This window comes from Trichosurus vulpecula, chromosome 8 (assembly GCF_011100635.1).
Source record: "Trichosurus vulpecula isolate mTriVul1 chromosome 8, mTriVul1.pri, whole genome shotgun sequence".
NCBI classification, from domain to species: Eukaryota; Metazoa; Chordata; class Mammalia; order Diprotodontia; family Phalangeridae; genus Trichosurus; species Trichosurus vulpecula.
In genome coordinates, this window is record NC_050580.1 from 5136729 (window position 1) to 5208524 (window position 71796).

At 46.5% G+C, this 71796-nt stretch overlaps 1 protein-coding gene across 1 annotated transcript; it reads right to left on the reverse strand.

Moving 5' to 3' along the window:
- Window positions 1-21359: 21359 nt before the first annotated feature.
- Window positions 21360-57042, reverse strand: GLRX3 (glutaredoxin 3). Its single transcript, XM_036735955.1, has 11 exons — window positions 56827-57042; window positions 53419-53527; window positions 38922-38996; window positions 37933-38134; window positions 32316-32488; window positions 31763-31824; window positions 29633-29690; window positions 28298-28350; window positions 25006-25045; window positions 24812-24904; window positions 21360-21653 (listed from the first exon to the last, which is right to left on the reverse strand). The coding sequence occupies exons 1-11, from the start codon at window positions 56949-56951 to the stop codon at window positions 21603-21605; spliced, it is 1041 nt and encodes a 346-aa protein (XP_036591850.1). The 5' UTR covers window positions 56952-57042; the 3' UTR covers window positions 21360-21602.
- Window positions 57043-71796: the final 14754 nt, after the last annotated feature.

Below are 71796 nucleotides of genomic sequence, written 5' to 3' on the forward strand. Positions count from 1 at the left end.
ATGAGCACGGCCTCAGTGAGTGAGGAGAAGAGAATGGAAGGGAGAAACCCTATGGAGATAGAAGAGACAGCATCAGACAGGAGGAGAAAGAGTCAAGGGGCACTCCTGGGCTAAAACCCTGGAAAGCCAAAAGGTGGAGGGGCCTTTGACAGATACATGGAGGTTATGAAGGAGAGATACTTTTAGAAGGAAAGAGAATGAGTTCAAAGGGGCAAAGTGGATAGAAAGCAGGATTTGGAATCAGGGAGGCTTGAGTTCAAATCCTATTTTGGACACTAGCTGTGTGATCCTGGGCAAGTCACTTAACCACTCTTTGCCTCAGTTTCCTCATCTGTAAAATGGGATATTAACAGAACCTACCTCACAAAGTTGTTGTGAGACTCAGAAGAGATAATAATTGTAGCACCTAGCACCTAACAAAACTTAAAGTGTTACGTAAATGCTAATTTGGGACATATTGAGACCCTTTTCTCCTCCTTCATTCCTCCTCTTCCCTCTCTTCTTCACCTTCCCCTCTCTCCTCCACTTCCCTCTCCTCCTCCTCTCCCCTAATGTACCCCAGGCTTGAGATCTCTGCTTATCCAAGGATCCCAGCAGGTACATTGGAGTGGCAGGGTGCCTGTATTCAGATAGCATTACTGTTTTGCTGCATAGGGTGGGTTGGGGAATACTAATGCGAGAGAAGGTTTTGGACCTCCCTTCTAGCTTCAGTCAGTGGTTCCGTGATTCCTGACACCTGGACAGAACCCTCAAAGACTCAGAGGGTTTGCCGATGATCTCCCTCCCTCTCCCAAAACAAAGTCGAGCCATTCACAGCTATTCGCTGGGGAAGCAAAGAAAGCAGAGAGAAAAGTGAATCATAGATCTGGAGCCTGGAGATCTGACACCAGCTGGGTAACCATGGGTGAATGGCTTCCCATCTCTGAGCCTCACCTGAAATATGGGTGGGTGAGTGTCAGGAGAGCTGTGTCATTCATGGCTTCTCTGTGCAAAGGGAGCACCCGAGAAGTGGCCAGGGTGCTGGACGTGCGATGAACGGCGGCTCAGAACAAGCCACAATTGGATCCCACTTCGGACATCTACTAGCTGTGTGAGCAGGGCAAGGCACTTGACGTGAGTCTCGGTCTCTTCTGATAAAATGTCAATAGCACTGCATTGCCCAGATCACAGGTTGTAAAGCTCAGATGAGCGTATCAACGAATCAACAATCATTCCTTAGGCACCTACTATGGACCAGGCATCGAGGGCATGAAAAAAAAAAAAGCCAACTATCCCTTCATTAGGCACCTGCTATGGACCAGGCATTGAGGGCATGAAAAAAGCAAACTATCCCTTCTGTCAAAGTGCCCACACTTGGCATGTGTGATGGCTGTGAAGTGCTTTGTAAAACTGCGAATTTTAGTATTTTGCTCCTTTCCTCTCAGGGCTGCTGAAGGAAAAGCATTTTTGCAAACCTTGAAGCCAATAGAAATCCGAGCTCACTTATTGCCAAGACGTCTCTCCCCAACTTATCCTATGGGGGAAGAGAAGATGTCACCAGGACTTGGGACCAAAGATAAGGCAGGTCAACTCAGACTCGCCACTTCCTTCCACTTTGTCCATCTGCACACAGGTACCTACCCCCTTTCTGTTACGGAAAAAGGGTGGATCCACTAATTCATTGTCAGAAAGCAAGAGAATGAAGCATTGTGTATCATCATGGGCATGCACTGTTTCAAGAAGCCGCTTGGTAGAGTAGTGGCTAGATGGGCTGGGTGACCATGGGGGCATCACTCAACTACTCGGTTAAGTGTTTCAGTTTCTTCATCTGTAACATGGGGATAACACCCATACTCACCACCCCCACAGGGTTATTTTGAGTGTCAAAGGAGCTAAATAGGTTAAAAAAAAAAGTAAACTTGAATGTCAGCTGTTATCAACTCTATTTGAGCTTACTCTCAAAATACGTGGTTTTACACATTATAAATATCCATCAAGGTAAGTCCTCCTTAATACTGTCCCAAATGAGATGATTTTGCAATGATACTGTTAACACGAGAGCCAAACTCCACCATAACATTCCAAAATTCCACTGTAATTTCAGGTATTTGAGGCCCAGATGAGCTGGCCAGCAATGTTCCAATGGTTAGAGCCTAGCAGCGTGCCATTGACTCCCTTAATTATCTGTCTGCTTACCATGGCCACGTTACTGACGATGCACACGTGAACTTACCAAGGCAGTATTTAGATGGACTGACAGTTCCCTGCCATGTTGCTTCACCGAGCATCATATTGTCATGTAATCTGTTTATGTTGTTGGGTGGGTGGCCCTGGACAGTGGCTGTCAGCCACACATCTCAAGTGACCAACACATCCTTCCCTTAAATGCTTCAAAGACTTCAGAACTAGCACTTCACCCTTCGCCAATACAGACCACGGTCACTCTCCCACTTAGCCATGGTGTGTCTAAGCCATGGCCTTTGTGGGCTGCCTGGGGGCAAACTTTGGCTGAGACCCTGGGCTTTACTGGAAACCTTCCCAACTTGGTAGAATATGCCAAAGCTTGTGCACCACTGCCCTGGTTGAAGAAAATGCAACGTCCTCTGTTTCATGATGTCACATTGAGGGAAAATGAAACAAGTGCCTAGAATAGATTGACTCCAACTAAGGGCATCTCTCTGAGGCCAAAGGTCTGACCAAGTTGACTTACATAAAAACAATGAGCTTTCTGTGGGTTGGGAAGCTCTGGTACTCTGAATCTCAGTGTGAGGGCAAAGAAAAAAGGAGCTGTCCTGGGAACTGTCTCTGCCACAGAAGGATCCTGCAGGATGTGGGATTCGAGCACTGGGTGGGGCCTAATGCTCACCCTCAGCCCACACTGAAGTGTGAGGGCCTCCTAGGAGATACTGTTCTTGGCCAATGAAGGATTCTCACATTCTCAGTCCTTACCTGGATGGACAGGTCAGATCCTCCAGGCACACAACTAACATTTATTGTGTATTATGTGCCAAGCACTGTGCTGAGCACACAAGATAAAAAGAAAGGCACAAGACAGTCCCTGCCTTCAAGGAGGTAACAAAAAACACACAAGGAAGTTAAGGGCTGGAGGAGGCACTAAGGAATACCTGGTGATCAGAGGGAGGATGCTCCATAGAGTCAAAACCAAGCAGAGCCATTGAGGTAAAGTGGAAGGTTAGCTGGAAAGTCCAGACGCTGCCCTCTCCAAAGGGAGGTTTGAGAGGAGTCTATGCTCCACCCTCCAGCCCTCCCCTCAGAGGGGAGAGAAGATAGAGTTGAGAAGCTGGTGAGTATCAAAAACTGTGACAATCAGCCTGACAGGTGAGATTTCAGGAGACCAGAACATCCTGGGTGGGGCACGATGCAGTTGACCGAGCAGATCTACGTAACAGGAGAAATTGGAGAGAACCAACAGAGAGAAGGCACTGGAATTAAGCGGGCTTGGTAAAGGCTTCCTATAGGAGGAGGTACTTTAGCTTGTACTTGGGGGAAACCAAGGAAGAGGGGAGGTGCAGATGAAGAGGTAGAGAGCATCCCATGCCAAGGGACAATGAAAACGTCCTGAATAGAAACTAGACTATGGAGTGTGTGGGGGTGAATGAGGTATCAAAAGAAATTGGAAAGGTAGGAAGGGACCAGGCTCTGAAGGGCTTTCAAAGCCAGAGGATTTTCTATTTGATGCTGTAGGCAACAGGGTTAGGGTTCCACCAACAAGAAAGGGGACCTGTTTGAGCTTTCTCACCCAGTATAATTCTTATCCCAGGATTTCCATAAATCCCATAATCCAGAATTAGAAAAAAACCTGTTCTTCCTCTGGTCACTGGGTTCTCCTGTCCTGCTCTACAGGGAACTCCTTGGTATGTGGGCACCATGGACCACGCCCAAGCCAAATTCTGCAAAGCCCCTTTGGTAGCAGCCACATGGACGTGTAATCTATAGGGAAAAGCTTAGACTGGGAGTCAGGAGATCTGGCTTCAGACCTCAGACTGGCTCCTTTAGCACTTGAGTGACATTTCAGTAAATTCCCAACAGTAAAATGAGATGGTTGGCCTAGCTGATGTCCAAGGTCTTTCCCATGCCTATATCCTGTGACCTCTCTATAACAGAACTGGGGGAGAAGGGAGAAAGGATAAGAGAGGGGAGAAGGGAGAAGAGAAAAGGAAAATGGAGAGGGGAGAGGAGAGAAGGGAGAGGGGAGAGGAAAGAGGGGAAGGGGAGAACGGAGAGGGAAAGAAGAGAAGGGAAAGAGGAGAAGAAAGAAGGGAGAGGGGAGAGGAGAGAAGGGAGAGGGGAGAAGAGAGAGGGGAGAGGGGAAAAGGGACAGGGGAGAGAGGAAACAGAAGAAGGGAGAAGAGAGAGGGGAGAGAGGATAAGGGAGAAGGGAGAGGGGAGAAGGGAGAAGGGAGAGGGGAGAAGAGAGAAGGGAGAGGGGAGAGGGGAGAAGGTAGGAGAGAGAGGGGAGAAGAGAAAAGGGAGAAGAGAGAAGGGAGAGGGGAGAAGGGAGAGGAGAACAGGAAAAAGGGAGAGCGGAGAAGGGAGAGGGGAGAAGGGAGAAGGGAGAGAGAAGGGGGAGGGGAGAGGAAAGAGGGGAGAAGGGAGAAGAGAGAAGGGAGAGAAGAGAGAGAATGGAGAGAGAAGACAGGAGAAGGGAGATGGGAGAAGAGAGAGGGGAGAGGGGAGAGGGGAGAAGGGACAGGGGAGAGAGGAAACAGAAGAAGGGAGAGGGGAGACAGGAGACAGGAGAAGGGAGGAGAGAGAGGGGAGAAAGGAAAAGGGAGAAGAGAGAAGGGAGAGGGGAGAAGGGAGAGGGGAGAAGGGAGAAGGGAGAGGGGAGAAGAGAGAAGGGAGAGGGAGAGGGGAGATGGGCACCCTGAGTCATCAGTGCAGTACTCCACCACACAGAGGCAGCCTCCACCAAAAGATGAATGACAGAATTGTCAGCAGGTAGCTGCTGGTCCTACCTTGGTGCTGCCCCATGAGGTGCCACCTCTCTTCTAAAGCCCTAATGCTCTGACACAGAGTTGAGCAAAGTGGTACCTCCTGAATGAATTGCCCCAGTAACAAACTGAGTAGCATCTTATGCCTCCAGGCCAAAAGTCAAAATGTCCCCATGAGGAGAAAGGAAAATACCCAGCTCAAGTGGTACACTGCACAGCCCAGGCTGCCCAGGGCTAGTGCATTTGAACCATGTCTCCCCAAGTACCAAGGACCGTTGTTAATCCATCCACCCTCCATGGGTCATTTCCGTGACAGCCAGCCAGAGTCAAGAGGACCCAGTCTGTGGCAAGAGGGTGGCAAAGCTGAAGCTGGGGGTGATGACCTGGTACCACGTCCTACCCAACCAACCGACCACCCAGTCCATAATCAGTGTGAATGTGCCACAAAATACTCTTCGTGTATTTCTCCACCTTGAGTGTTGAGGGTAGAGACTCTCTTTTGTCATTCTTTGGATCCCCAGCACTTAGCACAGTGCCTGGCACATTGTAGGAGCTTAATAAATACTTGTTAATTGATTGATGTGATTGCAAGTGATATGAACAACCACAGAAGGTGAGAAGAGGTAGGAACCAAAGGCGTCATTAAGCCCAATCCCCCTGGTTTTCCAAAAACTAAACAGGCTCAGGAAGGCCGGAGAAAGGAAAGCTTTTCCCAATGGGCCACAGGCTGGCAGGAGGAGTTGGGAAAAGCCTACTGATAGGCACAGAACCAGGTCAAGTCCTGGCACTGGTTTTTCCTACCTTTGGGTCTCCTTTCTCAAAGGATGGAGTTGGCATGAGTCAAAGATGAAACCCTCCACACCCCTGACAGAAAGATGATGAGCTAGGGGCAGCTAGGTGGCGCAGTGAGTAAAGCACCAGCCCTGGAGTCAGGGGGACCTGAGTTCAAGTCAGACTTCAGACACTTGACACATTTTTAGCTGTGTGACCTTGGGCAAGTCACTTAACCCCAATTGCCCTGCCAAAAAAAAAGCAAAAAATAAAAAAAGAAGAAGAAAGAAAGAAAGATGATGAGCTTAGAATGCAGGAGAACATGGCTTAGGTGGGTTTGTTTTGGCCAATGGTATAATGATGTGTTGAGGGCTTGGGGGGTTTGGGTGGGAAGGTTATTTGCTTAGTTGGCATGAGGTAGTGAGTGGAAACAAAAAAAAAATTGAAGGGTATTTCTGCTGTGCTATGCATTTAAAAAAATAAAATGATGGATTGGAATAAGTGATTTCTAGGTCCCTTCTGCCTCTTCATGCCACACTCATAGGAGAGGTGAAATGACTCATTCAAAGTCACCCAGTGAATGGCAAAGCTGGGGCCCAAGTCTCTAGGGAAGAGAGGCCTTTCCCCTCTCCTCCCCCTCCCCCACTCACCACTACATACTAATGGGAAAGGGGGGATTTCACTTCTTATTTCAAAGAAAGCACGGTCTGACCAGAAGCCTCCTGTTAGGCCTAGTTCAGGGGTGTGGAACCTGTGGCCTCAAGGTCACACATGGCCTTCTAGGTCCTTGAGTGTGGCCCTTCAACTAAATCCAAGCTTCACAGAACAAAGGGCTGCACTTGAGGACCTAGCAGGTTACATGTGGCCTCAAGACTGCAGGTTCCCCATGTCTATCCTTGGTAATATCGCCTCTCCCTGGACTCTTGAGCCAGTCTTGCCCTTCTATGCTTGGGCTCCCTGTGGATTAATTCCTTAATATTCCTAATAAATGTCCAGAATTCTAGTGTTATAAATATGGGAGAGGTGGTGGCAATCCCCTAAGCATTCTAAAATCTATTGAAACACAGATTTTCAAAGTTGAACAATCACTCTCAATACATGGCACTTATCTATGAAATGACAGGTTCTGTTGAATTGAATAATTCCTTCAATTTACTAGATGCATCAAAAAGCTATTTCAACCCACATACGTTTCCAGAAATAAATATTGGAAATTTGTGCTGAGAAAACCAATTTATCTGCATAGCAGAATCAAGTCATTTCTATTTGGAAATCAAATAGTTTGTGCTGCATGTTGATAACAAGAACCAGTTATCAAATCTAAGGAAACTGATTTTAATTAAAAAATTAAAACAGGAATTAGATTTCATATTTAAATTGTGGCTTAATTAAGCTTTTAAAGTCTAATTTGACCATAGGGATAGTACTTTTTGGATAATCTTCTCTAATGAGGTAGGTAACGATTAACAGAGATAAGTGCTTGGAATAGATTGTAATTCACTTTTAGAGATTAATTAAAACTTGTTTTCATGGTGAAGACGTGGTTTTCTTTAACAAGGAGTCTCATTAAAACTAGATTTTCTAATTACAAAAATACACCTAATACTTTAGAAATTTATGTCAATTTCAATGCTATGTCACTTTGAGGGAACAAACGGCCATTTGGGGGGAATGGCTGGTGTACAAGAATCCTGTTTGTTCTTCCCTCTTTGGCAAACCCATTTTGGTTGTGGATGTGCCCCCAAACTGCTTATTTGGTCTGGGAGTAGTGAAGGAGGCCAGGAGGTCTGCCAAGGTTTGAGACCTGAATGTCGTCAGGGCCCCAAGAGACCAACGAGTCACAAGTTGGGGTGGAAGCCTGATTAAATTCCTGAAGTCCTATCTGAAGCTTTGTAATCTGTGCTTACACACTGTATCCTCTAAACTGGGGAGCTACCATCTGACTGAAGTGGAGGCAGGGCCGGAACATGGGGTCCAAGTACAGGGCCCTGCCTCCTGCCAACCCACATGGGGGCTTAATGTGCTAACTTCTAGAAATGGATAGTCAGGACCCTGCCTCCGACTCAGACAACGCACAGGTATCATGACTGTGTATTTTCTGTCCCAGGACTCTGGGGAGAAGAAAAGCTTTTGAACTGGCTACCAAGCCAGAACTAAGCATCCAGACAAAAGGTTCCAACAGAGAAACTCATTCTCTTTCCTACACGTTGATCATGAAACCTGTGACGGCCTGGTCTCCCAGGAATGGCTGTCTGGGACTGGGCCTGCCTCCTTCTGTTAGTCTTTCTTCCTTTGGTGAAGGGGACTAGTAAAACCTCAAAAGTTTGGAAGAGACACTGGAGTGCAAGCAGCCAAGATGCTGCATCCTACAAAGAAGGGGTCAACTCATGCACCCATCACCCCCTCACCGCCACTCGAAGGCGAGCAGCCAGCCCAGTTTGGGCCCATTCTCATTAGGGGCTGAGAGTGTAACCCAGTTCAGGGACAGGTTTTTATACTTTGCTTCTGGTCATATTTTTTTTAGTATGTATGTCTTTCTAAAAGTTAACTGAGGCTAACTGCTTATGGACGATACTGAGGAAATATCCACCGGTTAAATGTTACTGAGGAATGACCAAGGACATCGGGGCACTAGGCACTAGTGACTGGCATTGAGAAAATGCACCACAACAGGAAGCTGGCCCCTCAGCAGTCAGCCTCCTAGGGCCCACATGGCTCCTGGGCATGCTCTCAGGACTAGCCCTCCAATGGCCAAGTGCCGCTGTTACATTTAAAATGTCAGTCAGTTAGCAGAGGGTCACCGACCTAGGTGGGGAACGTGTATAAGGATTATAAGATGGAGCCAGAGCAGGAGTGATCATGGACTCGGGATCAGAGTGGGAAGAGACCTCCGAGGCATCTCGTATAACCCCCCAACAACTGCTCACCAGCCTCAGCTCAAAGCCCTCCAACAAAAGGGAGCCACCCTCATCTTCCGAAGCACCCCACCCTAGTTATAAAGACCATCTATTTTACATTAGACCAGTCTGGACAAAACATAAACCACATAGAAAAGTTAACTTGAGAAAAGACCCTTAGTGAGTGTTTGAGGCGGGCCTAATACCAGCACAGTCTTCATTCCGGTTCAATGTTGAGGGACACGAGTATCTGAACAGTTAAGCACAAGAGGTTCCCTTAGCCCTATCATGGCACAGACACATGATAAAACTATGGTAGCACTTAGCTTATCTAGACCCAGCCTCCTCATCTGCTGATGGGAAAGATGACTTAGGTGGTCTTCAGAAATCCATCAAGTCAAAGGAGCCCTGACCCCACATGGTCAGGCTGTTTCACAATTCCCTTGGATGACTGTGTCAGGAAAGCACAGCTCTGTCAGGTCCCATCAGCTGCTTTGTCTCCTTTGGAGGAAAACTAATCCCCCTAAAAGAAGGAAAGGAGGGGTAGGCCCAACACACACTGTAGGGAAACACTGGTAAATATTAGTCCTAACCCAGCACCTGCCCTAGAAATAACTAGTGGATAGCTTTGTAGCCCTTATTCAAGGGGGCGGAGCCAAGATGGCAGCTGGAAAGCAGGGACTTGCATAAGCTCCCCCCCAAGTCCCTCCAAAAACCTATTAAAAATGGCTCTGAACAAATTCTAGAACTGCAGAACCCACGAAATAACAGAGGGAAGCAGGGCTCCAGCCCAGGACAGCCTGGATGGTCGCTGGTTAAGTTCTATCGCGCACAGAGCTGGAAGCGGAGGGAGCAGAGCCCAGCGTGAGCCGCACCAGGACCAACCAGACCGGAAGCCAGGCAGAACAGGCCCTAGGCCCTGGATCAGTGAGCTGTGGCAGTTACCAAACTTCTCAACCCACAAACACCAAAGACAACAGAGAAGGTTAGTGGGAAAAGCTGGGGGGGAAAGAGTGAAGGAGTTCCCCCTTCTGCCACTGCCCCAGGGGCAGCGGGGGAAGTGCAGCTACAGAACTACAGCTGCAGTTGCTTCAGGCCCCAGGCCCACCTGGTGGAAGGAATTAAGTGGAGGATCCCAGCAGGAGTGAAGAGCCTGCTTAAGATTTGAGTTGCAGTCCAGGATGGCTGTTCTTGGGGGAAGAGGAGTGCTGGTGTGGCAGAGCTGGCTGTACAAAAATAGCTCTGAAAACAACAGCGCAGCCCCTCAAGCTTGGAACAAAGTACACTCTACTCTACAAGCATTTATAGCCCGCTGAAAAACGCAAGGATCAAGCAGTTGCCTGGGAACATAGCCAGGCAGCAAAAACAGACTCAGATTCAGACACAGACTTTGGAATCTTTCTTTGGTGACAAAGAAGACCAAAACACACAGCCAGAAGTCAACAAAGTCAAAGTGCCTACATCAAAAGCCTCCAAGAAAAACATGAACTGGTCTCAGGCAATGGAAGAGCTCAAAAAGGATTTAGAAAAGCAAGTTAGAGAAGTAAAGGAAAAATTGGGAAGAGAAATGAGAGTGACAAGAAAACCACGAAAAACAAGTCAAGGACTTGCTAAAGGAGACCAAAAAAAAAAATGCTGAGGAAAATAACACCTTAAAAATAGACTAACTCAAATGGCAAAAGAGCTCCAATAAGCCAATGAGGAGAAGAATGCCTTGAAAGGCAGAATCAGTCAAATGGAAAAGGAGGTCCAAAAGACCCCTCAAGAAAATACTACCTTAAAAATTAGATTGGAGCAAGTGGAAGCTAGTGACTTGATGAGAAATCAAGATATTATAAAACAGAACCAAAGGAATGAAAAAAATGGAAGACAATGTGAAATATCTCATTGGAAAAACCACTGACCTGGAAAATAGATCCAGGAGGGAAAATTTAAAAATTATTGGACTACCTGAAAGCCTTGATCAAAAAAAGAGCCTAGATATCATCTTTCAAGAAATTATCAAGGAGAACTGCCCTGATATTCTAGAGCCAGAGGGTAAAATAGAAATTGAAAGAATCCACCAATCGCCTCCTCAAATAGATCCCAAAAAGAAAACTGCTAGGAATATTGTTGCCAAATTCCAGAGGTCCCAGATCAAGGAGAAAATACTACAAGCAGCCAGAAAGAAACAATTTGAGTACTGTGGAAACACAATCAAAATAACACAAGATCTAGCAGCTTCTACATTAAGGGATCGAAGGGCTTGGAATACAATATTCTGGAGGTCACTGGAGCTAGGATTAAAACCAAGAATCATCTACCCAGCAAAACTGAGTATCATGCTCCAAGGCAAAATATGGATTTTCAATAAAACAGAGGACTTTCAAGCTTTCTCATGAAAAGACCAGAGCTGAATAGAAAATTTGACTTTCAAACACAAGAATCAAAAGAAGCATGAAAAGGTAATCAAGAAAAAGAACAAGAAAAAGAAATTGCAAGGGACTTACTAAAGTTTTGTTTACATTCCTACATGGAAAGATGATGTGTATGATTCATGAGACCTCGTTATTAGGGTAGCTGAAGGGAATATGCATATAGATAGATAGATAGATAGATAGATAGATGTAGATATAGATATATATATGTGTGTGTATGTATATATGTATGTATGCGTATATATTTATAGACAGAGGGCACAGGTTGAGTTGAATATGAAGGGATGGTATCTAAAAAAATAAAATCAAATTAAGGGATGAGAGAGGAATATATTGAAGAGAGAAAGAAAGGGAGAGACAGAATGGGGTAAATTATGTCCCATAAAAGTGGCAAGGAAAAGCAGTTCTGTTGGGAAGGAAAAGGGGGCAGGTGAGGGGGAATGAGTGAATCTTGCTCTCATCAGATTTGAACTGAGGAGGGAATAACATACACATTCAATTGGGTTTCTTACCCCACAGGAAAGAAGGAAGAAGATAAAAAAGGGGGGATGATAGAAGGGAGGGCAGATAGGGGGAGGAGGTAATCAAAAACAAACACTTTCAAAAAGGGACAGGGTTAAGGGGGAAAATTCAATAAAGGGGGATAGGTTAGGAAGGAGCAAATATATATTTAGTCTTTCACAACATGACTACTGTGTAAGGGTTTTACATAATGATACGCATGTGGCCTATGTTGAATTGCTTGCCTTCTTAGGGAGGGTGGATGGGGAGGGAAGAGGGGAGAGAATTTGGAACTCAAAGTTTTAAAAACAGATGCTCAAAATAAAAAAGATTTTGCATGCAACTAGGAAATAAGATGCACAGGCAATATTATCTTGCCCTACAAGAAAGGAAGGGAAAAGGGGATGGGAGGGGAGTGGGGTGACAGAAGAGAGGGCTGACTGGGGAATGGGGCAACTAGTATATGCCATCTTGGAGTGGGTGGGAGGGTAGAAAAGGGGAGAAAATTTGTAATTCAAACTCTTGTGAAAATCAATGCTGAAAACTTAATATATTAAATAAATTTTTAAAAAATATGCTTTAAAAATATGCTTAGAAAAATAAAAAAACATACCTCTTAATGAGAATAAAAAAAAAAAGCTTTGTAGTAGCAAATGGAAAATGAAGAGGTTTTAACATCCTGGAAAAGGTGATTCTCAATGGCGGGGCAGCTCTAATTGTTAAGTTTTTCCTGACTTCAAACCTGAATTTTCCTCTTTGTAATTCCAAGCCCTGATGTTAATTCTACCCTATGGAGTTAAGCCAAGGATGGCTAGCTCCCCTCCCTCATGACAGCATTTCAGATATCTGGACAGTTATCCCCTCCACACCTGCCCAGGCTTCTCTTCTCCAAGCTAAACAATCCCCAGCTCCTCCAACTGATTCTCATATGGCAGAGGCCCAGCACCATTCTGCTTTGCCTTCCTATGGTTGGACTTGCTAAAATGTGTCCACAAATACAAGACGGGGACAGTAATCTGAGAGACGGTGACCTTCTCATTCCTGGATGCCAGGCTTGTCTCTTAGAAAGGCAGGGCTGCGCAGTGGATGGAGGACCAGCCTCAGAGTGAGGAAGCCCTGGCTTCAAGGCCATGCTCTGAGGGTCACTCAGGATGGTCATTCAGGTGACCATGAAAGTGTTTAACCTCTCAGTGCCTCAGGCAGCTGTCCATTGTTAAGCCACAGCTCAGAGGGGCTGCTGAGCTCCATCAGGATAGAGAGCTCTCTTCCTTACTGATTAAAGCCCAGGACCAGATTCTTCCTGATGACTAGCATTTATCCTGCCCTTCAGAACCGGCAAAGTACTTTGCACACGGTGTAATTTGACCCTCCCCACAACCCTGGGAAGGAGGATGAGGAATCAAGATGAAGAAACAGAGGCAAACAGAAGGTAAGTGACTTGCCCAAGGTCACTCAGTAAGTATCTGAGGATTTGGCCTCAGGGCTTCCTGACTCCAAGTCCAGGACTCCACGCACTGCACCACCTCTCCACCAGCCAAAAAGAAAAAAAAGCAAAATCAATACAACCCATGAACATTGGCTTTTTTCACTGCCGCCACGGAGTTGACTCCCACTGAACTAAGTCGTTCAAATCCCCAAATCTCTTTCGAACAAATTGCTGCTTCTCTTATCTTACAATGAAGAAGTCTTCCCTGAATTCAGTTCCAGCCCATCAAAGTCTTTCTGGATCGTATCTGTCATATATTACTTCAACCTTCTCTCCCAGCTTTGCAAATTTGTAAAGACATCCCTTCTGCCTTTCCCCAAGTCACTGCTAAAAAATGTCGAGAGCACAGATCCCTGAGGCACATCGCTGGAGACCTCCTCCCAAACCAACGAGGCTGGACCAATCACTGAGTCAGGACATCCAACAGGCACCAGATCTATCTAATTTCACCATTACTGGGTCCAACTTGCTTCATTTTCCCCATAAGAATAGTTGTTTTTGTTGTTCTGCAGGGCTTTCAGTCACGTCCAACTCTCCATGGCCCCATTCTGGGGTTTTCTTGGCATAGACACTGGAGTGATTTGCCATTTCCTTCTCCAGCTCATTTTACAGATGTGGAAACCGAGGCAGAGGTAAGTGACTTGCTCAAGGTCACATGGCTAGTAAGAGTCTGAGGCTGTATTTGAACTCATAAAGATGAGTGTTTCTGGTTCCATGCCCACAAGAATAGGAAGAAGAACTTTATCAGATGCTTTGCTAAAATCCAAGTAAATGATCTCCATCAGAGAATGCTATCTTCATTCAGAGAAAGAACTGCGAAGTTTGAATACAGACTGAGGCACACTACATGCTCGCCTTTTCTGCTTCTCTTTTTTTTTTGGTTTTGGGTTTTTTTTTTTTGTTGTGTTTTTTTTTTTTTTTTGGTTCTGTTTCTTCTTTCTTATGATTCATTCCATTGGTCAAAATTCTTCTCCACGACTTGAATAGAGCATAAATTAATTCAATGCGAAGTTATACATGACAGTTATATGAGACTTCATGCCGTCTTGGGGAGGGAGGGGGGAGGGAGGGGAGAAAAACTGGAACTCAAAACTATGTAGAACCGTGTTTGGTAAACTAAAAATAAATAAAGGAAAAAAAAAATAAAAAAAAAAAAAAAATGATCTCCATCATTGTCCGGATCCCCCAGTCCAATAAGCCCCCTAGGTAACACTCCCACTGGCTTTCTTCTCTCCAAGCAGACTCCACCCAAAGTGGCCACTGCACGCAAACCGAGAACAATCAGGATTCCAAGGGCAAAGGGCAAGGCCTATTCTGGGATTCATGGCTATGTTTCCTCATCAAGTACCAGAAACTTAAACGTCATTAGGCCAAAAGTGAGTTACTTTTGAAAAGAAAAAGGCTGCTGAACATACTAACAAGTTCGTGAAGCTATAAATTACCATTATGGTGAATACTACAGAGGCCTTCTTTATTTTATTTTACTTTGGTGATGCAATCAGGGTTAAATGACTTTCCCAGGGCCACACAGCTAAGTGTCTGAGGTCACATTTGAACTCAGGTCCTCCTGGGCCAGAGCTCTATCCATCGTGTCACCTAGCTACCCCAAGGCCTTCTTCAGAATGAAGTTATTTTAGGCAATTAATATGGTCAGGAATATGGAAGTAGGGAGGGGGTCATTTCTCTGGCCCCTATATTATGGCTGAGCATGAGCTCCTGACCCCTTCACACTTCAGATGCCCCCAAATACCTAAGCAAAACACAGCTAAAATCCCAAACCACAAAGCAGAAGTGGCCAGACAAAAGCCTGTTTGGAGCTAGAAGCTGGAAGGATTGGAGGCTTGTGGGCATGACTGTCCCTACGAGGCGTCTCTGGAGGAGAGCTGGGATTTCTCCCACAAAGACTGGGTGAACTATATCTCTTTTCCAATTCTGAGATTGTATCACTTTTCTGTTTCATCTCTCTGTGATGAGAATGTGGTTTCACCTTTAATAAAATTCCATTACCACCAATCTGGGATGAGTTTGTTATCAGCATTTTGTCAAGGCTGGCTGCCATGTCTTCAAATAAATACCCTCTAATCGTATTAAGTCTCATTTTCATCCACAGTTCAGTCCATTTCTTATCTGCTGTTCTTCCATCATAAGAAGAGCACTGACCATGTATAAAGTCAGGATTAGAACCAGGAATAAAAACAATTTTCTTTCAAGTTTAAAAACATGTATGTCCTTGATGTATATTCACTGGAACCATGTCCCAGCCCCAGCATTGTGTGAGCAGACTGGAGGTAAGGGACAGACCCCTGGTGGCAGGACGGTCTGCTGCCAATGATGCAATCACCCACAAGGGGGACAATGGCCCTAAGGGCAGCTGATGGATCTGAAGGTATCACCACTTCTGCAGAGACCACACTGACAGCATCATAGGAAGGTCTGGGAGCCATATTTTAGGAGAACTGAAAAGCTGGAGGGCATCCAAGAGATAGCCATGATGGGGAAAGGCCTCACGAGCACACACTAGGAGCTGAAGAGACACAGACTATCCAGGAATCAGGGGATGAAACCCACTCTGGATGTCTCCTGCTTGGTTCCACCTGGAGAGAACAGTTCTGGTTTATACATTTTGGGAAATGTCTGGAGGAGAGATGCCAGGATGTTGAAAGGCAAGTCTGTGCCCTATGAGGAGCAGATGGAGGGCCTAGGAATGTGGCAGAGGGACTGGATCTGTCCTGGCTGGGCAGAAGTAGGGGCAGGGAGTGGGAGCGCCAAAGAGCAAATGTAGGCTTGATGTAAGAAGCAGCTTACAAATGGTTATAGCCATCCAGGAGGGGCAGTAATCACCCCAACCATCCTGTCATGGCTACAAAGCAAAAAAGTCAATCACTGAAAGAGACGAGATGCTCAAAAAAAATAGAAGAAAAACAGCAGCAGACTCCAACTACAGGAGTAAGGACTCATTAGTCATTAAAAATTACTGAGGAACCTGGAAAGTAGTCAGGTAGAAATTAGGTTTAGACCAGAATCCCACGCCACATCTCACAAGAAGTTTCAAATGGATATAGGACCTGGATAGAAAAGGTCACATCATAAACAGATTAGAAGTGATACCTTTCTCAACTACAGAGAAAGGAAGAGTTTGTGACCAAACAAGAAACAGAGAGGATCACAGGAGATAAAATGTACAATTTTAATTAGATAAAATTGAAAAGCTTGTAAACAAACAAAAAAAAATTCACTATGGTTAAAATTAGAAGGAAAAGTTAACTGGGGAAAAGTCTTTGCATCTAGTTTCTCTAACAAAGTTCTGATGGTCAAAATCTATAGGGAACGGATTCAAATCTATAACAAGAGTTATTCTCCAAAAAACAGTCCAAGACCATACATAGGTAATTCTCAAAAGAAATATAAGGGATCAACAATCATGTGAAAAAAATGCTCCGAATCACTAAAAGAAATGCAGATTAAAACAACTCTATGGTTCCACTTCACACCAATCACGTTGGCAAAGATGACAAAAATGGAAAACAGCAATGGCTGGAAGGTCTCTGAGAAAGACAAAGACATTAATGCACTGCTGGTGGAATCATGAACTGGTCCAGCCATTCTGGAGAGCAACATAGAATTATACCCCCAAACTGCATATCACCTTGGAGCCAGCAATGCCCCCCAAAGACACCAAAACGGCAAAGGCATCTCCAGTGCACTGGAGAATTCTGGGCCTCTGTTCCCACATTTATAAAATGAAGGGGCTGGATTTGATAGCTTCTATTATCTTTCCCAGCCCTAAATCCAGGATCCTATTACCCATAGGTACCAAAATCACAGTGGTACTTCCTGGTTCTCCAAAGAACAGAAAATTAAAGGGGTACCAACCTACTGGGGGATGGCTGAATAATGGTACAGAATATTCCCCCATCCTACCTTCCCTTTTACTACAGAGGGTACCATCATCCTCTCAGTTCTTCAGGTTTACACCCTAGGTGTCATCCTGGAACTCCTTACTATGTCTCCTCCCCTGCCCCATCCAATATGGCACCAACAATCTGCCAATTTCACCTCTGCAACATCTCCCAAGTACATGCCCTTCTCTCCTCTGACCCTGCCCTCACCCTCATGCAGGCCCTCATCACTTCATGCCTGGACTACTGCAGTAACTGCAGATGGGTCTCTCCCCACCCCTCCATTCCACCACCAGTGATTCGCCTAAAGCACAGGTCTGACCAGGTCACTCTTGTACTCAATAAACTCCAGTGGCTCCCTATCACCTCCAGGATCAAATACACAATGCTGCTTGGCACTGAAAGCCTTTTATTGCCTGGCCCTCTCCTTTCCAGTTCTCTTGTATCTTACTCACCAAAGCATACTCTTCAGTGCATCCATCTCTCAGCTCTAGGTATTTTCTCTAGCTGTCCTCCATGCCTGGAATGCTCTCTACTTACCTATTTTTTTTTCTCCTTCAGATTATGGGCAGAGACTCTTTTATCTCTTCTAGTATCCCTAGCACTTAATAAATGTTTACTAAGAGTTCTATATTACTGCACCCTAAGGGATAATGAAAAGGATGGATTTAGAGAACCTTGAGAAGGCTTCTACGATTGAAAGCAGAGTAAAGCAAGTAGGACCAAGAGAACAATTTAATCAATGACGCCGTAAAGAGAAACAACTTTGAGAAGCAGAAGAATTATCATCGGTGTAATGACTAGCCACAACTCCAGAGACCCGGTGCACACATCTCTCGACAGAGAAGAAATGGACTAGAGGGAGGTCTGACATGGTCAATGTATGAATTTGCTTTGCTTGATTACACTTATGAAAAGGGGGATATTTTCTTTTCTTCAACAGGGATTGGCGGGGTGGGGAAAGGAAGGACCAAGAGAGTTGACGACAGTAATGCCAAAAAGGTTGTTTGTTTTTAAAGTTAAGAAAAGAAGTAGAATGACTTAGAAATTAAGCATTTGTGCACATCTATCTCCACATATAGATTACATGCACACACACACACATACACATATAATAATAGCTGGCACTAATATAGCACTTAACTGTATGCTATACATGGGGGATAAATGAGACAAAAAGCCCCTCCCCTCTATGAGCTCAATTCTAATGGGAGAGGCGGACAAGGTATCTAGGGAGTGGATGGCATGTGGTAATGGGAGGGGAAGGCACTGGGGGGGGGGGGGCGCGCACCTGGAAAGACCTACTAAAGATGGTAGATTTGAGCTAAGGCTTACAGGAGGCCAGAGAAACAAATGGGCTGAGGGAGTTCTCACTCTAGGCCTCAGGAACGGCCAGTGCAAATACAGTTTGAGGTCACTGGACCACGCGTCGGGGGAGAAAGGGTAAAAAGGCTGGATGTGCAGGAGGGGGCCAGGTCATGAAAAGCTTGAAATGCCAGCTACCATACTTGACCCAGGAGGTAACACAGTGAGATGGCAGAGGAGAGACAGGTTACTAAAGTGAAAGCCTGAATTAGTGCAGGCTCTGTGAGGGGAGAAGTGGAGTGTGCGCTGAGTGCAAGTGGGCAATCAAGGCTGACCCTTACACACTGAGAGCCCAGATGACTGGAGGGGGTCCCCTTAACGGTCCTGAGGACAGGAAGAAAAGAAAGGCCGGGAAAATAACCAATTGTTTTGGATATCTTAGTGTGAGATGCCTATGAGGCTAGAGATCAGAGGGGACCACTGCTCAATAGAGACCTCCAAAACAGCAGCACGGTAGTGCCACTGAGCTCACCGAGTGAGACAGAATCAGACACAAAGAGGGCCCAAGACAGAGCCTTGGGGGACACTAAGAGCTAGTGGGTGTGACCTGGAAAAAGGATACGGGGAAATATGTACGGCAGGAGAAGTGGAAGAGTCACAAAAACCCAGAGAGGAAAAGGAATCCAAGGGAAGAAACAGTAGCAAAAGCTACAAATCGGTCAAAAAGATCAAGACTGAGAAGGGACCGTTAGGTCTGGAAATTAAGAGATCACTACTTGCCCAGCGGATAAGGATTCAAAGGAAAGGAACAAACAATTCTCAACAGAATGGCAAACTATTAATAAAAGTAGGAAATAATGCTCCAGAGGGCAGCTAGGCGACGCAGTGAGTAGAGTACCGGCCCTGGAGTCAGGAGGACCTGAGTTCAAATCTGGCCTCAGACACTTGACACACTAGCTGTGTGACCTTGGGCAAGTCACTTAACCCCAATTGCCCTGCCTTCCCCCCCCCCCCCGCAAAAAAATAAAAAAATAAATAAATGAAATGATGCTCCAAAATACTAATGACAAATGGAAGAGGTTTCAACTCACACCCTCCATAAAGATGGCCAGAAATGGGAACAGTCAACGTTGAAGGGAATGTGGGGAGAGACACACTGGTGCATTACTGGTGGAGCTATGAATCAGTGAAGCAGTCTGGAATTATGCAAATAAAGTGACTCCAATGAGTCACTGTGACCCAGAGATTCCACTACTAGGCTTCTACCCCAAGAAGACCATTGATAAGAAAGTCTCCATCAGAGCCGCTAGGTGGCGCAGTGAGTAGAGCACCGGCCCTGGGGTCAGGAGGACCTGAGTTCAAATCCGAACTCAGACACTTGACGCATTTACTAGCTGTGTGATCTTAACCCTAAATGCCCTGCCCTCCCCCCTCCAAAAGAACAAACAAAAAAATAAAGTCTCCATCTACACCAGAATCTTTACAGCAGCACTTTTTGTGATAGCAACTAATTTGAAACAAAGCAGATGCCCATCTATTGGGAAATGGCTAAACAAACTGGTACATGTATAAAATGGAACATTACTGCAGTGGAAGAAATGGCTAATGTGACAAACAGGGAGAACAGTGGCAACTTCTCCATGAACTGATGCAGAGTGAAGCAGAACCAAGAGAAGAGTCACCATGACAACACAAGCAGAAGAAACAAGAAAACCCCAAGTCAATGTGCCAAGACCACAACCAACCAGTGTGGCTCCAGAGGTCTCCAGGAACACACCCTGGCCCTGGGGAATGGGGCAGTTTCAGACTTTTCTGATGGATGGACCAGTTACACTGATTTTCTTCTCTTTCTTTAAAAAAATATTGTGTATTATATGGGATGGCTCTCAGAGAGAACACTAGAAGAAAATGTGGTGGTTTCACAAGACAATGAAAACTTATTTTTAAAAGAGCAGTGACTGGTAACTTTGGGAAGTCATTTTAGTTCAAAGACTGAAAGGCAGATTACAGAAAGCTGAGGAACAGGAGAGGTGTCAAGTGCACACCACTTTCTCAGGGATGGATGCACGGAGAAGCAACAAGGCAACGGTGAGCAGGGACACTCTGAGCCAGTGATGGGTTTAAGGATGAAGAGATTCGAGAATGTAGCAGACTTCAGGGGAGGAGCCAGAGGATAGGGAGAGACTGGAGGTCATCTACTACAGATGACAGTGCGGACAATTTGCTGGAGATGTCATGAGAAAGAGGATCAAAGGTGTCCATAGAAGGGATGGCTTTGGCACAGAGACCAGAGGGAGGGAGCAGTCAAGGACAGCAGACAAGGGAGAGCTCTCATTGAATGGGTTCCACTCCTCAGGGAGGTAGGAGGCAGACCTTCACCTGGGCCGGGGGGAGGCATCCTCAGGCTACGGGGACTTGAAGATGGAGAAGCTTGGGAACAGTCACTGTGGAGAATGGAACGGAGAATCAGAGGGAGAAAATGTTTGCCTTTCAGCAATGAGGGTCCAGCTGGCATCATACAGATGTGTCCAGACCCTCTCCTCATGGGCTCCCAACTTCTTCCAGCTTGGTGCAGTGGCACATGATTAGGGCTGAAGGAGGCAGAGGGTGGGAGTGATGCAGAGCTGAAGCACCCAATGCTTCTCTAAAGCTCAGAAGTTCCTGAAGAGCCAGGCCTGAGTCACTTAGCACAGCTCTGATCTAGGATCAAAAGAAAGCTGGGGAAGTTCTCACGACTCAGAAGGTTTTAACACCCATAAAACACAAAGTGGCCAAATACCATAACACATTTTGATGCTTGGTATTTTTTCAGAATCCATTCCCTAAGATTTTTCCTGGTATCTAAAATCTGGGGAGTGCTTCTGCCACTGCTGGAAAGAGTTGTCTCTGCAATCTCTGCAACCTGTACCAAGTGCACAAATCCGGACAGCTTTGGCAGTGCTGTGAGATCTACCAGCCAGTGAGGGGAGCTATAGGCTTGGAGTATGAAGACTCATGTAAAATGAATAGCATTGCCTACCTACGAATGATCATATGCTACACTTTCTAACTGGTATGAGCTATCCACGTAGGACGACAAGAGGGCCTTACTTCACTTAACTACAGTGAGCTATGCACACAGCATTAGCTTAAAGGAAAAAAAGAGAAAATTTTTTTTAATGCATTATTTTTTAATTGAATTTTGAGATGTTGAGAGTATCCCATTGTGGGGGGAAGGGTGGGGGGAGCAAATGTGACCGTGTACATTGAGCATGACCTTGGGCAGGAAAGCCAGACACAGGTGACAGAAAGTGGAGAAGCCCCGGGCTCCTCCCTCACTCCACAGAACTGCCTCATGAATTGTTCTGCGCTCAGGAAATGCTTTGGGCAGCACTCTGCAGCCTCCTGGCTCCTTAAGTTTCTCCTCTCAGGATAGGCAACAATTCGCCATTTTCCTTCAGTTCCTGCAAAGATAGAAATTTGAGGAAAACCTCTAAGTCAGGAATTCCATTTCCATGTACATACCAAAGACCTGTAAGAAACAGCCAAAGGACTAGAAGGTGAATTTTAGCAGTATCTGTAACTTAAACACACGAGCACCTGCATTGAGGACGATCCAAAAGGAGGAATGATTCCACAGCAACTTACCAGATTACTTAGAATTAACCAACAGAGCATTCTATCAAAACCATGAGTCTGTGACTACGCACAACATCCCCTGTAAGCAGGAATGACTGGGGAGGGGGAGACAATGGGCATTGGCTGTGATCATGAGCGGCTCAGCCTCCCTGGAGGGCTGGAAACCACACTCCGGTCCCCTGGGGCCAACTCCACCAGCAGAATGACCTGAGCCACAGTGTGGACTCATCAATGGGATCCCCTTGCTAAGTCCTGTGACTCAACTACAAATCAAGGTCTAGACAAACATTCAGCCCTGCCCCAAGTGGGCAGAGCCTTTTCTTCCTACGTCATCTCGTCTGACTGTCCCAATGAGCCAGGGACAGTAAGGACTGTCTGTAGAACAGGAGTGTCTATAGATGCTCACCTCAGGGAGGTTTCATGACATGTCCAGGCCACAAAGCTGGGGAGGGTCTGAGGCAGAACCTTGAGCTCCAGCTATCCAGCAGTCTAATGCCATGCTTCTGTACCCAGAGGGCAGCTGGGGCACCACAGAGCACAGAACGCAGGGCCAGGAGTCAGAAGACCTGAGTTCAAATCCAACCTCAGACACCTACTAGCTGTGTGACCCTGGACAAGTCACTTCACCCAGTCTGCCTCAGTTTCCTCCTCTGTAAATTGAGCTGGAGAAGGAAATGGCAAACTGCTCCAGGATCTCTGCCAAGAAAACCCCAGATGAAGTCATGAAGAGTTAGACACCACTAAAAACAACTGAATGACACTGCAGAGAAAAGCAGATGTGTTTGGGGGGACCATTTACTTCTCACCAAGACCTTGAAGTAGGAGACAAGTGGACTCTAAGAACTGTCCCTTTAAAACCCCTCTAGGGCAGCCTCCTGCTCACTCACCCTTCCTGGCTCTGGGACGGGACTCTGCAGGCCAGTTTCCCTCCTGCCTGACCCTTGGACCTGTCCATACCGCTGGGCTGCCCTGCCTGTCCCCAGGGGGCTGCTGGGCCTCGAGAGCAGCTGGCAAACAAACACTAAAGGGAGACAAGCCAGGAGCCCCGGGAGGTGCCCGGAGCAGCAAGAACAGACAGAGGACACTCTTGCAGAGAGGCTGTAGTTTGCAGGGTGGCTACAGGATGAATTGGGAGGACACCTCTCATTTGCACAGCAGGACTGGGCTGACAAAGGAATATGCTTGAGGCCCTGTGGGGCAGGGCTGCTGCTTGGTTCGGCAGAATCTTCTTTTGTTTTAACCTTGGATATCTAGATAGGAAGAGCGAAGGGAGGAAGAATCTGGAAATGAGGGTGACAGAAAGAAAGTGAGAAGGATAGACAGAGAGACAGATGAGCAGAAAATCAACATGTGGGGAGAAGCATCAAAATGTAGCCTGACTTCATATCAGGATGAATCAAGTGGCCTTGACCTACAAGACCAAAAGCCCTGTGTCTTGGGGCATCCCTTTGGCCAAAATGGAAGCCTCCAATGGAGCAACACCTTTCCATGCAAGTGAGTGCCATGGGGACCTTGGGCCTCACGTACGGAGCCCCAAAGGTAGAAAGATGTACCTGCTCATCTTAGAGAGGTAACAGAAGGGTCTGCTTCTATGGTCCACAGCTAGCCAAGGATCCCAGGGATCACACCAGGCAACAGACCCCAGTACCTCTCTCAACACACTAAGCAAGCTATTCTTCTCATGGCCTGAGAATGCACACACCCATTCCTTTTCTTAAAATGGACAACTGGTTCCCTTTTGATGAATTAAAATACAAGCCCCTTAATTTAAAAAAAAAAAATCAATCACTCCAGGCCTACTAAAAATAGGAAAATGCATTCATTGCCAGAAATGAACCCAAATGTCAGGATATGAATTATTGCAGCCCCCACCAAACCAAGTGAAAATGTTAACAGAAAATCCTGCAAATCTTTTCAAATCACATCTAGATAATAGCATGTGACCAGGAAAAATGGCTAATCCCTGTGAAGTGACAGAAAAGAAGTTACTGTATGTACAACTTATTTTTAGAATTAAATGAGCTATATTGATTGGATCTTCCCAGGAGTTCCCCTGGCTGAGGCACAGGCCATCAAACATTCTGACAAGACCAGGCTCCAGAGGATTTGGGGTGGAGGAGACTGGGCTTCTCTGTGACAAAAATCAAAAACCACGGTAACAAATGCAGATCTATTTCTGTTGCTTCAGGGCTTGCTCAAAATACTACTACATTAAACCTTCCACTTTTCAAGAATGAGACTGTTTGCAAGGAAAAAAAACGTCTCCCTGCCTTCTTTGAAAAGAACAATGTCAACTCTCACACTGAGCAGCAAAGAAGCCTATAAAAACGTACCTACGGGGGAAAGCGGCCTGTGTCGTCAAAGGAACTAACTCTGGGTTTAAAAAAAGACACACAGAGCTCGTGATGACCTCCAAAAGTGCTTATGCTGAGAATAAGTAATATACTATCAATTACTGAAATACAGGCGTGCATCGGGAATGGAGACATCCAGCAAAGTCACACGATAAATTTCTACACAATGAATATTACTTTCCATCGACTGACGTGTTAAAATGTGCTGCATACCCAGAGGAAAAAATCCCTGGAGAGGCAGAATGGCAGAGAGGATTGGGGGCCTGCCCTGGGGTTGGAGAGCCCAGGGTTCAAGTAGCTCATCTAATACATATCAGCCATATGACCATAGACAATCACTCTGTGCTCCCCCAAACCAATGCTCCAATTGGTTTTGCTTCTTTGTTACAAAGGAGATTGCACTAGAGGAGGAACACGGGGATGCAAATTTTGGAAAGTATTTTTAATAAAGCAATGAATTTTTTAACGAGGAGGGACCCACTGATCCTCAGTTTAAAATTATAAAAGGAGCTTTAATAAGACAATGTTCATCCCTTAAGTGCTCATTCAAAGTCAAGAATCATGACTATAAACACAACAAATCAAGGAGCATTTCTCCCTTGGGGGTCCATAATGAACAGCTCCCTTACCTTCACTATATCCAATCCTCCAACAAGCTCACCTTTCACATACAATTGGGGGTACGTTGGCCAGTTGGAGTAAGCTTTTAGTCCTTGCCGCACCTACAGAAACACAGAGAAAATGGTTTCCAAACCGGACTCTTGGATGAGGAAGACTAAAATGAAGAACAGATGAGATGAGATAAGCAAGAGGCAGGACTTACTTCTTCGTCTTCCAAGATATCAAACGTCTCAAAATCAATACTACGAGAAACGAGAAAGTTTTCCAGAATTACACAACTGGTTTACATACACGGAAATCCTCCCGCTAAAAAACCAAACCCAACAATTGCCTTTGCGTGGCACCGATCCTTCTCTGGTGGCCATGGAAATGGAGGAACGCCGCCCACACTCCGCCAGCCCAGCCCTCCTGCGGACCTGCTGCGTCTGCTAGCCATGGACATGAGCAGGGAAAAGCTGGGATGGGGAAGACTCCCTGCCCCGTTCAGTCAGCTCTGATGCCATCAAGCCCAGCATTTCATCAGAGCCACAACAGCCTCAAAAAGCAGGTCCCAACCCTGCCACACCTTGCTAGACAGTTCACTGGTGACTACTGAGATCAAAATCACCCATTCCCTGGAGCCCAGCCTCCTTGAGCTGAGCAAGGATGGCCATCAAGCTGCCAGAAGAAGGGCATCCTGAGAGCTTGTGCTCCACAGAAAGCTTTGGAGAGCCCCTCCAAACTACACTGGAAACCCAGGTCAGCTCCAGGGTTGGAGCCACCATTCACCCTCTGTGATACCCAAAGGGGTTGGAAGAGCCAGTGAGTCCCATGGAGTCAGGAGATGTGGACTTCAAGCTTGGACACAACAGCTGTGTTGCACTGGGTGAGTCACTTAACCTGGGGGAGGGGGGGGGGCCCCTTCCACTGCATCCCCTACAAAATGAGACAAATCACATGACTCAAGCCACCTGACTGGGGCATTGGGAGGAAAGCTCTTTCCAAGCCTCCCAGAGCCACTTTAATGTGGGTCATCATGATAACTGTGGCAGGGTCAGAACGAAGCAGTCCAACTCTCCCGTCACCATTGGGACCAAAGGAGACAGGTCAGAGAGAAGGGCAGCCACGCAGTTAAGCAGAGTTCTCATTCAACACTGGATCAATTCCAACAGGGACCATGCTTTCCCCTCAGACCTGGTTTATATAAACCCCCAGTGACAGTGTGTGTACATATGGACATAGAGAGCCACATACACACACACTGTATGGACCTCTTCTCTTACTTTGGAAGGACAGACTGGATTCCAGTCCATACTGTATAAGCTATCAAATAACCATGACTCATGTCAGTCAGCTGTACGACTCAGAATTAGTTCCAAGTCAGTATCAGAGCCTTAGCCTCAGGTCCAGAGCTATGCCCAGAGATCAGCCAGTTTTCTCTCTTCCTCAGGGAGGATGCCCCCAGCATGATTCCCCAGCCTTGGTTAGTAACCTTAGTTACCAAACTAGTACATTATCATTTCCACCCAGGGGTATCTCAAGGTAAAACTGGCTTGACTCCAAAGTCTGTGGCTGCTACAGTAAAGCAGCCCTTTTGGAAAGGAAGGTGCTTCCTGCCTCAACAGGCCACCATTACCCCATATAACCACCTCTCAGAGTGACAGAGACATGAGGCACGAGCGCTCACGCAGGGAGGCATGACCAAAAAGGACAGGAGTTTGCTTTGTCCAACTCATTTTGGGCTAGTAGTCAAGTGGCCTCCAAAGCGCCTCTAACCCTAACCCTAACCCTTTGCCTCCAACTTTCACAAGGCTAGTAGAGGGGGTAGCAGCGGCAGTCAAAACACGGAGGCAGCAACATCAGAAAGTGGCCAGAAAGACTGTCAGGAATGGCACCAAAGGACATAGTGCTGAGCTTCCATGTTTCAGATTCCCTAGAGGAAGGCAGGCTGGCTGGCAGGTTTTACCTGCAGGAAGACCAAGAGACAACTTGGGGACAAAGTGGCCGGTGCGTATGTCTGGAAAGACAAACAACCCTTTGCCAAGATGTTTGTCAATATTCTCACAAGGAAAATCTGCTTGTTGCACCTAGTGGAAAACAGTGCCCAAGCTGTGCACCACAGGACCCTGCTATCCTTCTCCCTGATGTGTTCAGGATTCCCAGAAGCATCAATGCACAGGTTACTACTCACTCCTCCATCAGAGAAGGAAAAAAACAGCAGCAGCACGTATTTCAGAGAACATCTTTTCCACCTGGCTGAAACTGCATCCTCATTCACCCCAACTGGCTGGCAAGGGACCGTGCATGGCCACGGCTGCCCAAAGGCTACCGTCACGTATGACAATCGAGGGAGAGATTTCCTTTAAAAGGCTACGCCAGAGGAAGAGAAATGCTCGCCCAGTCTGGGAATGAAACGGTGTAACTTGAAGATGGGCATCTGTTTTACTGTAATTCTTTTTTTTTAATCATTAATCAATTTTTATTTTTAGTTTACAACATTCAGTTCCTCAAGTTTCTGAGCTTCAAATTTTTCCCCCTCCCTCTCCTCCCCCCTCCCCCCCAGGATGGCATGCAATCCGATATAGGCTCTACATATGCCTTCACACTAAAGATTCTCACAATAGTCAAGTTGTAAAGAACTATTACCAACAGAATGAACCGCGAGAAAAAAAGAAACAAAAACAGAAACAAACAAAAGAAAGAGAACAAAGAGTGTGTTTCCATCTGCATTCAGACTGTAACTCTTTCTCTGGATGTGAATGGCTCTTTTCATCTTGAGTCTTCCAGAACTGTCTTAGAACCTTGCATTGCTGAGAGGAGTCAAATCTATCAGAGTTAGTCATCAGAGATACTGTGTGCCTGTAATGGTGTATAATGTTCTGGTTCTGCTCCCCTCACTCAGCATCAGATCATACAAGTCCTTCCAAGTTATTATGAAGTCCCCATCTTCCCCACTTCTTACAGCACAATAGTATTCCATTACCTTCCTATAACACAACTTGTTCAGCCATTCCCCAATTGATGGGCATCCCCTTGATTTCAATTCTTGGCCACCACAAAAAGATCTACTATAAATATTTTTGAAAATATGGGTCCTTTTTCCCCTTGTATGAATTCTTCAGGATAAAGCCCTAGTAGTGGTATTGCTGGGTCAAAGGGTATGCACATGTTTATAACCCTTTGGGCAAAGTTCCAAATTGCTCTCCAGAATGGCTGGATCAGTTCACAACTCCACCAACAACGTAACAGTGTTCCAATTTTCCCACATCCTCTCCAGCATTTATCATTTTCCTGTTTTGTTATTTTAGCCAATCTGACAGGTGAGATGTGGTACCTAAGAGTTATTTTGATTTGCATTTCTCTAATCAATGGTGACTTAGAGCATTTTCTCATATGACTATAGATAGCCTATAGATATCTTTAATTTCTTCCTCTGAAAACTGCCTGTCCATATCCTTTGACCATTTCTCATTGGGGAATAGCTTTTACTGTAATTCTGTAGGCTATTTACTTACCCAGTCTCATTAAGAATTTCTAGAATTTGTCTGCTGAATCCACATTTTGCCATCTAAATAAAACACAATTTCAGTCAGCCTCTGAAAGTGAGCATGGTCATGATCCTCACCACAAGTCCCAAGCCTTTCTATTCACACCACACTTCCTCCCTCCACCCAGTTCCTCTCCCTGGGGCAGAGTTCCAGGGTTAAGGGGGATCTCAGACCTTTATCCCTCCACCCCAGTAGCACATGCTCCAGTGGTTTATAAGCTCTGTCTTCAAATAGTAACTATCTAAAAATCTTTCTTGCCGATATTCAAACCAATTTTCAGTAAAAACGTGAAGTTGGGCAAGCTTGCTACTCTCCTAGAGTTCAAGATAAAAAAAAAAAAACCTAATTTACTTAAATCAATGCTGAAAGATGGAGGACTTTTTGGATCCCCAGCTGGACTTGTTCCATTTTTCTTCTGCTCTCAATGGTGCAGGAGGCCTCAAACTCTGCAACAAGGAAGGCCATCCAGGGAGGACCCCGACTCCCCGCCTTCCTCAGAGGTCAGCCTTGGATGCCCTGCAGGCCAGGACAGAACAAAGGCACTCCAACCCCAACTCTGGGTTTCCTCATTTGTACCACAGAGATGCCGTTACATGCCCTGCCTACTTCAGGAGGTTCATCTGAAGACTAAACTCGGCCCAGAGAAAGGACTCTAGAGTTAGCACTCTGCCTAGTTTCTGGACCTCCCTCTAATTCTAACTTAAAGGATAACGCACATTCCTCCAACCAGCAGGCCACAGGCTCCCTCCTACTCAGTCATTGGACGCATGCTTCCAAATCCAGATTTTTTTTAAAAGGCTGTGTCGGGCACACAGTGGGCTCTGAATTCCCAAAGCCATCTCCTGTGGCCTGAGCTAAGCACCACGGTGTCCTAGCAGTAGACCACCAGGACTAGCAGCCCAGAGATTACAGCCAGGGACAAACTTGGGAAATGGCGGGTTCATCGCTTTGGGCTGTCTACTAAAACCAAAGAGTCTACTCTAAAAGCCATGAGCAGCAAGAGCCATCTTAAAACATAAGGATGTGGCGACTGGAGGGCCCGCACGGTGTTCAGTGCTCTGACCGACTTGACAGATAAAAGTCTGGCATCGAGCAGAAGGGCCCCCGCGGAGCTGGTGATGATCCAGAGGAGCATGACACAGAGGACTCGGTTTGATCGACAGAAGCACCAATTAAGGCAGGGAGAGCTTCCTGACACCCCCCAGCTTCATTAGCTAAAGCGAGGAAAGATGCTAACTGTCCCTTTGCTGCAGATGGTAACATGCAAAGAAATTACCCACAAAACCATTTCTGAGTGCTTACCTGTTTGCTTCCTTTCATAAACAGCATCACAGAAGCTTTATTTGTCAGTACTTTGAGCCTACGGAGAGGAGGACATAAAGGCTCAGCTCACTCATGAAATGCGGCTCAGGCTCCCCTTCATCAGGAGCATGTGCGTTGGCGGAGCAGCGAGATGAGAGCTCACATTAAACAAGTAAATGCATTTCTATTTGCTTTTATTTCGTTCCTTCCCTAAGCCACTATAAAGCACAAGATTGCTTATAAAGCCACGAATGTGCCTTAAAGTGGCAATTTAAGCCCTCAGGCTCCTCATGCTAAAAAGCAGCAGTCAATTCTGCACGGGACCCAGAGCCTGAATGAACACTGTCTGTCCAGAAGGGCTCAGGGGCAGAGAAGCCAGGCCAGGCCACTGCAATTGTACACAACCATGCAGCTGCCCTGCTCCACCTGGGAGACATCCAGAGGGAAACTGGAAGCTACTGCCACTGGCTGACACCAGGGACACCAAGAAACATCCCAGTGCTCTGGTCCGCCAGGTGTCAGGCTGCCTAGAGCCTGTCAGAGCCATGAAAAGGAGCATCCATCACGAGTTCCCAGAGATGCGCTCGGTATTCAGCAAACCGACCTTTATAAATCGCAAAAGGAAAAGCTAGTATCACGTGCCCATTTAGTTCTAACAGTGGTGTTAAGAGGATCAACCACATGATGTCTGAAGGAAAGTTTAAATTCTTTGAATAAATGCTAGCGGGAAAAAACTACCTCACTCATACCAAGGACCCTTAGCAAGAATATAGCAAAAAACCCAGAAGGAAAAAGGGCCCTGAGCCTGGAAAGAGGGATCACCAGATGAGTGCATGTAGGAAAGCCCCCTTCAGGACACAGAGCCAGAGCTCACCTCTCCTACTTAATATACTACTCTAACAAACTTGATCAGCCAGTTCCCACAGTCTGCATTTGATTAGAAACAGCAAATTACAAAAAGGAGAGACGAGCCCAGTGTGTGCTGACAAAAAGAACTGGCACCAGACAACAGGACGTACAACCCAACAACCACTTTAAGGCCCAAACAAGCACTGGCTGAGTCAGGGCCAGCTCCTTCATTGGGGTGGCCTCAATGAGCCCAGAGGACACCTCTGGAGTCCTGGTAGGCTTCCATCCTAACTCCGTTCCTCACTCACTGAATGATGTGCTTGGTAACCACCTGGATCATCACTTAGATCACGCTCTATATCCTCTTGGTAAAGAGGCAGTAAGCGTGCAACTGGTGGCTGAAAGTAGAAGAGGTGAGCGTGGGCCTAATTTACTGAGAATTCAGTTGGAGGAACTTGCCTTCTTTGATGGTGTCCAGTAACTGAAGGGTATGTGGACAGATCTGTAATTTTTAAAATTCACTTCAGGAAATAAATAGAACATGCTTTGCTGGCCCAAATGCTGACCTTAGTCATAAAGGATGTGGCACCTGACATATTGAAGCATTTTAAATTAAATTTTGTTTCTAAATTAAATTATATTAAAGTAGGGGAAAGGGGAGGGGAAGGGTGACGATCTCCAATCCCCTCCCTACTGTGTTCTTAAGCCTCAGAACATCAGATTCAAGGCAGAGGAAAAACTGTCTGCCACAAAGCAAACGCCATATTCCTTTATGAACTTTAAATGATCGTGGTTTTTGAAGGAACTGGAAATAAGAGTCAAAATTAGAGATACAATGTTTCCTCTTGACCATGTCCTAGGCTCCTGGCAGCCCTAATGAAGACCAAGAGGGCCCTAGATACATATTGATACAATATGAGCTAGGAAAAATTGTGACCACAACAGGCTGAACACCAAGACAAATGGATCCTGCTCATCATGTGCAAACGAATGGAGAAGATTCAACGTTTGCTTCCAAGAAGAGAACTGCTATGAATTGAAAGGGAAATCCTGCAGCCTGTCTCTAAAATGAATCCGAAATCATGCCTGCCTTGGTTCATGAGTTTATCATTTTTCATAACTAGTTCAAAGGCAAATAACGTGAGTGCTGACACGCCACAGACCTCATGAAGCGAGTTCTCTTGTAAAAAGTAAGCACAATGAACACATGATCCTCATACAGAGAACATGAGACTTAACTGAAAACTTAAACAAATCTCTACAACAAAGCACCTTTCTTACCTTTCTTCTAGTTTGGGGGCTTTGGGGCAAATTGTCTCAAGCTCGTTAGATGCTTCCAGTTCCTACAAGAGACAGGACAATGGTTAAAACAAACACACCAGCAGGAAGATGGGCCTGTCAATCACTCCCCCAGACAACCTGGCTAGCCACTCCAGGCCCAAGTACTGCCCACAAGTCACCCTTCATACCACTTTTTTCCTTGGAATCTCATCCTAGCCATGGAAATGCTGATAAAAATGATGTCACTGACAAGATTAAGAAGCTACAATAAAAGAGACCAACCTCCCTTGCAGCAGAGAGGACAGACGAGAGGCACCATCACCATTGTCATCAGTGGCTTTTGCTTAACTGCTTTTCTTTGTCAAACACGACTAATCAATTCCAGAGTGCCAAGGCCATACCTATGTCTAGGAGCATCTCTATGTCTATGGGACAGTCTATGTCTAGGGGTGCCTCTATGTCTAAGGAAGTTTCATTTAAAAAGGAGTCAACAAAACATTTTTAAATGTCTACCAAGCACTAAGAGCAAGTAGCAGATTCCTCAGGTTCCCACCTTAACAATATCGAGACCTCCTATCAGCTCTCCAGACACGTATAACTGAGGATAAGTGGGCCAATTGGAGTATGTTTTGAGTCCTTGGCGCACATCTTCATCCGAAAAGATGTCAAAACTGCTAAACTGAATGTTATGCTTGTTAAGAATTTCCACCATTTTCTTGCTGAAGCCTGTATATAGAAAAAAAAATTAGTTTCCCTGAGATAAATTATAAATGTCTTAATCATTTCATTTCATCTGTCTGACACTTTTTAAGAGTAAGAGAATTAGCCTGCCAAATGCACTGCAAAGAGGCCCAATAACGGTCCATCTCCCTAACCTGAACACCAACTACACTGAATCCTCTAGAGACGCCAAAGGAGACTCTCAGGGAGAGAAAGGCATCTTCACTCCAATGGGAAGGTGACTGGCCCTGTGCAGCTTGGCCTCCTTGGCTTGGAAGTGAGGGGTCAGACTAGATCTCTCTAAGAGATTAAAGTGGTCATGGACCTTCTTTCCAGTAACCCCAGACAATGCACTCCTAGGACCGACCCGGAAGCATACTACCCAGTCCTCTCGCCTGCCCTATGATGTCAATCCCCACCCCAACTCTTCACCTGGCAGGGAGAAGGAGAAGGGGACAATTCTTTTAACCCAGAACACCTCCAGAAACTTCCATCTTTAAGCTCCATCCTCAGTGGTTCACTGCAAGTTGTCGCTGGTTGTCGACGGTGCTTTCTCCCTTTCCACGTCATAACAACCTGATGGGTTCATTTTTAAAACAACTTACATTCCCCAAAGTTCACCATGTGATTTTTACTGCACTTTGGTGACAATTTTTTATTATGTACTAGGATTTTATTATACTTTTGTGACACATTTTGTTGTATACTTTTCTGACATTACTTCCTTCTTATAACATTAGTAGTAAACAATAATAAGTAGTGTGAAAACTCGTCTTTTATAAGCCTATTAGTCTAGTCTAAAAAAAGTCTATTCGTCTCTCCATGAGAATTCTAGGATGATTTCCCCCAACAGCGTGTCTCTCTGGCTTGAAGAACAAGATTTGAACATAAAACAGTAATAGTGGCACCTTCTCATTTTCACTTTGAAATCTGTCACTGACTCACTAGAAAGGAGGTACCTCTTTCGATCCAAAGTGTCTCTAGACCTGGCGAGAGCCAGCACTCCTCAAGTCGAAACTGAAACCATCACAAGAACGGCCTTTGCTTGATGTCAGGCAAGACCACACTCATTTTTTGAAATAGCGCTCTCTGGCAGAGCCTGCTACAGTTTCCCTGATCTGCAGTTTACTGAGAGGCAAAGCCCCAATATTTATTTGTACAGCACTGAAGTCGCTTTTCCTACAACCGCAGCATGAAGTTCATGTACAGCCTGGAGTAAAGCGCCGCTTCTGAAATTCCTCATTCATCGGGGAATTCATTAGTAAACAGCTAACGGCTGATTGCTGATGGTTATTCTGGTGCCAATACAGTAACTCATTTCTACTGTAACAGGCTGAGAAAAAGCTCCCTTTTTGCTGTAGGCAATTACATGTAGCCTAGAAGATTGATTGGGAGGCTTTCGTTTTTAAGGGTTAAAGTAGCAGACTGGAAACGTTATGCTTAGGGATAAAACAGAAGGCAGCTTTATTCCTAGACCAAAAGACTTAGGCAGACTCCAGAAGGAAGGCCCTCACCCACAATCAGAGTAATTACGGCTGGAAGACACGTTTTAACTGTGCATCCACAGACTCACTATATTCAATTTCACTCATGACAGATGACCTAAATAAAACCAAAGCAAACCCAAGTTTAATCCTTAACAAAGACCCAAAACAGCACAGCTCAGAAGGTGGCTGCCCAAAGGAAGGAAGACAGCTCGACCCTGGAGCAGGCCCTTTGAGAGAGAGTCTCAGCGCAGGTGTAAGCAGACCTCAGCCCGAATCCGGCCAACAGCTAGCTCTCTGTGGTATCACGTCCGGGGACCTGCCATAAGGTCATCTCAAGCACTTCAACAACGAAATGCTCTGGGGAAGAGGCGGTAACTAAAGGACTCCTTCTTCCTACACTCTATCTGTTCTCAGACATATAAGCCCATGTCCCTCCCTGCCTTCAGGAGGCCAAGCTGTGAGCATCATTCTGAACCTCTTCCTAGGCATCGCTTCCACATCTCCCCCATCTACCCCTTTCCTCTCCAGTCCCATCACAAAGCCCTCCTCTCCCCTGGACTACTGCCCCTCCAGGGATCTCCTCTCTTCCATCTCTCTGCTAGAGCTTCCAAAGTGCTCTCCCTAAAGCACAGGTCTGATCAAGTTCCTCTCCCTCCTCAAGACCCAGGGGCTCCCTAGTGCTCCACAATCTGGTCCTGGCTCATTTCCCATTACTTCTCATTCCCACATCCACTTCCGTGTCTTCACATGGGCTGTAGCTCCTCTTGAGGATCGGCCTCCTAACTCTGCTAATACCCCCAGCTATTTGTGGTCCTCCACCACCTCCCTGAAACTTTATTTATCTGGTTTTCACTTATTTGTGTCCACGGTTGTTGCCTCAAGGGCACAGGATGTCATCTCCTTTTCACCTCTGTGTGCCCTGCTCATGGGACATACTTGTTACAGAAATCTCTGACTGTGTGCCGGGAATCCAAACAGAACCACAGCCAGCCCTCCTACTGGGGGAGATGACACCTATGAGAGGTTTCAGCTGCAGGTCAAAGGGAAGAGTCCCAGGCTCCGTGGGGGTGCTGTGGCAAAGCAAGGCAAAGCAGATGCTGAGAGCTCATCTTTAAGAAAAGCAGAGATGGCCTACGGAGCTCAGGCTGACCCTAAACCGACCCCAGGGCAGACCCTCAAAACGACTTCTCTGATGTTTATCAGTGTCTTCACTTGCTTTTCCCTGGTCAGCAAAATGCAAAGGGAGAGGAATCACCCACACTGAATCATTAACACCACAGTCAGGTTGCAGCACTAAGTCAGCCAGAAGACATTTAATAACGTCAATTACGGGAGTCCTGCAATGAAATGACGGTCCGATAAAGCACGCCGTTCACTTCCTCAATCGTTCACTTCCTCAAGACACTGGAGCAGCAAGAGCGTCCCCAAAAGGCGGCACCCGTGTATGTGGCTGGCATTAGCAGCACGGATGGAAAAGGAGCCCGGGAATCCTCTGTGAGGGACCAGTCTGTAGCGGATCCCTATGGAAAGTTGACCCCACTCACCCCGGGAGCCCTCAGAGGCCATCAAGGCCCAGCCCACCATTCCAGAGAGAAGGAAACTGAGGCCCACACCTGGCAAAGATCTGCAAGATGCCAAGCTGGGATCTGAATTGGGGGTCTTCCAGTATGCCACGCTGTTTGTGTGACAATGCCATAAAAATGGGAGCAAATAATTTGAAGAAAAATGGGTACAAATAAACAGCCCTGTTTTCTATTGAAATGTGAAAAGCTCCAAAAAGGAAATAAAGTCTAGAAGAAATTGAATTATTAAAGGCAATGGTTTATCAGTATGCCACCATCTGCTATGAGGCCCACTGCTCCAAATGAAGACGCTTAAACAAGCCAAGGCCGACACAGAACAGAGTCTGACCTGAAGCAGCAGCGCAGAAAATCCACCTTCTCTTTGCCTTGTGGAAGGTTCAAGTCATCCCAGGAAGGAAGGAATGGCAGTAATGGGGGTTTCCTTTTGGAGACCCGGAGGGTTTTTTGACTTGGTTTCACCTGTCTTAAGTTCCTCTTAAACCTGCCCAGATTCCAGGGACTGAGGCCCAGCCACTGACCTACAATGTAAGCAACGTGCTCCATCCTCCCTTCTATAAGGACAGGGCTGGCTGAGAGGCCTTCTGAGCTCCCTGAGTACTGCACAGCCTGAGTCTGTGATTCCTCTCCTTTATCAGCAACATGTTCCATTTGTCTAATTTGACCAGACAGGGTTTGAAGGCTGCAAGAACCTTGTGAATAGCAGATTCTCTACTACCCTAAATGCATGCACACGTATGCATGTGTACACAGAAACAACTCTTATTTGTTCAAATCCTTTGAAAGGCTGCCTGGGGCTCGATGAAATCAGACTGAGGTATACAAGTATGTTACAAATGCTGAACAGAGAGACTTGATTTCAAGTGGAGAGAGCTCAAAAAAAAGCTACTTTTCCAGCTTGGTTTCCAAGCTGAAAAGGACCAAGTCGAACCTCCTTACTTTCATAAAAAGGAAACTGAGGCAGAAGTTAAATGATTTGCCCAAATTTCCATAACTAGTTAATGGGAAGTCAGGCTCGAACCCAAGTCTAGTAAAGTCTTTGGAATGTTCACTCTCCCCCCATCTCCTCCCACAGAACTTAGGAAAATGACATCTCCCCTGTGCCTCTGGTCGCTATCTGCCTAGGGTTTGCTTCCACATGCAATATAAAACCAATTGTACTGACCGGCCCTGAGAAGGACTGCGCCCACTACAGTAGTGAAGAACCAAGCAGTGTCATTCACAGTCTTTCCCGTACTCTGTAGGGGGAGGACACACTAACACAGGCACACGTAGACACTTCTTAGATGAAGGGAACTGAACGCAACCCCAAAGACTCATCTGCTTTTTGCTATAAACCCTTGCTGCTGCAACCAGAATGCAGTGATGGTCCTGAGGCCATCACCTCTCACCTACCTGGGCGGGCCATTTTTGGCCATCACCAGCCAGCAAACTATAAACCTGAAAGCTGATGACCAACAGCAAGGCACACTTTAGGAAGACTGAACAAAACAAACATTACCATCTATTACAGCCAAGCTCCCCTGGAACACTCACTTTAAGCCAAAGGCTTTCCAAACTTGAGCTATGATTTCTGACAGCCCTGCAGAAATCAGAGCCAAATGTAGGTTTGGTCATCCTGATGAAGTCCCAGTGAACAGACACTCCAAGCCCAGCACACCTCACGGGACTGGCACCTACTTTCACAGATCCCATCTGGTACAGATGAAAACAAATATAGCTGGAGTCTCAAACACATCCTCCAGGGCAGGGAGGGCAGGCCACCATGGGGCACGAGCTGGGGGGCCACCAGCCCAAAGGAATTTCTCAAACCAAGCCCAATCCTTGAAGAATCAGAAAGGTCTGAAGCCTAATGAATTGAAAGCAAACCAATAAATTCAAAAAACAAGATGGAGACTGCGCAAAGCATCAGACTTCCGTGTCTCCTGCCACCAATGCGTCTCACAGAATCATGGCACTGGGATGCTAGGAGCAGGGTCCAAGGTCCCACCAGAGTTACTGGCAGCCAGGCAAAGACAAGCTATGTGAGCTCTGTAACTTAAGACGGTCAAGAAGGAAGACGAGAAGGGGCCAGAAGGGAGAGAGCCTGCCAAGAACCACCACTAAGCCCTAGGGAGGAGCTCCATCAGTGGAAGCAGCAGGAGACAACACAGACTGCCATCAATCAATCATGCATGTGTCACCTACTGGGGAGACAAAAGCAAACACAGGCAGCTCTGCCCTCAAGGGGTTTATGTCCTGTCTAGGCTCCCAGTTCAGTCCCTGGGAGCTCTCATGGCCCTGGCTGCTCTAACAGCCTGTGGTTCTAGGAGAGAGGCCCCTCTTCTTAGCCATAGGAATAAGTTCTTCCATTCTGGCCCTAGCCCCATGAGAAGATGCTCACCACAGCGGGGCTCTTGTGGAGACCCTTTCATGAAAAGCATGCACGGAGCAGCATTCGTCAGCTTCTTCAACCGAAGGTTAAGGTCTTCCTTCGTGCATCCTGTAGCAGCCCGGGGAGGAACGTGGCTGGAGACATGGCACTCCACCTTCCTGGTCAGCTGAGGGGCATGGGCGCCATCTAACCGATCCACTTTCTGCGCATTCTAAAACCAAGGAAGAAGCATTGGCAAAGGTTTACTGTTCAATTTACTCAGGGCCTCCATGAACTGAAGTACCAAAGAAAAATATCCCACCGAGAACAAAAAAGGGGCCAAGGGCTCAGTGGAAAGGAAGAGGATCTCTTCATCAAAAGGGACAGTGCCAAATCCCACACGAGGGACACGGAGGTGGTTCTCCTATGGATCAAAGCCACCAGAAGGAAGGCTGACTCCAAACAGAGAGGCCACAAAAATCTCACTCAGCTACTGCAGACTGAATCCACAGTGGCCAGGCTAACCCAGCATGGACACAAATCAAGCATTCCACGAGTCCCAGCCCCCGGGGATTTCTGGACCTATGGCAGCCACAGCCACGAGAGTCCTAACAGAACAGGGACGAGCCCTGGCTCCAAACCAAGCCGCCCAGCTCCCAAGCTCAGATCCAAAAGTACAGGAGGACTTTGCTCAGGAAGCAGCGCCAGTCAACTCAGCTGGCTGACTCCAACACCAAAGAAGAAGCATCACCGCTCCCAAAGAGCACAAAGACAAGTGGGCAGAGGGTGTCAGGCTCTTGTCCCATGGGCCGCTTCCTCTTCATCAGGGAGGAGCAACAGAAGCCCAGGGACTGGGGAGCCAGATGCTCGGTGGTATCCTAAGCCTCAGCGCCCCATACCCAAGGCAAGGAAGACAGAAGTTAGGCCTCCAACTCAGGGCCTGAGGTCAGGAGAAGGGGGAATGGAAAAGCTCCCCTACTGACCAGACAGCAAGATCTCCTGGCTAGCTTTAAGCTTACCTTAAAAAACAGAAAGGTCGGGACAGAACTAATTTCATATTTCTCTGACACTTCAGGAACAGCTTCCGCTTCCAACTTGAAAAGGAGAAAAAACAGACTTGATCATCAGAGGGTTTTGTATCTCAATAACAGGAATCAATCTCTCACGTTATGTCCTTTGAAGAATTTTATGTTTTAAAAGAGTTTGATGCAAAAGTTTACGACACATTTACATTTAAATGAGACTCACTCGCAGGCGCGTGCACAGTGTCAAAACAGGTTCAGAGGGTTTTATTTTGTTGCACATTTCAGAAGATGCCTGGAGGCTTTTGGTGCACTAGTGACCTAGTAAATTTTCAATCATATGCAGCTCCTACTATATTGAAATCCATAAATCACTGACCCCAGTTATGTCATGATTACAGTGCTTATTTTCTGCCCACAGCAATTCTTCCTGTTTGCTCTATTGACTAATTCCGAGAGGCAGTACATCATGACTGACAGCTGCGGCCTTCTGCAAATTATGAAGCAAAAGGAGTATTTCTCCAATAAACTATTGATGTCTGATACATTTTACTTTTAACTCCTGCAAGGCTGCTGGCCAGCGAGCAGGAAACTTGTGAGGCACCCTGTCTGGGAGTCTGTACATACATTCAAATGTGCACTCAAAGAAAGAACAAGATGGCAGCATTATGTTGGATAATTTCATTGAGGCCTCTGAACTACGAGACAACACAGTGTCTGAAACCTGGCTGTGAAAACCTATTTAGTACTAGAATTTCTAAATCAGACATTAGAATTCAACTACAGTAAACTACTTTACATTGAGGTTTGTCAATGGGAGGCTTTGAGAAAAACTCAACTACATTATATTATTCCCTCAAAGGACTGTCAATTTAATATAAACTTTTGGAAACCAATAAGAGCCTGCATTAACATTATACCTGTAGGAAATAAAATTTATTGATAAATTATATTGTTAAAAGTTTTTTTTTTAAATATACACTCATTTTTTTCAAGAATCTGACAGATTTTCAGTGGACTGAAAATACTAGTTTTCTCTAAAGCTTTACTCAGTCAGATTATATTTCTTTTAACGAACCCTGAGTATATAATAGAGAACGAAGAGTAATTTATCTTTTGTTTGTCTCTTTCACCTGGCACACTCCTGGGTTTTCTGACTCTTCTCTAAGTATTTTATTGTCTGTTGGTGAGGTACCTTCGAATCAACATTTGCAAACCCTTTCTCAGTGCAACTTTGCACTTCCAATATTCAAAATCCTAATGTGAAAAGTCTATGAATTTGAGGCCACCAATTCAAGCTGACTAATTACTGAGCTCTCAACGGAGATGCAAGACAGCAGCAGCACTAAGATTGGTAAAGATGGCTGTTGTGACATTTCGACACCCCTCAGCTTCCTCATTTCACACCACTGCATCCCAGACATGCTCTTGCCCATTTCATGAGAACAATGAGGGGCTTCTACAGCATGAGCTCTACTGCTACCCCACCACTTCCCCTCCATCCTTTTCATGGGAATTGAACAGAATGCCAAGATACTACCCAAACTGTGTCCTCCAGCAAAGGCAACCCCAGGTCCATGATGAACACCCACATCACTCGGTTGTAAGTTATAAGTGATTTACAATGAATGTCCCTTCTTCCTCTGAAAAAGGCAGTCTCTGATCCAATCCAAAATCACATTCAGCACAACTGTTGGAAAGACTGCAGGAAAACAGGCACACTGCTTCACTGTTGGTGGAGAGGTGAACTGGTACAGTTAGTTCTGCTGAGAAGACTGGAACTCTGCCCCAAAAATCTGCTAAAATGTATATGCCCCCTTGACCTAAGTATTACCACTATTAGCCTACACACCAAAGAACAAACAAAGAGGAAAAGGACCCATATTTGCCCCACCCAGAAAATTATAGCAGCTCGTTTTTTTCATAATAAAGAACTGGAAATGAAGGAGGTGCTCAAGCAAACGGTGAATAAGAGAACTCAACTTAGGAAACATCCATGCAATGGAATAGGATTAAGCTGCCAGAAAAGATAAAATGGGGACAATTTAAGAGAAATGTGGACTTGTATAAACTGATGCAGAGTGAAGCAAGCAAAGCCAGGAGGAGCAAGGACACAGTACCTATCACATTGTTAAGACCCTACCACACCGTTAAGACAATCAACTCTGAAAGACACATAGGCCTGACCAGCCACATTCAGGGGCCTGATGGTGAAGCACATGACCTCCCACCTGAGCTCTGAGACAGACATTTTGGGACACGGCAAAGGCATCAATCTGTTTGGCTACAAGGACTATGGTTTTCTCCTTTTATTGAGAAGTCCTTGGGGGGAAGGGAGCCAGCAACGGGGTGGACAAGAAGCCAAGAGCAAGTGAAGAAGCACTTTGAAAAAAGCAGACTCAAAAAAAAAAAATGTTAAAAAAAAATGCAGAGACGAGAACCAAAGGAAACTCAAAAGGAAGGAGACAAGCAGAGAAACTGAACGAGAGAGGCTCTCATTTATTCTGTGCTTTTTTACTTTTGCCTATAATTTCTTTCTGTCCCTCTTTGGTTTTCTCTAAATTCAGAATTCAACACCTGAGGCATCCAAGCCACGTGTGGGATGGAGCAGTGAATTTTGTAACCAGGAGAGGCAGAGCCCCACTGTGGCTGTGGACATTCACTGGCAAGTGGTGGGACCCTGGGCAGGAGGCTTACCCTCCCCACTCAGTTTTCTCAGAGTCTATGGGCCCTTGCAGCTCTCAAGCAATGAACCTCTAATTTCCAGGTACGAGGGAGGTTATGTCGAAATAAAGATTCGCCTTTCAGAATAGCCATGCTGTAAACTGATCAGCTACAAAGGCCACTTTTTGGCAGGAGGGGAGGACCAACTCAAATATATTCTAATGTGTTCACAACATAGTGATTCATCCAAATTCTGATCACATTTAGATCTGATCTAAATGTTAGCAAGAAGACACTGGCTAGCTGTTACCTTAATGCCTCCATGTCCTAGGACTCTCCCCTGGAGGTGCGCAAAGACTGATACTCCTAAATTCTTTCCAAAAGCTTCAAACATTGTATATTGATTGACTTTCTGAGCTTCCAGTGTAACCTAATTTCTGTATTTTCTTTGTTCCATCACTCTCCTGGAAAAGCTTGCTAAGGTTAATTAATGAAAAGGGCGACCCTTTAGACTATAACAAAATTTAAAGAACAGAGACTTTAGGACAAATTAAATCTACTAGTTTTCTATTGCAGAAATCAATCCCCTTCAAGAGAGCATCTTTATTCAGGAATCATTCCATTATCATGTAGACTTAATCACTGACTTCCTAAAGATTAGACATTTTTGGTTTTCATTTTTCTTGATTTATTTTCCTTTATATTGTTTCTATATTATAAAAAATGGAAGCTAGAAGAAATTGTTTTGTTAAAAAAAAAAAAGCAAGTTGCCTTCCTCCCAAAAATATAAAAGGAAAAGAAAAGCAATGAAGAAGGGCCCCCAATTCACTAGCCCATAATAAGGAGGAGTTCTGCAGCAAGCAGCTCCTCTACAGCCCCTCAGAACCCAGCAAATGTGTCCAAAGAGAAACACTGAAAAATAAAATTAACGATGTTAGGGAACAGAAATATCACTTTCAATACCCAGGTTACCAAAATTCACAAAGTCCCCATTAAACACTTTCGCACCAAGGGTACCTATTAACCAATAATTACAAATATTTGCCTACTTAATAAATAGTAAAATTAAAATTTTTATAATATTTTTCCAATGAATTAGACCTGGACTATACTAACTAGACATTTGTTTAGAATTCCTTTTGCCAAAACATGTCTTTACCTTATTTTACAAGGTTTGGATCATGAAAACTCCCCCAAAAAATAATTTTAACTGCAAGAAAGCTTAGGCCATATATCCCAATTACTTCTTTACTATAACTGTTAAAAAGTAAAATTTTATTGTGGCATGTAATCAATTACATAGAAAAACCTAAAGCCAGAAACTAACTAAAAGCAAAGCTAGACATAAAATAGCCTGCTATATGAAGCTAGATCCAGACACAATGGTTGCCCACTTATATATGGAATTTGCAAAAGGTTCTTAAAAGTCTCACCTTTGTGACCTTCCTTCTGCTTTCTCCAAGGTGACCTACCTTTCTGGGTTTTACAGAACCCCAGCCTGAGATGGAGCCTGGTACTGGACCTATCTCCCTGACGAGGGAACTCTCAGCCATGCCTGGATGCCATCCAGATGATTCACAAATACAACCCCATCAGGAAAAAGGCCAGGTGTAGGCAGACACCTCAGTAGCCAGAGGTGAGAGTGAGCGGCTCATTTCGGAGCTCTGAGCTCCAGGGGAATTCACCCACGTGTCATCTGCCCTGAGAGGAGAGCTAGGCCTGGCCACTGTTGCCCTCCCAGAGGGATGAAATTGGCTTTTCCCAAGTAGCACTGAGACCTGCTTCCAAATTAGATATCCTGTGGCAATATAGCATTGTGGGAGACTGCCAGAGGTGCAGGCATCCTCTCCAATGAAGGAGGACTGGAAAAATCTGTAGGCCCAACCCTGAGCTCCCTCAGGAGCTCCAGGTCCACATTGTTCATTTACTGCTGGCCAACTAAGACTAGATGCTGGCAGCACCTCAAACTCAGCAAGCCCAAAGAGAAGTCACCAAAGCATACCTCCCCCCAATGACTCTGCCTTCAAAGTTACCTTTTACCCATGGGGAGCCCCACCCCTCTCAGCTGCCCCAGTGAACAGCCAGAGTCCCAAGCCCCAGTTCAAGGGCCCCGGGCACTCGGACACTACCCCTGCAGACATGGGGCAGGCTGCTGCTTCTCAGCACATCTGCTCTACCAGCCTCTGCAGTTGGGATCCCTGCCTTTGGTCTCTCCCCACTATAGCCTGACCTCTCCAGTCACCAAAGGAGCCTTCCTAAGAAACATGCCTGATCTCGTCTCTGCACCACACCAAAGCCTGCTGCGTGTGGCCCTAAGGACACACAGAATACCAGGGCTTCAGCTCCTTCCCCTTCACTCCTAGCTGTCTCCCACCTTCAGACATTCACATAAACTGCCCCAGGGTGAGCAATTCCTTCCTTCCCTCCTTATCTCTACTTACTCTAATCCCAGAGTCCACTGAGGCTCTGCTCAGATACCAAATCCTGGGGAACTTCTTCAGGATCTCTTTTGTAGGAGGGCAAAGAAATGGAAACTAAGGGAATGCCATGAGTAGGGTGAAATCCTAATGTGCTGGACACAACTAAAGTAAAGCTGGGAAGATCTGCAGACACCACTGAAGAGGGCAAGTGAACAGAATCGGAATAACTTATGCAACAACAGTAGAAGCACAAACACCTTGGAAGGACTTAAGAACTGATCAAAGCAATGGTTAGCGACCACTCCCAAGGACATGCCACCTTCCTTCTCACAGACAAGCAGATGAGGAACTCAAAATGCAGACTGAGACAAAAATTTTCAGACACAGCCAATGGGGAATTAATTTTGCTTGACTGTATTTATTATGAGCTTTAATTTTTTTCATTGGAGAAGAGGAAGGTAAGAAAGAAGTTAAATACTCAATAACTGGGGGGAGAAAAGGAAAGAAAAGCCTTCCCTGATACCCCTCCCCCCAATTGCTATGGTTCTCTCCTCTTTAAATCATCTTGTACTAAACAAATCTTTGTACATGTTGCATTTCCTCTAAAAGAATGTTGCTTTTTTTTTTTACTTTTTTTATTTTCAGTTCCAAATTCTCTCCCTTCTTCTACCTCCTCTCACCACTGAGAAAGTGAAAAGTAGGACACCCATTTTACATATGAAGTCATGCAAAATATATTTCTGTATTAACCATGTTCCAGGAAAAAAAAATAATAAAGGGAAAAAATTCTTCAGAGTCTCTCATTTCTCCTTCTGGAGGTGGCTGACATTTTTCATCATGTGTCCTTTGGAGTGGTCATTCATCATTGTCATGATCAAAGTAGCTAAGTCTTTCACAGCTGATCAGCATCCAAAGTTGCTGTTACTGTGTATGCTGTTCTCCTGGTTCTGCTCACTTCTCTCTGCATCAGTTCACTTAAGTCTTCCCAGGTTTTTCTGAAACCATCTGAAACCATCATTTCTTTTTGTTTGTTTCCAATTAATAGCATTTTATTTCTTCCAATTACATGTACAGATAGTTTTCAACATTCATTTATTCATTTTTTATAAGATTTTGAGTTTCAAATTTTTCTCCTTCCCTCCTACCCCTCCCCTGCCCCGTCCCCAAGACAAGCTGACATAGGCTATACATGTACAGCCATGTTAAATATATTTCCATATTAGTCAGGTTAGGAAAGAAGAATCAGAACAAAAGGGAAAAATGTTAAAAAGTGAAAATAATATGCTTCCATATGCATTCCGATTCCATGGTTCTTTGCATTTCCTATCTTGAGTCTTTGAGTTGTCTTAGACTATTGTATCATAGAGATGAATGAGGTCTATCATAACTGATCCTTGGCACAATGTTGCTGTTACTGTGTACAGTGTTCTCCTGGTGAAACTCATTTCCCTCAGCATCAGTTCACATGAGGCTTTCCAGGTTTTTCTGAAATCTGCCTGCTCATCATTTCTTACAGCACAGTAGTATTCCATTACATTCACTTGTTCAGTCATTCCCTAGTTGATGGGCATCCTCTCAATGTCCAATTCATCCTTTTTCCTTTTTTATGATCTCTTCTGAAAATAGACCTAGAAGTGGTATTGCTGGATCAAAGGGTATGCACAGTTTTACAGACCTTTGGGCACAGTTCCAAATCACTCTCCAGAATGGTTAGATCAGTTCACAGCTCCACCAATAATGCATTAGTATTCCAATTTTCCCAAATTTTCTCCAATATTTATTATTTTCCTTTTCTGTCAGATTAGCCAATCTTGACAGGTGTGAGGTGGTACCTCTAATCATTAGTGATCTAGAGCATTTTTTCATATGGCTATAGATAGTTTTAATTTCTTCACCTGAAAACTGCCTGTTCATATCCTTTGGCTCTTCATTTCTTACAGCACAACAGTAAAGAATGACTTTGAGGTCAGGAATTATTTTGTTGTTATCTTGATCTCTCTAGCATCTGGCCTAGTACAAGGAACCTAACAGATACTCCAAAAATGTTTATTGTATTGAACTCAGGGAAGGTCTGCCTCTCCAGGAGTCAAGGGTCATAACTCTGGAAATCCCATGGCAGTATCAGCATTACCCCTAAAAAACACTGCTGGCTCTGACGTATCGTAGATTTTTAGTCAGAAACTATTCTAGCTCTGAATGTGAGGGACAGCTCTCCAGTTATGGTCAACATGTAGATTCCTGTTTTATGCCTGATCAATGTAAGCATTTTTCTTGCCACCTTGATAACAGAACAGGCTGAAATTCTCTTTCCCAACATACCCTTCCTTTCATTTCAATTTTACCAGACACTCACTGCCAGTGTGGGCACTTGTAAGATTCTAAATCACTTAAGATGATGAAAAATTAAAATTCTATCTAAACCTAACACCATTGTGGTCCTTGTGCCCATGGGGAGTTGGAATCTGTATGTTTTTGTCATGTTCTACTTCAAAAGGCCATTCCCCAATATCCTTGCTTGGGCTGTGCCATTATAAGACATCTAAATGACAGTCAGGAAAAAGACAAAGTGTTGATTCTTGTCCCCCCAGGAGTCTTCTTGTTACCACAGTCAAAACTGGGGCCAAAGTCAAAGATCACCAAGTCCGGTAGGAGCTAAAACCTCAAGAGGGTTTTTCTGTACAAGTAAATTCTAAGAGGATCATTCTCCCTCCTAAGAACAACCAGCTTCTTGTCATGGGGAGCCCAAACTGGAAGAGAGAGAAGAAGGAAGAGGATGGGGAAAAGAACACCCTCCCTCACTCCTTACTCCCGGACAACCCTGGAGGAGGAACTAAACCTAAAAAAGTGCTAAAAAAGAAATACAAAGTAAAAAAAGATCCCAAAGTATATATGAAACCAAATCCTAGACCAGATCTGGCCATGAATCTTTCAGCCAGAACTACTGCAATGGGCACCTTACCAGGTCACACTTCCCTCTCCAAGGCTGGGACTCTACACCCTCACCTAAGCAGAAAACTTGTCAACTGTGGGGGGGGGGGGGGGGAGAGGGGAAGGGGGGGTAATGTTGCTGAGAAAAGAAGAGAAAAAGACAGAGACAGAAAAAAGGAGGTGGGGGGGAGTGGGAAGGAGGGAGAAAAAGAGCCAGAGAGCACTCACCTGGCCCCAGAGGATGTCTGGACAATTGATTCTCCTATCACTGCTAGGAACTGCCTACATTCCAACGTTTCCTCATAAAAAACATTTTGGGTTCAAATTTGGCCTCAGATACTAACTAGCTGTGTGACCCTGAGCAAGTCACTTAACCCTGACTGCCAGATAGATAGCTGGATGGATGGATGGATGGATGGATGGATGGATGGATGGATAAAAATCTAACCTTTTCTAATGAGCAAAGCATGCTCTTCCTCTGTCACACTCCAGTTTGGAATAACATCCCCATCAAGGCTCTGAGATAGCTATGAAGACAAAGGAGTACTTCAGTTCACCACTGGTCTAGGTCAGTTCTTAGTCCAAAGGTAGAACCCAAGCAGGCCAACCCTCCACCGTTGTCATTTTGGCCACATCCAGCCTAGAGGTCTCAGGTCAGCAATTTCTTATCTCCTTCCCTTCTGATTTAGAACCCTCATGACCAGATGTGCAAACAGAAGCTGCCAGAGTTCAGACACTGGCTTTCGTCCTTAATTCTTGGTCTCCAGGCCCCAGCCCACATCAGTGCCTTACATATCCAGATGAGGGGTTTCACTGGACCGACAATCCATCTGCTGCCAATACCCATCAGCCTCTGCTGTGCGATGCCAAGCCTTCGAGAGCTACTCACAAGTCAAACAGACATGAAACCCCTATCTTGCTGGCTCTATGCCCTGCCCCCCCAACTGTCCCATGGTCTGTCTAGCACAGCCTGGTGAGAGCCATATGCCCTGGTGAAAAGCAGATCACATGTTTATTGTAGGCGTGGTTTGGCTCCTGTGATTCCATCTTCTGAAATGCCCAACTTTAGTTAGGAGCAGACCAACAAGCCACAGGCAGAGATGCCCCATGTCCTGATAGGAATGCTGTTCCCAGAGACACCTTGGATACCATCTCCTGGGAGCCTAGCTGGACATCACATCCCGGACACACAACGGGAACCAGCAGCAAATGGCCTGCTAAGTCAGCAGGCACATGGCTGCCTGAAGTCTCTAACTACGAGGTCTTTCTCTTTTCTACAGATGCCCTCTTTCCCAGGGACATTCGTGACCCCTGGGGCACAGAATGACGTGTCCTCCTCAGAGGGGCCAAGAACCACGACCAGCTGGAGGGAGAAACCAACCACTCCCTTGGTGCTGTACATTCTTCCACCTTCCCACCCAGGCTTGGATCCTCCTCTACCTCTTCACCTCTTTCTTCTGCATTTTCCCAAAAAAAACACTTCTCCCACTCACCTCAGGAACAATCCATTCTCCCAACAGCCCAGTAACAAGAGGGATGCCCCTGCCCTTTCACCTCTCCAGCAGGAAGGGGACTGAACCCAGTGTGGCTGCACCTAGCCCTGGCAGGAGGTCCTCCAACGTTCCCTTCCTTCCCTACTTGCTGAACTGAGAGCCCCAGTTCTCTGTGGCTCCTTACAATGGGGCGCCACACAATTCATTCACTGCTCATTTTACCAGGGCTCCTAAATGTCCCTACAGTCTTCAGGAACCCATGTGCCTCTTTTTGGGTCTCCAATTATCAGACTCCTGCCAACTCCCTAAAAGAAAGAAGACATTGCCCTCAACTGCTCTGAAAGGCTAGCATAGAAATCCAATTTCCAGCCACTCTATGCCTCTATCCTCTCAATACTCATTTGACAGAAAAGGTCTCCTAGCATCTTCAAGGTACCACCATCCTGTGTCCTTTCTCTCAAGATGCCGTTGCTCTTGGCAGAAGAACTCCCGTGTGGCACTGAGGTGGGTCATTTCTTACCCAGCTGCCATTGCTGGTGACACCACCAGGTCCACCCTCGGTTCAAGTCTTCTTTCTTTCCTCCTCCTCCCCCCCTTCCTTCTCCAGTTCAAGCACCACTGGCGACCATGGCACAGCACAAAGGGGCCCAGGGTTAAAAAATCTGCTGACTCCAAGGCAGGAAGCTCCATCCCAACGGCACCCCTGCACTCTTTAGAGGTGCCACATCATTTCACCTGTGTTTTCCCTTTTGATCTTTGCAACCACACTCGGAAGGAGTCAGTGGAAACATGACTGACATTCTACAAATGGACAAACTCAGTCTCCAGTTCATAGTCTACCCGATCCCCCAGCTGTGGAGCAGCACAGAGAACGTCCCCAAGCTAGTCAACCTGCAGTCAGGCTCCACATTCGACCCCGCGCTGCTGCTACCCATAAGGACTGAATAAAATGCCCCAACCCTTCTGTGCCAGGCCATAAGAACCTTTCATTTAAACCTGAAGCAAAGTGGGTTTTTTTTTAAACTAAGAATACCAAATATGGGCAAAAATCATTCAAATATTTTAACAATTTAAAAGAGCATTTCAGAAGTATAAATTAAGCTCCAGAGTACAATTTTTCTGTATGAGGTAGTATACAGGTCTGAGGAAGGGAACTATGACCCTCCTTATCTTGGCTGGGCCACTTAGCTGGGTGACCTTGGGCAAGTGTCACACATCCTCCCAGGACCTCAGTTACCACATCTTTACAATGAAAAAGATGGCCTACAGTCTAGGCCCTTAATTAAAGGATTTGTTCTGTGAAGTTTGGATTCAAAGGGCCACACTTGAGGACCTAGAGGGCCACATATAGCCTCGAGGCCACAGGTTCCCCCACCCCTGGCCTAGAACATCTCTGAGGTCCCTGCCAACTCTAGGAATATGAGGCTGTGACTGTGCTGAGATAAGTCCTTTGTCAGCATCTTATTTTCCATTAATCCCCCCAAATGAGCAGAGGATATAGTCTAACTACAAGTTTGCTTTTTAAAATCAAGCCATATCGGATGCCCATCAACCGGGGAATGGCTGAACAAGTTGTGGTCTATGATTGTAAAGGAATGCTACTGTGCTGTAAGAAATGATGAGCGGGATGATTTCAGGAAAAAAAAAATGGGAAGATATCTCTGAACTGATGCAGAGTGAAGTGCGCAGAACCAGGAGAACGTTCTTGAAGAATTGTGACTTAGCCATTCTCAGAGATACAATAATCTAAAACAATTCCAAAGGACCCATGATGAAGAATGCTGCCCGCCTGCAAAGAAGAACCGATGAGCTCTGAGTGCAGACTGAAACATACTTTTTTAAACTTTCTTGATTTTTCTTGTTTGTGTGTGTTTTCTTTTTGCAACATGGCTAATATGGAAATGTTCTGCATGATCTCACAAGTGTAATCAATATCAAATTCCTTGCCTTCTCAAGGAGAGACGAGGATCAGAAGGGACAGATGGAATTTGGATCTCGAAATTTCTAAAAATGGATGGTAAAAACTTTACATGTAACTGGGAAATACTTAACAAAATAAACATATATTGAAAAATCAAACCATATAAAACAAAATATATTGTTAATTAAGATACTATTTTATCATTTGCTACAAAATGAAATTGCTTGAAGTCCACCAAAAAATTTTAATTTTATAGAATAAAAATAAAAAACAAGAGGCTTCCTAGGAGTCTAAAGACATGGGCTTAAACCTAGTTCTATCATTTACTTTATGGCTTTTGACAAGTCACTTAACATCCGTTGAGCCCAGTCTCCTGATGTAAAATGAGAAGGCTGGCCTAGAGTCCTATGGCAATTCTTAGGACAATTTATATGAATTTGCGAATTTGCAGCAATCACCACCCTTCCCAAAAGATCAAGCTAAGAAGGAAACCCATGAACGAAATCAAGATATCGAGGGTGACTCGAGTCTCAGGAAGAAGAAAGCATTGTTTTCCAATGACCTACACCAGCTAAAATGTTATTAACTTTGCTTCCATTGCCCCTTGGACTAGGAAATGCAGCTTCTCCCTCCAAAACATCGTGTTCTATTTACTCACCGCCCCAGAACACCTCAGGCCAAATAGAACTGCAGCACTTCCAATGAGCTACCTTGAAAATTCCACAAAGGTACAAATTTGCCCTTGAGACCTCCCAAGTAAAGAAAAATTAAGGCAAAGAGCATTTTAGGAAAGTCATGAATCCTGAAAGGATTTCCCAATCCACTCTAGGTGTCTTCACTCAAGTCAGGGCAGACTAAGCCAGGCCTGATGTACTCCCTGGCTACCTTATCTGGAGCTCAGGTGTCTGAAATAAAGATAAAGGCTTCACAAGTCCCTCAAGCACCTTAACAACTTAAAATCTTACAGCCAGGGTGAGCAACCGATGTGCAGGTAACCCTGTCTTCACTCTAAATAAATCATGGGGTGAGCAGCCAGGCAGGAGCAGCGCTACTTAAGCCAGTAACATGATTCCCATCCAAACTGACTCAGAACAATTACCTTTATCTCGATTAATCCTAGGATTGAAGCCATTAATCATTAATCTCACTTGTAATCACTCTCTTTTATCACGGCTAAACACGCAGTTATACCGTTACACCTCCTGGTGCTGACATCAGGCCTGTCAGAGTTATGGTCTAAGATCACAGGATTTCTTTTATTGCCATTTTCCATATATCGCCCAAAACCTTGAAAAGCTCACTAGTTTAGAACCATGACGGCAACTGTAGCTTTGCATCGGCTTGTCAGAATTCAGTTTGTTCTGCAGAAAACAGAAAAATGCACATATATGTATATATACATATTGTGTGTAATACGTATGTCTGTTAGCTGTGTTTCCATGTATAAAATTGAAAGATAAATAAATCGTGTGTGTGTGTGTGTGTGTGTGTGTGTGTGTCTATCAAATAACATTTATTAAGCACCTACTTTGTACCAGGCACTGTGCTAAGTGCTAGGGTTACAAAAAGGCAGAGGACAGTCTTGACAACAGGCAAACAAAACAAGATCTATATAGAATAAATAGGACATAATTAACAGCGGGAGGGGAAGGCACTTGAATTAAATGGGGTTGGGGAAGGTGGGATTTTAGTTGGAACTTAAAGGAAGCCAGGGAGGTCAGGAGTGAGATAGGAGGGAGAGTCTTCCAGGCCTGGGGGACAGCCAAGAACAGCCACAAAACCAAAGTTACTGGATCAAGGAATGTGTGGGGGGGAGGGAGGGCGGGGTGAAGTGTAAGAAGCCTGGAAAGGTAGGATGGAGCAGATGATGAACTCAACAGATGGAAATAGCTAAAACTGACTAATTCCTCAGCTCTACTTGGAAAGTTATTAAATGCTTTTTTATTTCTTCTCACTGAATCTCTGAATTAAATGTTGAGTGTGCTCGACTTGGGCTGGATCTAACACATACCAAAAAGTCATTTCCCAAAATGGGGGGCACGGAAGGGGGTCCCCAAAGTGCCTTGACCAGCAGTGTTGCCACTCACAATCTATCGCTGTCCTGCATTAAGCCAAGTTTAATCCTAGCACTCTTTTTTATAAAGATGTATCTTTAAGGGAAAACAAACTACAGTAAGGGGAGAATGAAGAGCTGCAAATTTCCAAAGAATTCTGCATCACCATACAACACAAAAGCTGGGAAGCACATTATTCCTCAGCACATAGAAGCTGGAGAAGACCAAGGTGGCCTCCGCCCACAGCCTACTTCCTCCTACCTCAGAACCACTGCTTTTCCCTCCCCTCGGGTCCCCTAATCCTTATATGTTCCTTCTTTATCCACTGTTTGAACATTTCCTTATTCCCACTTTGTCCATTTCCTATTAACATTATAACTTCAGTCAACCCTTCTGCTTGCTCAGGAGTCTGCCTTTAATCCACTCCCAGCCCCATGGAGCTGCTGTTCCAAAAGATGGGGAGGAGGGGGAGGGAAGGAGAGGAGGAGGAGGAGGCGTTTACACAGCACTTAACAATTTGCAAAGTATTTCAGCGATACTAATTTGATCCTCACAACAACCCAGCAAGGCGGGCGCTATTATTCCCATTCCCATCCCCATTTACAGATGAACATTCCAGGGCTGAGGAAACCCAAGCATCCCTGCCTAGAGTCACAGAGCTAACGAGTTTCCTGAAGCAGAATATGATCTCAGATCTTCCTGACTCCAGGCTGAGTGCCATCCACCATGCCTAGTTTGCATAGGACAAGGCAGACACTCTCACATTAGTCTAAGCAAGACAGTCATGATGGTCGATTTGCTGCCAGAAGCAATATGTAATTACAAAACTAAAAGGACCTTTTGGATTACCTACATCATTCCCCAAACTATTTTGTAAATGCTGGTGGTTCAAGTCAGGGGATACAGAAGAGAAAGGTTAATGTGGAAAATGGAGCAGAGGTCTTGGAGACCTGGGGCCACCTCATCCCCAAAAGGCAGCTAATGTTGAAAGAAAGTAGGAACACTTGGCCATACCTTCACAAACGCCACTTGTGGATGCTCTTTGGCTAATTCCTCCATGACATTATTCATCTGTGTGCACTGCGGAGCCCATGGGGCCCAGAAATGGATGACAACAAGGGACCTGTAAACCAAATACCTATGTTTAAGATATGTATTAAGGCACTTTTCCAAATGCAGATACTGTCCAAGCTAAGCATGGTCACTCAGCATCTAAGTCCTCCCCCATACCAAGCCCAGTGTGAAGCCCAGGAAATACAAAGCAAGACAAAAGTCAGTCCCAGGCCTGAAGGACCTCCAGCCCAGTCAGGGAAGGCAACATGCTAACAAGTCTGTGCTAAAATGCTATTGCACTACAGATCACGAGAAAATCTTCAAGAAGACCCTGGTACATCAAGGGGATTCAAAAGGCTTCCTGTGGGATTTCAGCATGTATTTGAAGAGAGCCAGGGAGGTCAGGAGATGAAAATGAGAGGATTCCAGGAATGGGTGACAGACAGCCAGGAAAAATGCAGAGATCTGTCTCTGGTTCCAGGAGGCCACTGTCACTGAAAGACAGGGAGTCAGGGGATGAAGGGCTTTGAATGTCAGCTGGTGGGGAACAACAGAGTCAAAGCTAAGCTTGAAGAACAACCTGAGCACAGCTGAGCCCCGGTGGAGGATGGACTGGCCTGGGGTAAGGCCCTGAGGCAAGGAGACCAACCCAAAGCCCTAATGTCTTCCTTCCTTGGCTGAGATCATCTGCCTGGTCTCCACTTCTTCCAGTCCAGGAGGACTAGGCTTAGGAAGGATTACCCCCACCTTCAGGCCTCACTAAAAAGTCCGGTCCTGTCCTTCACTCCAAGGTCCCTAGCCTCATCTGGGATCCCAGGATGGCCTAAGTCAGCTTCTCCCCTGGAACGTGGCTGCATGTGCCTTCAGGTGGAGTAGAAAGGGAAAAGGTTTTTAAATCCTGGCAATGGAAAGAGAAGCAAATAATCAGAGGGAAAACAAAAGACAAGGAAGGAGTGGTGAGACAGCCAAGGTTGGGGAAAGGGCCGGAGTTCTCCCCATGACTCCATCGTTGCACCTAACTGTTAAGTCCTTGAGCCCTGCCAAGCTAGAGACCCTGCCCCTGCCCCACCAGGGAGAGACCAATGACAGTGCCCAATGCCACCTTTTGGAACTTGTGCTGGGAGAGGGCACCCACCTGGCAAGCCCGGGAAGGCTGAGGAGAGTGTTCTTGGGGAAACATCTTAACAGACATACCACCCTATTGTAACAATTTTTCCAAGAGAACAAGCCCAGACACCAAATCCATTCTTCCACCACACCCAGCTTAAAGAACTTCCAGAACAAACCCAGGCCTCGACTAGTCCCCCTGAAGTAGGCCCACAAAAAGGGGTTGAAGAATTATCTTATGGCCCTGATCCCAATCCTGGGGGGGGGGCAGGGGTTGATGATGGCAGCCACGTTTGCACATGGCATGGACAGGACCAAAGGCTTCTGTCCCCTTGTCACTGGCCTCCAAGGTCTTCATTAGCCTGCCTGGCCTCAGTTTCCTCATCTTAAAAAGCAGGGGTTGGCCAGGATGGCTCCTAAACCCTTCCAGTCTCTGAAACGGGAGCCAAGGAGCAGCTTGCTGGCTTAGGCTTAAAGCAATTTGGAAGCAGGCGCTATCATTCAGAATGGCTTCCATTCCATTTTTAGATGAAGAGTTGACACCTAGAGGGCAAGCTGCAGGTATCTGGAAAACTTCCTCCCAGGGAAGCCCCCGATTCCCAAGGAGGCACCAGATACAGGCCTTGTTACTCAGCTGAGAAAAGAGCCTGTGGAGACACTCAAACAGTTCACTCCGCCCTGCCCAATCCTCCCAATGTGGATCCCCAGGCTCAGGAACGTCCGTGAGAAAGGTTTGTTTCCCATGAGAGCTGAAGGAGTGACTGAGATGGGAGGGGAGAAGGAGGAGCGTTTAGAAGGCAGTCACAACGTGCTATTGGAAAATCTGCAGCCGGTTTTCTCTTAAGAGATAGAAATCACTGCGGCCCCACCTGCCATCACCCCCCATTTACTCAATCCCAGCGATTCTGAGAGGGGCAGAGGAGAGGACATGCGCTCGCCCTGGTTGGGAGGCTTGGGTCGGGGACACAAAGCCTGGACACACTCGCTCAGGTCAGGGGAGCAGCAGCCGCTCCCCCGGGCCAGGTCCCAGCTCATGGGGCAGCCTGGAGCCCAGTCCTCAGGCTTGCTGACCGTCAGTGTGGAAAGGGCTCCAGCTTCCACCTGCAGGGGCTCGTTCCTGGCTTCACGCTTCGTAAGGACCCCAGACCCAGGCTTCTTTAAACCGCCCCTTCCTTCTCCAGCTCCCCCTACTTAAGGCCATGTCTGGGGCGCTCAGACGTGCCGGCGCTCCTGCACACCGGGGCGGGATCTCACTGGGGCCAAACAACCCAGGGGGGCAGAGCTACGTGAGTCCCATTTTACTGATGGGGAAACTGAGGCAAACAAAGGGGAGGTGACTGGCACGGGCTCCTCAGCGCCAGAGCCGGGATCTGGACTGGGCCCTTCCTCGAGCGGGCACGTCGAGGCCGGGCAGGCGTGAGCAGAGTCATCGGTTGCACAGATGGGGATGAGGATGACCAGCAGCCTGCCCAGGGACCCCAACTCCTACCATCGGGGGGGGGCTGCCTCCTCAACAGGGGCTCCCTCTGACCCCCCCGCCCCCACCCTTCAAAGCCTGGGGGGCACCGGACCACCCCCTCCCGGCGTGGGGGGGATGCTTCCCGGACCGCAGGGTGGTGCTGGAAGGGGGGCAGCCGGGCGTACCCTCCCCACTCTCCAAATACGCCCAAATCGCCGGAGGCAGATTCCGGGCCCTTATGCAGCGACTCCTGCCTCAGTTTCCTGATCCGTAAATGAAGGGGTGGGCCCACCGGCCTCGAGCTTCCTGGGTCCCCCAAGCCCAGGGCGGACCGAGGCCGGCTAACCGGAACCACACCCGCCTCGTTTAACCGCTTCGTCCCGTCAGCTCGGCCAAGCAAGGGGGGCCGTGGGGACTGGCTCTCCCTCGGATAGTGAGCTCCCCATCCCCGCCAGGCTTCAAGCGGGGCCTGGAGGACCGCACCTTGGAAGAAAAGAGGGCAGTCCTGGGCTCAACCTCACGGCGGGGGGGGGGGGGGTGATCCTGCCCCTAAGCCGCCCCTACCACGGGCAGTGAGACCCGGAGCCGGCCGGGGGCCTCGAGAGGTAGTGAGCTCCCCATCCCCGGCGGGCTTCGGTCGGGGCCTGGATGACCGTGCGCTGGAGGCGCGGCGGCGGGCCTGGGCCTCAGTTTACCAGCCTCGGGGCTCAAGGGCCTCCGACCACCCCGCCCGCCCGGCTGCCACGTTCCCGCAGTCTCAGGTTCCCCTTCTGTGGAATGGGGCCCCGGCCGGCCGCCCGTACCTGGCCTGGAGGCGCAGCAGCTCTTCGAACTGCGCGCGGGACGCCACCTCCAGCAGAGCCCCAGGCTTGGGCTTGGCCTCGGCCTCTGCCCCGACCCCCACCGCCGCCGCCGCCTCGGACGCCATGCTGCCCACCGCCCGCGCGCCCCGCTGCCACCGCCGTCAGGCAGGACTAAAAGAACGCCGTCCGCGGCTCCGCCTTCGGCCAGGCGGCAGGGCCGAGCGCCGAGCACCGAGCGCCAAGCTGCGCCTGCGCAATCCGGGGGAGCCAGGCACCAGGGCGGATAAAGCTAAAAGAGAGCCCGAAAGACCACGCCCCCGACCCTGGCCAACGCTGGGATTGGATAGCCCAGAGGCAAAGGCGAGGAGGCGGAGCTAGAGGAAGGAAGGAAAGGCTGATCGAGAGGTCAGGAGAGGCCACGCCCTCTTCCCCTCCGCCCCTCCCTCAGGCTTCAGAAGAGGCAAGAGATTGGGTCATCCGGAGGCAGAGGGGGAGGAGTTTGCCTCGTCCGACTCTGGAAGGGTTACGACTACCGCCGGCGAGGTGAAAGGGCTCAAGGAGGCCCCGCCCCCACTTCTTCCACCGTGCCCCTCCCCGCCGGCTTTCGTCAGCCAGACTCAGGCGCAGGCGCAGAGGGGCCGTTCCAGGGGCTTGTTTCTACGCGGTGTAGGCCCGAATGGCAAACACGCCGATTCGTCGGAGGCTTGTGGCTCCGGGCTTGGAAGCGGGGAATGTGCACTCCTAAAGAGGCCTCCTGAGAGGCCGGAGGGGAGGCCGACGCTGCCTCAGGAGGAGCCCGCCCACTTTACAGATGAAGCAGCCGAGGCTCTGACACGGAAGTGACTTCATAGGCTCCCAGGGCCGAGTGGGACCAGTGATGTCACCCAGCCTACCCTCCCCACCTTTTTTACATTTGAGGAAACTGAGGCCCACAGAGGGCTAGGGACATGACCACTGCGTGCCCCCCCTCCCCCCACGAAAGGTCATGAGTAGCCCCGCTGCCCTCGGGTCCCCCCATCGAAGCCAGACCGCCGAGGCTGGCACCCCGTGGTACCCACCCCAGGCTGGCTGGGCCGGGCCCCTTTGTCCTTGGCATCATCCTCCTCCTGGGCCCTCGAAGGTCATCCAGAGGCTGACCCTTCGGTGTTCGTGGGGGCCAAGAGGCCCAGAGCAGCCCGTGGTCCCTCCATCCCTGCCCCGAGCGCCCCGCCTGGCCCCTTGGGATACTTTGTAGCGGCTCGTCCCTGAGGTTGGGGGGAAGGGAGGCGAGTTTGAGCCAGGCGCCTCTCACTACGCAGACGCCCTGGAGGCCGCAGTTCGCCCCAGCCTCCCAGAGTGTCCAGTCCTTGGTCTGTCACCCGAGGAGTGATGGAAAGGAAAGTGTGCTTGGGGTGTGAGCCCATGGAGAAGTGAAAAAGAAACCTCGAGAACCATGGTGCACAACGCAAAGACAAGAAAGCTGCCTGCTTCCCGCAGCTAGTCAGATGGCTCGGCCCCAGCCCCACTGAGAGTCAACAAAAGCCTTCCACCTCCCCCAGACTGACGTCCCCCCAGCCTTCTACAGCGGGTGAGGCCTGGCTGGCACCAGGCTGCTGCTCCTTCCTTCCAGCGCCTTCCTCCAGTCCTCCGGGCCATGGTCCTCACTCCATTTGTCCCTGGATGCTTCTCTCCTGTGTCCTGTATAAATGTAGCTCCCATAGCACAGGTGTCCCCCAGGGCCTCCTACACCGGATGAATCACTGGAGCAGTCTGGCCAGGTAGCATGTTGGGTTTGGAACTAGAGGGTTGGGTTCACACTCTGGTTCTGCCAGTTTCCCTCTGTGTGACATTGTACGAGGCCCATTACCCCCCTGGGCCTCAGCTTCCTCATCTCTAAAATAAGGGAGCTGGCCTCAGTGACCTCGGAGGTCCCTTTGCCTTCTAAACATGGTTTGATGAGTCTGTCATCCTTCAGTCCACCCTACCATGGCCCTGAGTACCAACATAGGTCAGGGCAAAGGTTTTTCCCCAGTGTCGTCTCTGGATTACAAGCATTTTCAGTTAGTTTCCATGCTTCAATGGATCATCCATAGCAGTGATGTGGGCATTCCCTCTGGCAATGAAGCTCACCCCCACCCAAGCCTTCTCGTGTTCATAAACCATCTTGTTTTGTTGTTGTTGTTCGTTCATGTCCGACTCCTCATGACCCCATTTGGGGGCTTCTCGACAAATATGCTGGAGTGGTTTGGCTTTTCCAGCTCGTTTCATAGATGAGGAAATAGAGGCAAACAAGATGAAGTGACTTGCCCAGGGTCACAAAGCCACATTTGAACTCGGGCCCTCCTGACTCCAGGCTGGGTGCTCTATCCACTGTGCCACCTACCTGCACATAAGGCTTCTTTCTCTATACCCTCCAGTGATTCCCTCCATCACGTCACTCAACGTTGTGGGGATGCTATCGGTGCCCAAGACTGTGTATCCACCATCCGTCACCCTCATGGCCCAGATGATGCCCTCTGTGCTCCTTCTGCATGATTCTTCCTTGGTGATGGATGGCAGCCAACTCATGCCTACTACGCACTCTCCATTGATCTTTGGGTAGCCTTTAATTCTTCAGAGTTTGTGGCATGTGACAACCAGGAACCCCACAGCAGCTCATTAAATTATATGGAAAGGGCTGTGGCCTTCCCAGGTTGTGAAAATGCCCTAAAAAGATTTTTGTATCAACATAAAAGGGAAATTGAGGAGAAAAAAAGTGTTAAATAACCTTCTCCCAGTAAAGCAGGCAAGGAATAACAATAGGCATGATCTGGAGCTCAGGTCAATGTATTCGTTTCCTGGATTTAACACAACCTCGTATGTCCGTCCGGTTCTTCCTTCTGTGTCCCACAGCTAACCTATTTTGTATGGCTTAGAGCAGGTAGGGATGAATATACGAGAGGACAGTAAGGATGAGAAAAGGCCAGAATCGGGGACTGAGGTGCATAGATGAAAGTGAGGACTAAGGGCTAATAGTTATCCAGGCAGAGCAGGAGAAAGCAGATACGTAGAAGCATTTCTATGGGATGGAGAAGCGAAAAGGGGAAGGGGGCGGGGGGGAGCCCAGGAAAGAAACAACTGCTCGAGCATCTGTCAGGGCCTATGTGATTTTTTAAGGAATGAGTACAAAGAGAACCTCACTTACAAATAAACATTAAAAAGCTGCCTGGAAGTCCAGTTTTTGTAAATCAAGTCACATTTGACTCTCCAGAGTTATTCCCTCTTTAAAAGAGGCCAGGAGCCTCTTCTGTATGCCTCTTTCTAAGGTATAAAAGGGTTATAGATTTAGAACTACACTGGACCCCCATGTCCAAGAAACGTCTTCCTCTAGAAGCCGCCTCACTCCAGCCCTGGAATTCACACATTGTAAGGTCCCTCTGCCCTATGGCCTCTGCCTCTTCTTGAATGGCTGGCACCTCCTAGATCTTCCACTTAAGGCAGGCATCTGAGCCATCCAAGTCTCATTCCTGTCCAGGCTGCACTGCGGAACCTCTACCATGCACCCCTACCAGTTTCTTTGGTCCCCCTCTCCTTCCCCTTCAGCTGCCTTTTATGGGTTATCTTCCCCCATTAGCATGGAAACCCCACAATTGTCTTTCTGCTTGTCTTCCCAACACTTAGTCCAGAGCCTGGCATGCCTGGTACATTGTAAGTGCTTGAGAAATCTCTGCTGACTTGACTTAGTATCTGAAGCAGGACTTGAACCCAGGTCTTCTGCCTCCAAATGCTAGGCTTATCCTCTGTCCAAAATGCCCTTATCCTGTGATGGACATATGGACATTCATAAGTAGATGTATCTTCGGTCCAGTTCCGCAAGTCGTGGCTTAATGCTCACTGTGTCGATGGCGTATGCGAGGTCGTGGAGATGCAAAGATGACAGCAGACAGGTATCATTTGCTTAAGAAGTAACTAAGAATGCTGAGTTCCTATGGCCCTGTGTAACTGATAGGGTAGTATGAAAAACTTGGAAAACTAATAATAATAAGTCTCCCAGACACTCCTCTCGCTGGACATCTTCCAGAGAAGGCTGGATGGCCACTTTTTGTAGATGCCATAGAGTCAGTCAGACAACAAGCATTTATGAGACGCTAACTGTATACTAGGCACTGTGCTCAATGTCACCCTTGAACAGAGGCCAAAATTGAAGGTAAGGACACAGATTGTGTGTGATCCCAGGTCTAACAAAGGGCTTTCTTTAGCTCATAGGAGACTCTGATGGTCATACCAGTCACTCTTGCCATGTTCCCAGTTCAAAAAAAAATTGTAAAGGGGGTTTGGCCAAAGTGTTAACATTTATGTGGGGTTTTCATAACTCACCCTGATCACCCAATTAATGCGCTCAGTAGCTCAGAACACCTTGAAAGCTGACATTAGGGAACAGGACTGTTGGGGAGCTAGTTACTATCTCTGTCTGTCAGTAGGATGACCCCATTTATAAGCATCTTTGGGCTTCCATCTGCCCATTTTTATTCCCCTAACCTCCTGCTCCCACTAGGACACTAAGTGATACTTCGGATTTAGTGCCTATATGGACAGGTTCAAATATCTTTGCTCCACAGGGCTCTCTCCAAGCCTGGAATTCTCATCAGCTTCCAGAGCTGCTCCCAGTACATGTGACCCAATAAGGTATTGGGAGAATTGGGACCATGAGACTGGGTGGAGAGTGCAGAAGCCTTGGGGCCACCTCTGAGGAGGCAACCTGGGCTGCGGAAACTGGAGGAGGACAATGTGGCCTAGGGGGCAAGAGGGGGCCAAAGAAGAAAGAGTGGGCCTCGGGCTAGGGTGGAAGAGGACTTTCTGGGTCTCTTGACCATTCGTGTGGTTGTTGTTCGGTCTCTGACTCTGTGACCCCATCTGAGGTTTTCTTGGCAAAGATCCTGGAATGATTTGCCATCTCCTTCCCCAGCTCATTTTACAGATGAGGAAACTGAGGCAAACAGGGTTAAGTGACTTGCCCAAGGTCACCCAGCCAGGAAGTGTCTGAGGACATTTGAACTTAGGAAGATGAGCCTTACTTCAGACCTAGGGCCCTTAGGAAAAAGGAGCTGAGCTATTGACTTCAAACACTTCATGTATTTATACGTCATTTGCTCCACCTAACCCTTATACCATTCAAATGACGTATAAATATATGAAGTGTTTGAAGTCAACAGCTCAGCTCCTTTATCTTAGCCCATAGAAACCCCTTCCAGCAATCATGGGGATCTGGGGTCCAGGTGGAAGGGACTTCAGAGGTTCCACTGGTTCAGCTCCCTCATTTTACAGATGAGGGAACCAAGGTCTACTCAGAGGATGTCACTCAGTTGTGAGTGACAGAGGCAGATCCTGTGGCTTAGAAACCAGGGCACTTTGCACAGCACCTGAGGAAAAGAAGAATGTGACTTCAATTCCCAGGACACCTACAGACCGCATTACCTCCCTGGGCATGTTGTTTCTAGGATCATCTGAGTTAGTGCTGGGAGGGATTTTAGAGTCTCCTATTCCTCATTTTGTAGGTGAGGACACACTTGTGGTTGTGGCTCCAGTCACGTCTGACTCTCGGGGACCCCATATGGAGTTCTTTTGGCAGAGATGCTGGAGTGGTTTGCATTGCTTCTTCAGGAATGAAGGAGGAACAGTAGCTGGAGCAGTTTACTATTTCCTCCTCTGGCTCATTTTATGCATGCGGAAACACTTGCAGGCCAGTAAAGTGAATTATCCAAGGTCACACAGCTACAGCAACAGCCCCAGTTTGTATAGTTCTTTAAGCTTTGCAAAGTGCTTTAGGAATATTGTCCCCACAGCAGCCTTGGGAGAGAAAGATGCAGAAACAGAGGCTGAAACTGTCTTGCCTAGGATCTCACAGCTAGTAAATGTCTGAGGCTGAAGTTGAACTTGTTTCTCTAACTAGCTGTCTCTGTACACTATACCACTCAGCTGCCTTTAGGTGAGAAGTCCTGTCTTCTGACTCCAAATGCCGGGCATTTTACATTATTCTACAATTTGGTCCTTAAAGTAATTTCTGTTCTCAGGTTTGCCTTCACTGGCAAATAGTATTTCTCCTAAAACACTACAGAAAGTTAAAAAAAGAAAACAACTCCAAGTGTTGAGAAAGTATTGACAAAGACATCGGCTCGAACCTACCTCTCCTACATGTGTGACATCTTCCAGGTCTCTTCTAACCCCCATGAGGGGTGTGAACCAGGAGACAAGGTCTAGGGAACCCAAATGCCCAATCCCACTGTGGCATCACAGTGAGACATGCTGAGTAATGGAGAAACCAAAGACCAATAGGAGTGGGAGAGCCAGGAAGGAGGACTTCAAGAACAGGGGAAAGCATGGCCTTAAAAATTAGGGCCATTCCAATCAAACAGTCACCATTTCCTTTCTCTAAGCAAGACTTGGCCATTCCAAGTACTTCTCCCCCAAAGACCAGTAGAGAATCATCTCAACTGGAGGGAATTAATTTCCTTCGGAATTTCACTCTTCCCAGATTAACAGAGTCTCCTGCAGAGAAGCAGGCCAGCAGTAAGTGCAGCGGATTTACACCTGAAGGAAACATATTTTAATTTCTGTTCTCAAGCTGCGATAACATCTTCTCTAGCCACTATAAAAAGCATAAATGAGCAAGAGTGTCTCCACAAGGAACTTGTTAACACCATGCTCAACAGTGAGTCCATTAGCACCAGGGCCAAGAGAACACAGGCAGCACCTGGGGACCAGCCGCTGACATACCCCATCACTGTTAGCCCTGAGCGCCATCCTGTAAGTAGCTGGATCTGATGTAGGGGCATTCAGGACAGACCCAATAGCTTCAGCCTCCCAAAGTTGCTGAGGAAACCCAGTACCCCAGGAAGGAGGTGAAGGCAATGGGTTTGGAAGCCAGCAACTATGAGGTTAGACATACTTCCAAGTCAAGGATTATCCCTCTCCATTTGGGAGTATAGAAACAAGACTATGAGATTAACAATAGATAGGAGGCCACAAAGAAGTTAATAAAGTATGAAACCCGAGGGTCAGGAAAAGATCACCCTAGCAGGTCACAGATGTCAGAGTGCCAGACTCCAGGATCTATTATTGATCATCTCCTTTCTTTAGTCAGTTTCCTCAGCTCTAAAATGGACATAGTCCACCCATTGGTGAACAGTTGGATGAACTTTGCCCTAAAAGTGGAAAGTGATCCTATTGTGCCATGAAGAAAAGAGAATATAAAGATCTTGGAAAGATTTCTATATAGTAATGCCAAGCAAAGAGGGGCAGAAGCAGGAGAACACTAGCAGTATTCAGTTGTAAACATACAAGAAGGAAAATGTAGACAGAGATGGAGAGAAATGAAAGCGAGATCAGAAGGGCATACAGACAGGGCAGCAGAGGAGCTGGCCTGGACGTATTGTATGTAGGAATGCCTTCTCAGATGTAAAGCATTGTAAACATAGGCTTCTTCGGTTTGTTCAATGATTAGACTGAACTGCAGAATTTTTTTTTAATAGACATAATAAGAAAATTCATCTCTCCCAATTTCTTTAGATCAATCCATCATTGGCAATGTCTGCTCCAAATTGGAAGCTGCCTCCAACTTATTCTTGGCCATCATTACACTGACAATTCATGTTACTGAGATCATATCTTAGCACCCAGAATCAGCTAGTGACCCAGAAAGGGAGATATTTTGTTTGGCTTCTCATAACATCCATGAGTCCTGAAGTTTGGATCAAAAAACACAAGGACTACAATTTCCTCTGTTGGCTCCCTGACAAAGAATTGCTTTTATTAGAAGACCTGTATGTATATGTTTGCCATAAATGTGGTTTATGCTGTCATAGCGAGATTTTTATTGGTAGTATTTTTGCTGCACTTGCCTGAAAAATAATTATTTTCAAAGAAAAGAAGAATTACATATCCAGTAAACTAAATAAGGCTTACTGTTTATTGAGGATGTCTGACAGCCCCTCAGAAAGTGAAAAAATTTTTCAAAGCAGTGAATGGAAAATTTATGTGCAAGTTTATTTGTAAAATAGATTTCAGGACATACTTCATCTTGGCATTCTTCTTGCCAATGAAAAAAAATTCTATTTCTTTTCAGAAGAGCATTGTATCTGGTGGCTTCATGGAGACACGGTTACACTGTTCCTGGAACATACCCGGATAGATAGATGCTTTCTAAAATGGTCTGGGGCATAATGAGACAGAGCAAATGAGAGGCTCCCCAGCAGAGTGCCGAGTAGTAGAGCTACGCTGGGGTTGGAATATTTTGATCTATCACTTTGTGACCCAATTGCCACACTCCCTAGGGGACAAAAATCATGCGTTAGAATCATTTTAGAGTATGTATTTTTAGTATTTAAGTTTTCGAGCTCCAGGTCTAGTATTCTTTGGTGCTGTGATATGCCCCCCTACTCCAAGGCTGTAGAAGAGAGCTGTAGGGAGAGCTTGTAGGCTGTAGATGGCGTCAGCAGCTTCTTCAGGCAGAGGGGAAAGCATCCTTTGTTGAATCGTCTCTTTATTACACGGAGAGAGGCCTCAGTTCCAAATTCACAGAAACCAGGTCCTTTCCTAATCTACTGAAAACATTCACCTTGATTTTTTTCCTGTTGAAAAAGCTAATGCTCTTTTCAGGAAAAAGAACATGGTGTTCACCCCAGCAGAGTATCGATGGACTATGTTTTTTGTTTGCTTTTGGATTTTTCTTCTTAAACATAACCTTCCTGCCATCTAGAGATGCCTCGTCCAGCTCCTCTCATTCCACGGCCAGGGATTGATCTCCCTCTTCTGGCCTTGTCACCACCTGCATTACCTACACCTATCACTCTGACAGGTTGAGGGGGGCCTCGAGGGGGCCACGAGAGCTGTCAGAGTGGAAAGAACCCTAGGATTTCGAGCCATGGGCTTGGGTTCAAATCCCCACTCTTTACTATCCAAGTGATCTTGGGCACATTGCTTTCCCTCAATAAGCCTCAGTCCCCTTATCTGTAAATAAGACCCAGGGCTGGACTCAACAACACTTAAGTCCCTTCCAGTCTCCAATCTACAGTCATGTCGGGGTCAGTCCTATCTTCCCAGTCTGACCAGCCTACGGAAGGATCCACAGGAAGATAAGTGGGGGTGATGCTATTGTCCCCCTTGGATGCCAGTGTGGTACCTTCCACCTGGGCAGCAGGCAGTCCCTGAAGGCAGAGGGAGGGAGAAAAGATTTACTTCATGCTGATGTGTAAGGTGGCTATCCGGGTTGTGCCCTTTCCTGGAAGCTCCCCAAGGGCAAAGACTGTGCTAGCCAAGTTGTGTATGTTTCCAGGGCTCAGCGCACAGCGTAAGTAACTGGCATTAATAAAGCAGCTGGAGAAGTGGGGGATAGAGCTCGGGGCCTGGAGTCAGGAAGACCTGAGTTCAAATCCAGCCTCGGGCCCTCACTAGCTGTGTGACTCTGGGCAAGTCACTTCACCTCTATTTTCCTCAGTTTCCCCAGTTGTAAAATAAGGTTGATAATAGCACCTACCTCCCAGGGTTGTTGTGAGGATCCAATGAAATAAGAATATTTATCAAATGCTCTTAGCACAGGGTCTGACCCCCCTTCCCATCATTCCTATATTAGAGCGCATTGTCCTCACAACAGCATAGAGAAGATAATAACATGGTTGGTATTCTTGTACCCGGTCTACAGATGAAGAAGCTGAGGCTTAAGGGGCTGAAGAGACTCTCCCTTGGTCATAGGGAATAAATGCCAAAAGTGGGATCTGGTCCAACCCGGGTCTGTCCTGACTTTGATTCCGCCATCCATTCATTAAAGCCCCACAGCACCTCTACAGAAAAGGCACTTGCCTAACCTCCTCTGTAAAATGGGGATTATAAAGCACTTTCCTGGCAAGCTTGTTGGGGGGCTCCAGTGAGGCAGTCTGTGTCAATGAGGCGCTTTGCAAACCTTAAAGCCTTAGCCAGACATCAGGTGTTTTCATTGATGTTAATAGTGATTGTTTGGAAAATTGGTGTAGGAAGAGGGAACGTGGCATCACCCTCGGCACACACAACACACATCAAAGATGGTTCAGTTATCCCGGCTAACTAGGGATAAGTAGCTACTAGGAAAACCAAAGGACTAAGTCCCGGAATTCCACCAGAGAATGTCAACCCCCTCGAGGGCAGAGGATGTTTCTATCTTTGTCTTTGTATTCCCTGAACCCAATGTCACGTGCCTGGCACGCAGGGGCTTCACAAATGTGCGCTGGATTGCCCTCCTGTCCCCACTGTGTGGGGGGAACCAGACTGTGGCCATGTGGCTGCATCATCATTGGCTTGTCTTTACAGTGACCCTGATAAATAGCAAAAAAACTAACCCTTTGCAGACTTTTCCAAATGAGTGCTTGTGTGTGGAGGAAAGGGCTCATCTCTGTTTCATTTTGTTTTGTTTCGTTTCGTTTTGCCTAAGAAAGAAGACAGTAATGGTCAGTAATGCTTTTCTGGGTTGTTTTCTGTGAGGGGCCAAATGGCCTCAGCATTTTCGTCCTACTGAAGCTCTTCCAGGCCTGCATTTGCTGATGCGTTTGATCGCTGGTTGTAAGTGTCCCCGGCCCCAAACATCCTCCACCACATGTCTTACATGGACAGCTTCCCAGGAAGGCCAGTTCCTTCCAGGGGAGTCTATTTGTCTGGCTGGCCAGGCCTACATGCCTGCAGAGGAGGGGGCCAATTAGACCAGTCAGTGGCATCATCCTGCAGCACCCAGGGAAGCTTGTGGGCACTTTGGAGGGAGGGTTGGAAATAACAAAATAACCCTGAACTGATGAGAATGGATTTGGGTTTGAGCCAACTCCAAAAGGATCCACCCTGCACAAGATTTTCCAAAGTGGATTGCCCAGGGCAGATTGGGATGGCTGAGGTGAATGTTCCCCCAATCCTCTCCCTAGACAAGCAGATATCTAAGCGACACTGTGTTGCCGACTTGGCCCTGGGTCCCTCCAAAGGTGTGCATTCTTCATGGGCCAAGGACCTCGAGCTTCATCTGTGGAGCCCTGTCCTCCCCCAAGAAGACAAAAGTCTGATGGACCATCTGTTGTCAGCCCTAATTTTGAGCTTAGTCAGCTTCTTAAACTTACTTCGGGCCTGCAGTTTGTCTGTTTCATACAGGGGGGAGTTCTCTTGGAGGATTTACATCAATTCCACCAATATTGGTTGTGCTTTTTCTTTTAATCTGTTGATGGGATGAAGAATTAAACAAAAGGATTGCAGACAGATGAAATCTAGCCCAAGCCTGACCTTCTTCAAAAGGAGTACAGATCTGAGCCCTAGGGCACCCAGCCTGGATCATTCCGGCCTACTGGCAGATTTTGCCCCAGGACAAATGGCATAAAGGGCTGGGGAGTTGGCGGTAGAGACTTGAGAGCTGGAAGACACCCATGAACTGAACTGGAGGAGAGGAGCTGGGACTTCTCTAGTTTAATGAACGAATCTAGCTAACAATGTGCCGGCTCACTGGTGTGTGTGTGTGTGTGTGTGTGTGTGTGTGTGTGTGTGTGTGTGTGACTGAAGATCTATATATGCTGTCAGCACCCTCCCAATTTTGGCAGCTTGAGGCATAACTGTAGCTGCCCTACCCTGGTTACAGCTTTGTTGTAGAGGAAAGAAGAGGCTTCTCTGGGTCAGAGCCTACTTAAGCCAATGTAAGAGGCCACAGAATCTTATTCCAGCCCTCTAACCTTGGGGAGGGAGCACTTAGCTTCATGCTCTGCACACCCCGTGGGAGTCAGAGAGGATTTCCACTTCCCAGCACTTCCTTGGCCCCAGGGAGGCCTGGGATTCCTCACTATACAGAGGGATGCCACCCCTGAGCTCTCAGTCACCAGGCTTGGTCCCAGCTGGGGATCCATACTGGAGCAGGGAGCTAGCAGCCCCAGAAATCCCAAGAGAAATCTCTTTAGAGACAGGACTGAGCCAGATGTCCCACAACGGGCCAAAGTTTCTGAAACAAAGCCACTTATCTTGTGATCTATCCCCTATATCTCTGCTCTCCTTTATGTCTAAACACCTAGAGAAAGCCATAAACTACAGGCTCTTCCACTTCCTTTCCTCCCACTCTCCAGAACTGTCTCCAGTCTGGCTTTTGAACTCATTGTTTAACTGGAACTGCTCCCTTCCAAAGTTACAATGTTCCCTTAATCACCAAATCTAATGGCCTTTTCTCCATCTTCATCCTTCTGGACCTCTCTGGTGCCTTGGACAGCTATCAGGTACCATCTTCTTCAAGCCCAACAAAGGATGGCCTAGCTAAGCTTGCCGAAGTTTATCACCAGGTAAATTAATAGCTAGCAAATACAACACTGGTAGGCCACAGCAGGATGAATTTTTTGGCTCCTATGAAGACTGAGGAATGAAGATGTTGAGATCTCTGTTAGTGGAGAAAAGGACTACTTTTGTTGTTACTTCTAACTCCTTTCCTCTCTTCCTGCCCTTGAGCATACTGACATGCTCCCATAAAGCCTTTCATTTCCCACAGATGAATTCCTATAAACTCCAATTTAATTTTCTTTTGGTTTGTACCATTAAGCACCATGCCTTGTGGTATAATGGACAGTGGCCCTGACCTGGAGTCCAAGGACCTGGTTTCAAACCTGATTCTGCCCTAACTGCCTGCTTGAATCTGAGTAAATCACCCCATCTCTGGGCCTGAGTTTCCTCCTGTAAAATGAGGAGATCAGATTCAAATGCTTCTGAAGACTCTTCCCAGTCCGAATTGATGACCCTGTGCCTTGGTGGTTTCTTGGGCATGACTCCTTTGGCACTACCAATGAGGTTCCTTGATGCTGTTATGGGGACACTTGGTAACACCATTCCACCATTCTGAAATGTCCGGTCACAAACCCAGCCTGGGAACCAACAGGCTGCTCCCAAGCTGAAAGCCAAACCTGAACCCTAACTTTTTTTCCTGAACCACTTTCCCCCTACCTTTTATCAATTTTTTTTTTCATTAAAAGAATCACCAATCTTGAACACTTCCTTTATTCCCTCAAGTTTCTCTTTCATTTGACGTTGCTCAGAGCTCAGGAATTGTTAGCATGTGTGTATGTCTGTTTTATAATTCAGACAGCTTCAATGTCATACTTGCTGGCTATCAATTTATTTTGATTGATAAAAAGGGGTTAATAAAAAACACCTTAGAAATAAAAACCAGGTGACGAGCAATATATCCTTCATGATGCCTTCTTTAGGCTGTGCATAAAGAGAGCGAGCTTTTTTACTTCTCCTCGATAAGTCTTCTTATTTTCTATACCTAGTGTGTCATTTATAATCCTTTTTATTTCTTCCCCCCCACACTAAGGCAGCATCAGTCATATTTCCACATGGTATTTTCCCCCTTACTATATGGTGAGAACTGAGAGGCACAAGATTCCGACTATAATTTATATGAAAATACATGCAAAAAAATGGATTAAAATAACACACCCAACCTGGCTTCAGACTCTTGGAAATAAGAACAGCTTAAATGAGATATAAAACCTCATGCTGAAAATGCCATCTTTTGTTCAGCTGGAGTGTGGCATTGGGGACACCAGGCATTAGGGGTGTGGCTAAAGTGGCCAAGCACAATTAATGTTTGACTGTGGGAATGTAATAGGACCTGAGAGTTCATTTTAGAGCACACCGTGGCTTTTTGGCTGTCTTTTTTTCTAACAATAATTCTTAGGAAGTATATAAAAGAGAGCATTCTGAGCAATCCCTGGGTCTTCTAAGCCCTGAAGCATTTAGTGTTGAAGTTACCAACTTAGACCAGTGCAGGGGTGCTGGTTTAACGTGGAAGTACAATCCCCATGCAGTTCCAATGGGAGATTTCTATGATAGTCCAAGCAAGAGGAGATGAAGGCCTAAATTAGGGCAGTGGATATGTGAGCAATGGTAAGGGGACCATCATTGGAGATGTTGTGGAGACAGAATTGATGAGGTTGGGTCACTCACTGGACTTGCAAGGTGAGCAAGAATGAGGAGTTGAAGATGATAAAGAGATAGCAAAACTGAGCGATGGAAAGGAAGATCGGTGACTTCAACAAAAACTGAAAAACATGGAAGAGCAGTGGCTTTTTCAATTTTAGTTTTTTTTTTTTTAAATCTTGAGTTTCAGATTTTCTCTCTCCTTTCAGTCCTTCTTCCATCCATTGAGAAGACAAGCAACATGATACCCACTATACATGTAAAGTCATGAAAAACATTTCTATATTAGCTATATTACAAAAAATAAAACCACACTTCTGGCTCTCTGTCCACTGTACTACCTAGCTTACAGTGTCCCCACTTTTCCACATTCCCTCCAGCATTTGTCATTTTCCTCTTTTGTCATTTTATCCAACTCTTCCCTCCTCCATAGATTTGAGAGGTAAACTATTCCTTGCTCTTCTAATCTGCTTGTAGGATCACCCTTTATTTCTAAATCATGTACCCATTTTGGCCTTATCTTGGTAAATGCTTAGAGATGTTGCCCTATATCGAATTTCTACCAATTTGTTTTCCAGTTTTTCCAGCAGTTTTTGTTGAATGACAAGTTCTTGTCCCCAAAGTCTGGATCTTTGTGTTCATTAAACACTAGAATACTGTGGTCATTTACCTCTGAATATTGCATACTTAATGTATTCTGCTGACCTTACCCAACCCCAGATTGTTTTGATGATTGCCAACATGTAATATAGTTTGAGATCTGGTATTGCTAGGTCACCTTCCACATTTTTTTTTCATTTTTTTCTTTGATATCCTCGACCTTTTGTTTTTCCAGATGAATTTTTTTTATTTCTTCTAGCTTTAGAAAACAATTCTTTAGTAGTTTGATTTGTATGGCACTGAATAAGTAAATTAATTTATATAGAATTCTGATTTTATTATATTGGTTCAGCCTACTCATTAGCAATCAGTATTTCTCTGTTTAGATTGTCTTTATTTGTATGAAAAGTGTTTTGTAATTGTGTTTAGACAGTTGCAGGAAGCAATGGGTTTTTAGGG

Excerpts from the sequence above, each read along its gene's own strand:
- GLRX3 (XM_036735955.1), bottom strand. The coding sequence starts at position 56,951 with ATGGCGTCCGAGGCGGCGGCGGCGGTGGGGGTCGGGGCAGAGGCCGAG. Across the intron at positions 32,489-37,932 it reads TCCACAAGAGCCCCGCTGTG|GCTTCAGCAAGAAAATGGTG; the intron begins GTGAGCATCTTC and ends TTCTATATACAG. Across the intron at positions 24,905-25,005 it reads ATATCTTGGAAGACGAAGAA|GTGCGGCAAGGACTAAAAGC; the intron begins GTAAGTCCTGCC and ends GTGTTTCTGTAG.